This window comes from Peromyscus leucopus, chromosome 6, assembly GCF_004664715.2.
Source record: "Peromyscus leucopus breed LL Stock chromosome 6, UCI_PerLeu_2.1, whole genome shotgun sequence".
In the NCBI taxonomy this organism is placed as follows: domain Eukaryota; kingdom Metazoa; phylum Chordata; class Mammalia; order Rodentia; family Cricetidae; genus Peromyscus; species Peromyscus leucopus.
The window spans coordinates 97238642-97310730 of NC_051068.1; positions in this window are offsets into that span (position 1 = coordinate 97238642).

The window sequence follows — 72089 nt, forward strand, 5'->3', positions numbered from 1 at the left end:
CCATCAGGTGACAACAAGAAAAAGATGGTAGCTGGCCTGCCAATGATTGTAACTGACGCATAAGTAAGCGTCTATCTACGTAGAGGTAGGAAACATCAATAAAAGTAATAACTCACCTGGTTCATTCATGTAAAATAAAAAAAATACAAAGAATAGAAGAAAGCAGGATTAAAAAAAATATATGGCTCTCATATCCCACAAAACACACCAACAAAACATACAAAAATGAGAAAATAGACTAATAGACTAGTACGACAGCTCTGGGTCTTCATAATGCTCCTGAAAGCAAAGATAATGAGGAAGCTGAAATGAAGGAGAAGGATTTCAGTGTTACACTGTTAGGAAGGATAGGCAACCACACACACCATCAGAGATGGTTGGAGTACAGGAATCCATTTAAGTCTGAGTGAGAAAGTTAGCAAAATGGGTGGTATGGCAGCCCAGTTGAAGGACAAAGACAAGAAAATGGAAGAAAAATTCATCAAGAAAATTGAAACTGAAAAGGAACAAAACAAAATTCTTCCACTGTAAAAGTCAAATTGTCAAGTAAAAAAAAGTAGAAATTCAGGTAAGATGGCTTAAAGCTATAATTCAAGCATTCTCAAGGCTGAGGTACAAGGATTACTTTGACTTTGAGGTCTTCCCCAGGGAAGAACACACCAATTGGTTATCCAGTATCAAATGGTCAAACATGAAAATATGTATACAAGTAACATTATACAGATTGACCAGGTTATATTTAGGGATTATATATATACATATATGCAACCTACATTCAGACAAGGCCCACAATTTTGTTACTTTTTTTCATTTGCCTTTAGTAGCTTTGATTCTTCATTATGTATATCTTACCTGGAATACACATAGCAGTCAGAAATTAGTAAGTGTAACATGAATTGCTAAACTGTCTTATTAATAGAAAACCCAGAGCCAGATATTGGGGTGAAAGCCACTCCCTTTTGGTTGGCATGCATAGAGACAGAGTGCACCCACAAACGTGCAATAAATAAATAAGCAACTTTTTAAAAACTGCACTGAAAATAAAGTTTAATAATGTAGAGGTCTTAACTATACTTACCCTATTTACAAGTGAAGCAAAAGAGGCATTATTTTATTTTCCAATATTAACCACAACATCTATCATTTATTTAACCGGTCTTGTTAAGGTATTTGTGTCACTATTTATTTCAAACTCAGCAGACAAATAATGAAATCTTCTAGGAAACACTGTCATTTCCTTGTTAAACATTGTAAAATGGAATAGTATGCTGAGTTGTAGAGTTGGCAAATCCCTGCAGTGGACAGATGGTTTTTCATTATCTGCTATACTGAAATACAAGGCTGGCAACTTGTTTGTTATGGATGCTTACTCATCTGTAAGACAGTAATGTCTCAGCAGCTTGGCCAGAGCACGCCATAAATCTTCCCACCCATCTGGGCTAGCATCCACCTAAAGCAACGCGTGAATAGATTTTTTTTGTGGGAAAGTATGTTCCATCTTATGTCTTCCCAAAGGCAAATCACAGAAGAAAACAGTGGGATATTTATTATTATATTAAGGGTTACTCTCTAATCATGTTTATTTTTAAAACAAACAAAATTTTGTTTTGCTGACATATGCTTGCCTTGAAATAACAATTTCTCTTCGAAGCAGCCTCTAACTGGTAGAAATCAAAACATCCCCATAGTTATCTGAATATGTTGTGGATAGAAAAATCCTAAGTAACTAATAACATTGCATATTACATATGTATTAAAAGATATCTGTGCTTACTGCTTATTTATGCACTTAATAAATATATATTGATAGACATCAATTAATAACAACTTTACATTTAAATAAATTAATATCATTCAAATAAATAATATATTTAGAATTTTTTATGTGATGGACATTCATCACAGTTGAATATTTTATCCATATATTCAATTTTTTTGTTTTTCTTCTGAAGTTATATTCCTTATTTTGATAACTAGTAATTATCAAAATGGCATGTTTATATAAAAATATTGAAGTATTTTTAATGATTTAACCATAATTTCCTCTGTTCTTTCTAAATCTAGATTGATTTATTTCTTTAGTTGTGTATTAGTTACACTGTTTTTTTAAAGATAATATTCTTTGCTTGAAGTCAGGAGTAGAACAGAGATTATTCCCCATGTTTATAGTCATATCCATTTTCTTGCCAAATAAAAATGTGCCAAATCACTCAGAAAAATGCTGCGGATTGGTTATTCAGTGTTGTCAGGAGTTTATGCATTAAAAAAAAAAAAAACAAAAAAAAAAACCAGTATTGCGCTGGGTGGTCGTGGTGCACACCTTTAATCCCAGCACTTGGGAGGCAGAACCAGGCAGATCTCTGTAAGTTCGAGGCCAGCCTGGTCTACAGAGTGAGATCCAGGACAGGCACCAAGAAACACAGAGAAACCCTGTCTCAAAAAAACAGAACAAAACAAAAAATGACATTGCTTATTTCTAGTTTGAAGTCACCAGTTAGAGATTTAGCAAATAACAGAAGAAGGCGGCTTGAACGGCGATACTGTGTCACATTTCAATCCAGAAATCACCAGTCTGATTATCAATTGCTTTTCCTCTTTCAATTACTTTTGATCATTATCAAGTAACAAGTGCATAATATAAGATAGTGGCTAAGAGTGCCTCATCAGCAGAGGATGACAACTTACAAATGCATTCAATAGACTCATGACTACGGGGATTCAGCAGTAAATGTCAAGAGCCATTAAATCTCTTTCTAAGAGTACATATAATTATGGTGATGCTGATATTAATAAAGAATTGATAGCTCAAAAAAGGTGGAAGTTCTCATTTTAAAAGTTTGCACAGTTTTTTCAACCTCCTAGCTTGCCTGACTTTGCCATTTGAAATAAACTATTCATATCCAAATTGTATAATTGCTGGGGCATCAAAGATACTAATGCAAGCTAGGTCAGTGATGTTTTAATTAACTCTTATCAGGAAACAGTCAAGAGCCCTTCAACGGTGGGGTCTTTAGGTTATCATTTAATTCCCCTCATAAATCCATTCCTGTGGAAATCATGGTAGCAGATGAATTTATACTTGTCCACATCTGGAGAAAGCTGCTTGATGATTTTCAAATTAAAAAGTCATCAAAGTTTACTCAAGCATAATATTTCAAATGATTAAGAAGGGTGACCCTGCTCATGTAAGGTTTTTGGTTTCATTGAAATCAAGGCCACTAGGAAGTTTGTTCAGACAACCAGCACAGGATGTCCCTCCTTGTAAGAGTTCTATCCATTATATTATGTCATAATGAAATTAATTTAATTGCACAAAAGACTGGATGGAGACCTATCATAAGCATGATGGAGGGTGAAGGAATACAAATCTAAAGGAAGAGAGAGCAGTGTTGTTTTCATTCATGGAGAATCAAATTACATCGTCAGACATTTCGCCACACTGTGCAGAACATAACAACTAATATTTCTTTCAGCTCTTAGTTCTAAAATGTAAGTTGGAATGAATAGAGTGGCTTGTGGCAAACTTTAATTTTAAATTCTTTTTAAAAACTAGTTTTATGAGAGTAGCTTCTAACATTACTAAGAAAGCAGGAGATACAGTCTTCCCCAGGGAAGAGTAGAGCAATTGGTCATCCATTACCAAATTGTCAGTCCTGAAAACATACATGCAAGCAACATTATACGGACTGAACAGGTTATTTTGGGGAACATATATGTTTATACATTTATGTATATGTGTGCAATAACCATGGATTTGAAAGAGAGCAGGGAAAGAGTATATGGGAGGGTTTGGAAGGAGAAAAGAGAAAGGACAGATGGAATTATAATATCAAAAATTAAATAGAAATGAAAATAGTAACCGCTTTAAAGTATTTCACTTATTATGTGTATGTGTCTGTGTGTGTGATCATGGTGTCTGCATGTAGAAGTCAGATGATAGATTCAGATGTCACGTGAATCCTTTTATAACAAGGTCCAGGGACAGAGCTCAGGGCATTAGACTTGTATGATATAGCTTCAGTGTCTTGCTGTGGTAAAAAATATGATGAAAAGCAATGCAGAGGAGAGAGGTTTTGTGTTAGATTACTATTTGTGTTACATCCCATCATTGAAGCAGTAGATTCTGAGGGAGCTGGTTACATAATATCCACAATGAAAAGAGAGAGACACAGAGAGGGAGACATAGAGAGAGACAGAAAAAGACAGAAAGAGGAACAGATGCATGCTTGCTTGTGCTTAAGCATGGTTTTGTCACTATTATAAAGTTTAGACCGTCCCTGCCTAAATCCTAGTGTTATCCATAGTGGTCTGTGCCTTTTCACAGCAATTAACTTAGTTAAGAAATCCAGGGACTCTCTCTGACTCTGTTACTTGTTTTTCAGACCCTTTCCTCCTATTGGGTTATCCAACCTTAAATGGAGAGGAGGTGCCCAGCTTCATGTACCTTGATATGCCCTGGCTTACTGATATACATGGGAGGCCTGCCCTTTTCAGAAGAGAAAGGAGGAGGAATGAATGGGTGGTGGAGGTTGGGACTAGGGACTTGGAGGAGAGGAAGGAGGGAGAGAGGAGAAAATATGATCAGGCTGGTTAAAAAATTAATTAATTAAAAAATTAAGAAAGAAAAAACTGCCCCATGAATTTGCCTGATAGCCAATTGAATACGAATAATCCTGCATTGAGATGCTCTTCCCAGGTGATTTTAGATTAGGTCATTTTGATAATGAAGGCTAACTGGAACATGTGGCAAGTGCTTCAGCCTGCTGAGCCATCTCACTAGCCTCTACTTATGAATTCTAATAGGCATCCACTCATGCTTTGCTGGTTCCTCAAATCACTTTCTTATTTTTAAGTATTTTGTAGCTGACATGTAGTGACTGTATAGATTGGGTCAGATTTATATGAAGTTTTTGCAGATATATGCTATGTGCTCTGATTAAATGAGGACAGATGCCTTAATCATTGCCTAGACCATTTGGCATTTTCTTAGTCTGGAACGTTCAATATCCTCTGGTCTACCTGTTTAAAATGGACATTATTTTTAACTACAGCCTCTACACAGGCAATAGGACACCAGACCCCATTCTTGCTATGTAACTGTAAGTCACCACCTTAATCAGCAGGTGTCCCTATAAAATGCCAGACACTAGCAAAAAGAAATCTAGTCCCAGGAGTGGGTTACTTCTTTTGATATTGTTGGACAGTGAGGTCCCAAAGAACCCCAAATATGACAGGTTATTCCCCATTATCCTGTCTATTTATCAGAACTTAATGGTAAGATCCTATTGCTAAACACACCACATACTTCAGTGTAGATAAATTACTAAATGGTCTTATTAAATAAAAAAAAAAAAACATAGAGCCAAATATAGGGGTGAAAGCCTTAGAGATCAGGGAAATAGTGAGAGACACCAAGATAGCCTTAACTCATCATGCCACCTTAGCTTCCCAAGAGAGAGTTTCTTCCTGTCTAACCTGCTCCTTTATTGCCTTGCAGTCTGTCTTCTCGCTGGCTCTTGACCCAGCTACCTCACTTTCTTGTCACTGCCTATCTGTACAGACCTCCAGGTTTCTATGGTTGGTACTGGGATTAAAGGCATGTGTCACCACACTTGGCTGTTCGATATTGTGTCCTTGACCACACAGAGACTCTACTTGCCATGTCATTGGATTAAGGGCATGTGCTACCACTGCCTGACTTTTGTGTATGGCTGCCTATGTCCTCTGATCTCCAGGCAAACTTTATTTATTAACATACAAATAAAATATCACCACACTTTAGTCATAGAAAATGGAGAAACGAAGCTGGTACAGACATGGAAACTTGACCCCTCTAATCTAGCTTTCACAGTGGTAGAAGGTGCTACACACACTCCTGGATGAGCGAAACAATTATCAGTCCTGCAAGGAAGTGAGGTAGCTGGGCTAAGAGCCAATGAGAGGGCAGAACAGCAAGGTAATAAAGGTAGACAGAAAGTAGATCAACTTGGAAGCTGCGGTGTGGTGAGGTAAGGTTAGCTGTTGGCTGTTCCTATTTCCCTGACCTCTAAGGCTTTTACCCCTATATTTGGCTCCATGTTAATTTATTAAGATTGCTTAGAAATTTTGATTTTTTAATTAACATACTTTTGTTGCATTTTTTTCCTGATTAAAATCAAGTTCTTGCATTAAAGAGTAAGGGCTCAGAACTAGCTAATGCACTCTAATGTCTGTGGTCAACACACAGACACACACACACACAACACACACACACACACACACACACAGAGAGAGAGACAGACAGACAGACAGACAGACAGACAAAGAGATAGAGAGACAGAGACAGAGAGACACAGACAGAAACAGTGACTTAGTGTGCTCAAAACTTGGCACCACAATGGAAGGAAGGTCTAAAATAGTCTTTTCCTGTAAAATACTAATGAAAATATGCTTGGAACACCTCACATAAGGATTGCTAATATAACCATGACTCTTTACATTAAAATATTACATTTCTTGCCTGGTAAAATTTGACAAGGAAAAATTTCAAAATGTGAATAAAGTGAAGTTAATTTCATTTTTAGTCAATGTTCCCAATGATAGCCAAAAATTTCCATGAGTCAGTTCTTAAAAAGACACATATATTGTACATAATGAGTATCAGGGTAAGGTTGTCTTTTTTACTGGGTCTATAAAAACATGTATGCTTAACAATATCTTATTTAATTAGAGCCTTATAGAAGTGATTAATTATCCCATATACTGATGGTTCTGAAGTTTCTGAGTGAATAGATGACATGACTCTGACAGAATTTAAATACAAATTGCAGATATTATGTCACATTTATGAAGAATTTTCACAAGGAGAGAAAATTTGATATTAGAACTATGGTACACATGTGTTATTTTGGTGAATACCATTTTCTTTCATAAACTGATTCAGTACTAGAGACATTCACTTTTGCTCTTGAATTCTTCCAACATGCCTATGTTTGCTACCAAAAGTGTCAACCATGTAGAGCAGTTCCCTCCCAGCCCGATGGACAATACCCTGCAGAGCAAATCAGTAGGAATGACAGGAGCAAACAAATGACATGAGGGAGGAGAACAGGCTCAGCAAGTGAAGGTGCTTGTCCCCAAACTGGAGACTGGGAGAACAAAAACCCAGGCAAGTGAAGGTGCTTGTCCCCAAACTGGAGGACTGGGAGAACCAAAACCCAGAGATTATTTTTTCTCTGCTTTCATGTTCACATACAGATCTCTCTCTCTCTCTCTTCCTCTCTCTCTCTGTCTCTCTGTCTCTCTGTCTCTCTCTCTCTCTCACAAACACACACACACATACACACACACATGCACACATACAGACACACACACACACACACACACTGAAAAACTAAAGTCTCTCACACACACATGTTCACACACACACGTACATACACACACACACACACACACACACACATGCACACACATACTAAAAAAAACTAAAGTTATTGTGTAGTTGGAAATTTTTGTGTCCCAGCTGGCTGGAAGTCAGAACAAATCTCTCCCATTCACATTCCCCAAGTAAACACACAAAGGCTTATATTAATTATAACTGCTGGACCACTAGCTCAGGCTTATTACTGACTAGCTCTTACAGTTAAATTAAGCCATAATTCTATTTTATGTTTAATCACGTGTCTTGGTACCTTTTCTCGGTTCTGCCTTGTCGTTTTGCTTCTCTGTGTCTGGCTGGTAACTCCTGACTCAGAACCTCTTCCAAAATTCTCTTTGTCTGCCTATACTTCCTGCCTGGCTACTGGCCAATCAGCATTTTATTAAACCAGTGTACAAGGGCATTATCCCACAGCATTTTCCCCTTTCTGTCTAATCAAGAATGGTGAATTAATATTTAAATCACCCAAATTCATGATCTCTTAAAAAATATTGTCATCCTCTTCAGCAGTCAATTCAGATATCATGTATCAAATTGTCAGAACCAGAATGTCAGGCAGATGGCTCTAATCACATGCTGTAATTCAAAAGCATATCAAACTTGTCATTCAGTAATTATTAATATGACACTAAGACCTCAAGTATTAAATTTGTATTAAAAAGGAAGAAATAGGAAAAAATACAGAAAGAACAGTTTGAATTTCTTCTGGAGATTAATATTAACAGTGTTACACATGTTTATTTAGATGTATATATTATTTTCAAATATTGCATGTATATAATATGTTCATATATATATATATATATATATATATACATACATACATATTGCTCTTTGCACTCTGGCAGTACAGATGCTTTTCTTTGTTCTATGGCTGTTCATTCACATGAAATTTCACTGGAGAAAACAAGAGCAGGGCCCATATGTAGATTGGTGTAGCAAGCCAGCTACCTCTACTTCTTAAATTAAAAATGGAAAATGGGACTCTGATGCACAGAGTAATTGGGTATGTTGCAGTGTGAATATACAGGCATCACAAAATGTTGAGTTTTTCAGTGAAAAAAGAGCTTGAGCTTTTTTTTTTTTTTTTTTTTTTTTTTGGTTTTTCGAGACAAGGTTTCTCTGTGTAGCTTTGTGCCTTTCCTGGGACTCACTTGGTAGCCCAGGCTGGCCTCGAACTCACAGAGATCCGCCTGCCTCTGCCTCCCGAGTGCTGGGATTAAAGGCGTGCGCCACCACCGCCCGGCTTAAGAGCTTGAGCTTTAAAGCCACTTACAGATATTCCTAGCAACAGTTGTAACTTCTTGATACTATCATTCACTGTCTACAAATGTGTTGCTGTTACATTGAAATACTAAAGAAAATACAGAGAAAAATGTTACTAATTAATAATATTAAAGCCCATGAATAGTTACTTATCCATTTATTACCCAGATAATCTAACCAAAGATTACTGGAGTTTACTTTTGTAATGCAATGTCTACAGCATAATACTTGACTTCCTTTCTTTTTTAAAACCCAAGACTGGTGATAAGTTTTTCAGCAGAATGCATATCTCTTACAAATATTTCGAGCACCCAGAATATGATACATTGGACTGTGAAGAAGGGAACTATGAAGGCAGGGAAATGTTTCAGTGAGTAAAAGTTTTTGTCCTGAGCTTGGTGACCTGAATTAAATATGGGCAGAGGCAGATTCCTGAGGAACACATAGTAGAGAAAACCAACTCTGGTGGTCCTCTGACCTACACAAACTGACAAATTCACAGAAACACACACACACACACACACACACACACACACACACACACACACACAAATTTCCCACAAGAGCCATAGATTATCTAACACAAAACCCAGTACAAGACAAAAGAATCCACCTTTTGAATTGTTTCATCAGGATTTTCAGAGACTCCCCAAACTATAAAGGCTATTGCTATTGTTCTAGGATGGCTCCCTGAAGTCACAGGCATGTCCAAATTGATGGAGTCAACCCACACTTAGGGCTTGGGTCTCAGTAGAATTGAGATAGGACTGACTGGAAATTCTTCCTGAGGACTCAATTTCCTAGTAGCAGACAATTATATGCAAACTGTTAAGTGAGAGAAATAAAAGAGACCTATGAGACATACATTGAACTGCATGGTAAGATATCCCTACAGATGCAATAGCAGCATTATGTCTTGAAAAAAATAGCTGTCTGATTAGACTCAAAGCCTATATAATGGAGGATCATGATAAGTACTATAAAACTAGCCAGTTTCATGTGGCTGTTGAGATGAGCCATATTCCCTCCCTTGAAGGCACCTAATAAGGTCTCTCCTATCAAACAGCTTACTTTCTAACTGTACTCTAAATATTTATTCTCATATCTACATAAGAGTGCAGATTGTATTCAAAGTTTAAAATTGAAATAAAATTTTTGAAAGGATAGTGGGAACAATTAATCAGTCTGCAGTGACTTGGGCAAAGTATGTAATTCCAATGAGAAATGCATGTCTAAGAAAATGATTTTCTAACTACTCTTCTACCCCTCAGTTTATTAATAATTGCCATGAAATAATTTCTATGCCTGTGTATTGGAAACACCATGGCTTACTCTTCCTTCATCTTAATTAGTACTTCTTTTGTTTTATATATAGGCAAAGCCATAGTTGTATACACACATCTCTTCCAGTAGCATTGTCTAAAATTTCAACTTTATTTTACTTCTCTCATTCTCTCTTCCATCATTCCATTTCTACTCACACTTTTTCCTACCTCTCCTCCTCCTCCCTTTGCCACATCAGTCAGTGTAGTACAATGTGATTTTTGGTTTAATGTCCATATACCGTGTTCCATCTCGGGATGTCCTCTGAGAGTGTCTCCAGTACAGTACTTATCCCATGGTACTTCTCCTTTGATTGATTAATGGAGCTGGTCAAAATCTGTAAGAACACAAAGATGTGAAATGAATTTTTAATTGTTTATTTTATATTAACTGAATTTGTGAAGCTTTACAATTTTGAAGGCAAATGAACAGGTAAAGCAATGATATTGTTTCAGGACAAATTGAAAAAAAAAAGCTTTTGGAAAAATAGGTATGTTCCAGAAACAGTGAGGTGTCCTGAGTTGTGACATTTAGGAAGCAGATACTGTTATCAAAACATTCCTGTTTGAATTAGAGGAACTGACACCTTACAGGATTCAAGAGAAAGAGTAGTAATTGCTTTGAGTGTACATATAACAGTAACAGTGTTGATAATAATTTAATGTTGTCACCTCGAATACTGTTTGTTACATCATGGAGGGAAGTATAAGAATGGCAGCCACAACTTTCTTAAAAATGGTGATATGAGAAATTAGCAGACAGAGAACATCTAAGTAAGAAGATTATTGGTGACAGTCTAACAAGCGCTATTGAGAACAGGAGATAGACTTTGGGGTTGGGTTACAGCAACCCTCATTCTTTCATTACAAATTAAAGGATTAAAACAGGTGCAAGTACAAAATGCCTTTGAAGAAAAGAACACTACTCTCCTTTTTGGATGAACTGAAATATAAGAAGTAAGAAAAATTAAATTATTGAGCATATGTGTGGGTCTGAAGAGTACCTTTCTTGACCAAAGTAGAGGAAGCCTATGGTCTGTGGTTAGTGATGTGGGTATAAGTATAAGTAGTGTCCCACTCTTACCTTAGTTTCTGATAGAACCGTTCTTTGGCAGGAGACATTCATGTGACAGTATTCAGACTGTAGTGTGGAACCTTGTTGACAGCCACTGTGTGTTCCAACCTTCTGATCGCTGCCAGGTGAGGTGACTGCTCTAAGTTTCCTTTTCACAACAGCTAGAGGCATGGTTCAGCCTCACAGTTCCCTTGCCAGTTGAGGGGCCTTTCAGACACAAACTAAGATTTGCATTAAATAATACTAGAGAAATTTAAAATTGAACACTGGCCTGAGAGTAATTTTTTTAATCCATGAAATGTCTGAACATTTAGTTCTTTATACTTTGGCAGTTATGAACCATGTGAGTACACAGAGTTATGCCCAGACTTTTGTATGCTTCTGTGTTGTGATTTTAAATGGGTCTACACCTAGGATTGGAGCTGCTGAGTCACATAGAATTCTATTAAACTTGCTCTGGAACCACTAAATTAACATTTCTTGTTTATACTGCTAATTGCTCTCCCACTTCCCATCTGTACCTAACATATAAAGAAGATATCCATATTTCAACCACTCGTGATAAAAAAAGATCCCAGGAAATTTCAGCAAACATTTCAAAAATCTCCAACTTAAATGTCTTCTTCAGATGTCTGAACTTGATAAAGGGCAAATATAAAAAATTTATAAAGAGTGAAAAAGACTGGATATTAAGAAAACAAATAACTTAATTTAAAAAGATATAGATTCGAACAGAGAATTCTCAAAAGAGGAAACTCAAATGACTGAGAAACACTTAAAGAAATATTCAGCATCCTTAGTCAGCAGGGAAACTCAAATCAAAACCACTCTGCAATTTCATTATACATCAGGCAGAATCACTAAGAATAATAAAATAAATAACAGCTCCTGATGGCAAGGATATGGAGTGAGGGGGGTACTCATTCATTTCTCGTGGGAATACAGACTTGTTCCTCCAATCATGTTCTTTGCTGTTCTATTGATGATAGCCAGAAATTGGAAATAAAGTACATGTCTTTCAACAGACAAATGGATAAAGAAAATGTAATACATTTACACAATGGACTCAGCAGTTACAAAATTATGAAATCATGAAATTCACAGGTAAATGGATGGAATAAAAAAAAAATCATCTTGAGTGAGGTATCTGTCTCAGACCCAGAAAGAAAAATATGGTGTATATTCACTTTAACATGAATATTATTTATTAAGTCAATGATAACCCATCTACAATCCATAGTACCATAGGGGCTAGGTTTAGAATAGGGGTCTGGGGGTAGGGCAGATACATCTCCTAGGGAAGGGAAATAGTTTTGAATGAATGAGGCAGGACAAACTGGAGGGTCAAGGGGGTAGAGGGAGGGAAAAGGAGGACAAGGAAGGAAAGAAGAGGATAGACAGCAAAAATTAAAGATCATTTGAGGGATATTATGAAACCCTACTACAGTTGAAGCTTTATAATATATGTATATAAATACATATAAATAAATGCATATATACACACACGCATATCTATCTATCTATATCTATCTATATACATATAAATTACACACACACACACACACACACACACACACACACACACACACATATAAAGATGACCTAAATTAAATCGCTAAATAATGGGGGAGATTGAAAACCAAATGGACATCTCTTGTCACCGAAAGAATTTTCAGTACTGGGATTGGGTTACATTTAATTGAATTGTTAGCTAAAGGGTTCCCATGGGAACCAGTAAGAATATCCAAAATTTTGCCAAGATTATAGGTTGCTCTCAATATACTGACAAGGCACCCTTGCTGAAGAAAATACCTACACAACTCATTGAACATGGAGAAATTGAACTGTTGCTTACATGCAACCTTTACACCATGTGCTTCCATCTTTGGTACTGGCAGGTACTCTGTTTGCTGCAGGCTACCAAAAAAGAAACATAAACACCAACACAGCAACAAACCCTTTCATCTTGAGTCCTGTTTGCAAGATGTGCTCGTGCAATGGTAGCATAAAGCATGTGGGAGTAACCAACCAATATCTGATTGATTAAAGGCCCAACCACGGGATGGGACCCATACCTGACACTGCTTGGGTGACTGAGAACCTGAGACTAGATAACCCAAGGACCTTGGGTAAAACCAAATATTACTGTTCCATGAACTACAGCAACAATAACAAAAAAATGCAGCAATAAAATGACTGATAATGACATTCTGGTATAATCATAGATAATGTGCCTTCCCCAGACTGCATCAGAGAAGCTTCTTCCTGCAGCAGATGAGAAAAAAATAATACAGAGACCCACAGCACACATAATTCAGAGAATGAGAGACCTTGAAACTTCAGCACTAAATTGGATGCTTTCATCAAATACCTGTCAACCTCAACCAAGCTAAGAGAACCCCGAGGAAGAGGATGCAGAAAGAGTATAAGAACCAGAGGGGATGGAGGACACCAAAGAAACAAGGTCTTCTAAATCAACAGGATCAGAACACACATGGACTTACACAGACAGGCATCATCTACAAGAGTTTGTATGTGTCTGCACCAGATGTGCCTCTAGAGCAAAAAAGGAGAAATGGACACATGTCCCCATCACTAATGCAGTAGCAATCCCCCCTCTCTGTCTCTCTGTTTCTATGTCTCTTTCTCTGTCTCTCTTTCTACCCTTCCTCCCTCCCTTCAGAAACAGGACTCAAGAGATTCAAACTGTCTAACCTTGAAAGACTCCTTCCTATGGATAGCTTTAATATTATCGGAAAGTACTATGTAATCTGCCAATGGAGGGAGCAATCAATATTTGATACTCTATCTAGCTGTAACACCTATCCAAGCATGTTACGATATCCCCTAAAGGTGAAATAGTGGCTCTATTAATATTTTAGGTAACCAACAGCTGTCTAATTGAACTTAAAGCCTACTTAATATGAAGAAAATCATGCCTTGACCTAGCAACCTAGCCAACTTCCAGGGGCTGATGAGTATACAGATATTAGAAGAGAACTTACTTCATTCACTTTACTAGACCAATGCAATCCCTAACTATACCCTAAAACTTATCCTTCTACCTATGGATATATGCATTTCTTACCCTTATTCAAAGCAGCTTGTCTTTACAGTGAATTTAGAGGACCATAGAAAACCATAATGAGACATAATGAAGAGATCAATGGATCTTACAAAGTCTGGTTGTGACAGATACAAGTACAATGTCACTCCTGTACCCAAAGAAGTCTGTTGGGGGATAATGTCCCCTAGAAATGACAGGAAAGCTTCACCCATAATACCCCAAAATTACACCTAGCTTAACAAATGACTTGAATAATACTAATAGCAATGGGTATCTTAACAAAAAAAGGGGAAATCTAGACAAAGTACTACAGGTAACTAACCAATGAATACTTGCAGAGAGAATATTATCTGTTCACAAATATGAGGCTCCAACTGCTTATCTAATATAAATTGGCCAGTCCTGAGATCCTATACATGCAAGCCATTCTAAGTGGCCTCAAAAGGTTTTATTTATATGTTTATTATTCAGATTGTGCAGGTTTTATTTAGAAATATATGTATATGTATATACAGATATGCATGTAATAACAATTAATGAAAAAAGAATCCACTAATTTTAAAATGATCAAGGAAAGGTATATTTGATAGTTTGGAGGGAAGAAACAGAAGGGAGAAATTATTTAATTATATTCTAATTTCCAAAAGAAAAGAAAAGAAATTCGATTTGACTTCATGTTACATAAAATTTCAAGTAAATCAGGATATTTGGAAAGTCATTAGTATCTTAGCTTAAAGTAATAGGAGCTAATAGTAATAAATGTTGGAAACAATAGAAAGTTACTAAAAATCAGCAAGTTTTTAAATGTTTGGCTGGGTTGACATGTGAGCACTAACCAATGAGTGATTATGCTCATAACAGGTAAAACCACTGAAGCACAACACAGCAAAAACCCTTTGTCTTTAGTTGTACAGACACAGATTTACAGGCTCTTTTTTCGCACATCTAGTCTGGAGTCTTCTGTTTTGAGGGATCAGCACTAACCATTATCAATAAGAGTTGCTTCTCATGAAGCCAATGCTGAGTTGAGAATAAGTTTATGTGATCTGGAAGAAACAAGACAACATACTTCCTGAGACCACCAGTCCATTAAGACATCAATAATAGGTATCAAAAGAATGCCTTTACAGCGAATCCTTGAATGTAGAGCCTTTCAATATATTTAAACTTCTTTTTTTTTCTTCCTTGGCACTAAAAACCAAAGATGTCTACAGCAGTTGGCAAACCTACTACTGACGTGTGAGGATTCTGCAGTAGTCACAGTGACTGGCCACTGTGAGGTCATGGTTATAAGGCTCATGCTAGAACTGTCAAAGTGACAAACATATTTAGCTTCTATTGATAAACTATCTTTTAAACATTTTTGGATAATTTTTGGTTTACAAAAGTCGTAATGATGAACAAAATTTTTCCTGATATTTCTAATAATCCATATCACTAGTATCCTGTATACCCAGACTCTGTTACAGTATCATAACCATATTTCCTGGTTTATTTACTGTTGCTTATTAGTTGTTTGGAGGCTGGAGATGCAGGAGTCAGTAGTCTCATCAGTTTGGCCTCCCAATCAGGCTTATATCACATCATAGTAAAGGACATCATAGCAGAGGCATGTTTGAGAAGGACACGATGAGCCAGGAAGCCATGCAGAGTGAACAGAGGTTAGTCTTGGTCTCTGAAAACAGTTATCTTTTGAGGCTTGACTAGGTTCTGGCTAAAACAGCCTAATATTTTTAGAAGGCAGCACTCCCTGTTTCAGAGTGACTGCCTGATGAGCCCTGTCTCTTTAAAGTTTCACCAATATCTCAAAGTTGCCGTCATGGCAAATAAGCTGCCAACATGATAGCCACTGGGAAATAATCACACCCACCAACAGTACAATGATGTTAATAAACAATTGCGAAAGTAAAGATTGGGGAATTTTTACTACTACAATTATAGCCACAATTACTGTCCCATCATGACTACGTTTTTAATTTTAGAAATTAACTATCCATTCTCCATGTCTAAGTTATTGTCTATTGATGAATACTATAAAATCATATGTGATTCTTGGACTTTTTAAAATTGTTTTATTTTTAATTTTTTGAGAATATAATATCATTTCATCATTATTCTCATTTCCTTTACTTAATCTAAACATACCCACATACGCTTCTTTGCTCTCTTTAAAATGTATTCATTTTTATATTTCATTACACTCCAGACTAATGAGAGCTTTATTCATAGTCCATGTTCATTCATTTACACATAGTCCATGTATTTTATCATATTCATTCATTTATACATAGTCCATGTATTTTATCATGAAGTAATATTTTGTATATTTGTTTATCCATTTGTCTATTAAAGGACTTCTGTGTTGCCTCCTGGTCAGAGTTATTTTAAATTTGTTGCTATAAACATTTTGTGCAAGATATCTTAAAGATAATATGTTCAAATATTTTAAAAACAGTATCATACTGTTCACAGAGACCCCCTAACACAGGGTAATATATTTTTCTCTTGAACATTTGCATGTTAATATGCTTATACATTGAAATGCTTATAAAACCATGGAATGTATTTATATGCAAATGGGTATTAATAACTGTGCTGTTCTTACCTACTTATTTTAAATTCATACACCAGTCATCAGCAGTATGCTAATTCAGTGGGGGAAAATAAATGTCTCTTTGAAATAGTTAGCATAAACTTATACTTCCTTGTCCTTTCGTCTTGGATTTTACAATTTCAGACATTTATTCCTGACCAAAATACAACCATACAAGATGATCAAGAATGCTTATTTATCCAATATAGACTCCATCAAAAAATAAAATAGTAATTACTCTTTCCAAAGTCCTGTAAAAGAGAGTATTGATAAATATATGGATTTGTTCCTTTTGACGTCTTTTAATCAGCAACAGCCACTTTTAGAGAGGAAGGTACCTGTTACAGTCAGATGGTTCCACTGAGAACAAGTCTGCATGACACTGAAATAATTGTCAGTTTTCTAAAGTATAAGATTATGAAAAAAATCTAAAATCATTATAATCTAACAGTAAAATAACACCCATGTGAGTTGACATTGAGTGAACAAATGCTGTTGAGTGATTATGTCAACCATCTTCTCTTCTGACTTTCTGCACACTGGCCCTTCTCTCTAACTGTAGCTTGCTGTGACCTCAGCTGTCATATTTCATTCTGTGTTACTACTGTGAAAAAAGCACTGTTTCATAAAAGCAGAAGTCAGTTTCAGTCAGACACCGTTTGTCAGTCTGTAAAGGCAAGAGTCTCATTAGTTAGTGCAGAAACAATGCATCCCTGAGCTGGAGGTGTGTCGAGCAGGATCTCTTGTGCTTCTGACAGAAAGCTGCTTTCAATATTTGGTGTTTGACAGTCATTCTTATTCTATTATAATAATGAAACAATGTCTCTAAACTAATTTTCAAGTTAAATCCTGATCTTGGACATTTTAACAGTAATTGCTTTGTACAGACAGTATCACTTATTATTTCTATCAGTTTGAAATAGGTCTTTTTTTTCTAGAAACATTTAGATCAATCAGCATAAATTTTACTCACATGTACTAAAATTTACAGACATATCTTGTGGTGGTATTCTAATCGTACTGAAATGTGATTTTAATTGTATGTTAATAAATAAAGTTGCCCAGGGGTCAGAGCTATTAGAGCCACAGCAAGAGTGTGGAGGTGGTGGCAATCGCCTTTAATCCCAGCACTTGGTAGAAGAGCTAGGAGATCTCTGTGTGTTCAGGGATACAACCAGCATTGGAGACATATGCCTTTAAGACCTGGGGGGCTGTACATACAGACAGTGACAAGGCAATCACATGTTTGGGTTTACAACCAATGAGAAGGCAGAACAAAAAGACTATGAAAAGACGTACACACAGGAAGTAGCTCTTTTTCAGAGAACTAGGAACACCGCAGGAGGGTGAGATTTTAACCCTGAGCTCCGACTTCTCGGATTTCTCTCTCTCTCTCTCTCTCTCTCTCTCTCTCTCCTCTCTCTCTCTCTTCTTTGGTTTTTCGAGACAGGGTTTCTCTGTGTAGCTTTGTGCCTTTCCTGGAACTTGCTTTGGAGACCAGGCTGGCCTTGAACTCATGGAGATCCACCTGCCTCTGCCTCCCAAGTACTGGGATTAAAGGCGTGTGCCCCACCGCCCGGCTCGGCTTTCTCTTTTACATTGGTTCTGTGTTTCTTCCTTAATAAGACGGTTGGTTGCATCTACAATATCTGAATTTTTTTATTAAATTAATACACAAATCATGGTGGATTCTCCATGAGGTAATAGAGTAGACTCATTTAAGACCAAAATAAGAAACGTATACTTAAAGAAAATATTTACTTTACTTTAGACCTAGATCTGATGCAAAGTCCATGTATCTACCTTTCCCAGAAAGCATCCCTATAACCAGCTCATGATATCTCACTCAACTCCTATTGTCCTTATTCAGAAGACTATCTGCTTCATGTTCCAGCCTGAGGCAAGCTACTCACACACTTGAAGTACATATTAAAGAAAGATATTCACAGGCCCAGATTTTATGCAAAAATGAGAGCACTATGAACAGCTAAGATATTTTGCTGTCTTCCCAACTCTGCAATCCTAGAGAAAAATAAGTTAGTGAGAATTCCCTAGATTCCCAGGACATGCAATGTCAGACTAAATATAAACTTCATCAATGAGATCAAAGAATGTAAAGAAAACATGAATAGAAATATCAATGAACTCAAAGCAAATAACAATAAGAGTTTGATTTACCTTCAAGTAAACACAAGCTGATGAAGATGATTCAGGTTTTGTATGCTGATACTAATGGAAAAAATATAGAAATACTATAGAAATAATAAAATGAGGATGGGGTTGATAAATACAATAATCCACCTAGAATAGTTAGGGGAAATCTTTTCTGCACAATAGATAAAGTACAAGATAGATTATCAAAGTTTGATTACAAAGCAGAGGACTATGACCACTTAAGCAAAGACTAATATGTCAAGCTAGAATCAACAATATTGGACACAGTACCTAAGAGAAAAAGAATCACACATCAAATGACAATCAACTTAGAAGGACTTTATAAAGTTATTTTCTGATGCAGTTCTTTCTTAATGCAATTAAACATTTTTTTTTATATTGCCATTGTTTTCATATCAATTTTAGATGAAATTCTGAATGGTTTTTATTAAATAAGAAACACAGAGGCAAATGCAGAGTTAAAAGCCCAAGAGTTCAGAGAGCAGTAGCTAAGAGCTGAGACCAAGACTGCCTTCTTACCACCAGCTGCCGCTGCTGTCCTTCCCCTGAGAGAGAGACCTACTTGCTGTGTGTTTGTCTTTTTATTGACTTTCTGTTCTGCCTTCTCATTGGTTGTAAAACCAACCACATGACCTCCTCATCACTGCCTGTCTATTCAGACCTCCAGGTCTCTAGGGTTGGTATTGACATTAAAGATGTGTGTCTCCATGCAGGCTGTATGTATCCTTGAACACACAGAGATCTGACTGTCATGTAATCAGGATTAAGGGCATGTGCTACCACTGCCAGACTTCTGCTATGGCTTTCTATTAGTTCTGACACTCAGGCACTCCTATTTATTAATATACAAATAAAATCACATTTCAGCACAAATAAATTATCACCATAATCAATTGACTAGATATTTGTGTGTTTTTATAAATGACATTTTGAAACTTTGAAATATTCTATCTTTAAAAGAAAATAATTACAAATATACTTAAAAGAATAAAACAATACAAATAAATACTTGTTCTTTTTACAGTATTTACCAATTTGATAACATTTCACCATTTTTATTTGCCATTTTCTGTGACATAATATTTTTCTATGTGCATGTACATACCTTCTGAATATTTTCTGTTGCTTTTATCAAGGATCTCTATCCTTAGACACTCAAGTATGTCCTAAGAATAGGAGACCATCTCATAGAACTTCTGTTTAGTTATAAACATTTTATGTTCTAATGTTGCTTTATGAGTGTTTATATGTATTTGCACTATAGACATGCTACTGAGGATAATACCCAGGGCTTTCTATGTCCTAGTAAATTGAATTCTGAGGCAAACCCTGATAATGTATAAAATTTTGATTACTATTTGAATTCCAATGTTATTGAAAACTGGAACAGTGTTCCACCTCTAGAAAAAAAACTAACAACTGTGTCAGGCTTTGCTTTATCTGTCATGACAGATTCAGCTTCAGAAAGCTTTTTATTCTGTAAGAACATCACGATGTATTCAAGTTAGGAGAAATCCCACTTTAGGATTAGCATGTGCCTGTTTTTCACAAATGCTATTGGGAAAAATAAATGATTTACCATGGATATTATATAGTGTTTAATTCTAAAATCATAGTAATGTAAGCAATATGTGGGTGATTACCAAGATATTTTAAACATTCTCATGGCACTTCATTCAGCATGGTACCTCTAGAATTCAACAAACGGTATTGAAGGAGATAAAGAATGATATAAAAATCTAAGACCTGGTCAATAGCAAATGCATGAGAATGTTCTCACTGCTATTTCTTTACTTGATATGAAGTTAGTTAATACAAGAGCCAAACATCATGTAGGGACATGCTCTCTTGATTTAAGACATAACCCTGGATCTTGGAAAGTCAATTGGACTTAGATTCAATTTTCTTATTTCCCTCCACACCTGGAACTCCGTGTTACTCTGTATGGCCTCTGTATTTCTTCCTGGCAGGTTTTTTCCATCTTTCTTGCAATTTCTTATGTGAAAATGTGATTATCTCTCCTTCATAAAGATGTTTTCTCTGAACACAGAACATTTTCTTAGTTCTTTGTTCGGTACCGAAAGATAACCCATTGTTTCTTCATGTTTTCTTGTGATTTGACATCAATGATCCTTCACATGCATATTTAAGCTTGATGGCCATTGAAGGGAAGAAAATCACATTTCTTTGTTCTCGAGTGTGGGGACCAGTTTAGTTAACTAACATTCACTATGCTTTCCTGCTTTCCATGATTGTGAGGGATCATAAGATTGGATAGATTAAAGTGGGAAGACCTATTCTAAATGTGGGAGGTGCCATTTAAAGGATTAGGGTTTCATATTAACTAAAAGGAGAAAGTTAGCTAAACAAAATATTCATTTCTCTACCCCTTACCTTGTAAGGTTCCTAGAATTGGTGAAGGAAGATCCCAGACTCAAATAGTATGCAAAAGACAAAGAGAGTTTATTCTGTAGAAACTTCCAGCATGAGGGATTGACCACTTGTACAAAATGGCAACCTGGGACAGAGGTGTGCAGGTCCTATTAAGCCTAGTTAGGGGAAGTCTAGGAACAGCTCTGACATTTCTAACATGATAGGTCAAACAAGCAGCAGTTACACTGACACATTTTTAATTTCTGTTTTTCCATATTTTGGCATACTTGAACAAGTCCTGGCCCTTTCAGGGAGTCACTGCCTTGTAAGACTGTGGGGGCTGACTCAGACTTTGTCCATGCCTTCTCTCTCTGGTCCTTGCTGTCAGGGGTGTTGTTAATTAATGGCCCTTTGTTTAAGAAACTGAAACTTACACCCAGCTTGTAAGATGGAGGAAGTTTGGACTTCTCAACCTGCCTGTGCAATGCTGCCATGACTTTCCTACCACAATGGACGTTAATTTTGAACTATGAGCCAAAATAAACCCTTCCTTCCTAAGTTGCTTTTGTGAGGTATTTTATCACAAGAAGTGCAATACATGCAGCAAGCACACTGATAATAAGAAATTCTTATTTTTATTAAGAATTTTTTCATTCATTTTACACACCAATCAAAGATCCCCCTCTTTCCTCCTCTTACCCTGCCAGACTCCCCCCGCCAACCCACCTCCCACTCCCACCCACAAGAAGACAAGGCTTCCCATGGGGAGGCATATTCAGTAGAGGCAAGTCCAAGCACCTCCCCCTGCCTCAAGGCTGCATGATATGTCCCATCATAGGTAGTGGGCTCCACAAAGCCTGCTCATGCACCAGAGATGGATTCTGATCTTACCGTCGGGGCCTCCCAAGCAGATCAAGCTACACAACTGTTTCACCATGCAAAGGGCCTAGTCCAGTCCCATGTAGGCTCCACAGCCATTGATCCAAATTTCATGAGTTCCCTCTAGTTTGGTTTGGACATCCCTGCATGTTTCCCCATCATGATCCTGATGCACTTGTTCATAGAATCCCTCTTCTTTTTACTATATATTTTCTATAGGAATTTAATATCCTAGTTTTACCCTTGGGGAACCTTTCTAGGTAGACAATGAAATATAACTGACATTCTCTATGTTGATATAAAGGACTAATTTCCTAAACAGAGAAATAAATATGTTGTGTCCTTATGTATGATGTGTGTAAGCCCCTTGAGCCACATTAAGCGGTCAGGCCCTTCCCCCAAGGACCTCTAACTGACAGGTTCCACCCACAGAATACTCTAACTGCCCTAACTGCTGGACACTGTCCCTCTCCTACAGAGTCAAAAGCCCCAGCTCTGGACTTGAAATCCTGCCATTTTCCATCCTGGAAAGCTTCACCCTGAAAAGTTCCACCCCCTCCCCAAGAAACTGTATCTAAGCCTTGTATCCTGTTCAGTTTGCTGGTGTTTTTCACAGGAGCAGAGAGAGAGCCACCCTCCTGGTTGTTTCCCTTCAATAAATCTCTTGTGTGAGGTTTGTTGTGCAGGATAACTTTAGGGTATTCCCTGGCTCCCAGCTGCCAGGATACCTTTCCATCTGAGCTGTAATGCTTACATCTGGTGTCATGACTCAGATGGACTCTCCTAGTATTTGTGTTTGCCCTCCTGCTCTAAGCTGCACTGGGATCCTATCTGTCATCTCCAGATCACCTACAACAGACTCACCTGGTTCACCAATCACTCAGCATCCTGTCCACCAGCAGCGATTAGGTAAGTTTCCCCTTTGGTTGGTATAAACTTTTCATTTCCCTAAGTCTGAGGAAGTGACCGTGGAGTGTCCAGCATCCTTCTGGTACTCTTGGAGGTGGAGGTACCTCCAGCAATTGTCTTTAAGGATACAACTGGCCCTCTACACCTGTCCTCATCCCACCCTACTTGGAGCTGCAATCCTGTGGTTTCCTTAGCCAAACCAGGCAATTGTGCCTCTTCCTCCAGCCTCTCCACCTGACACCTGACCTGAAGGGCCCGAAATTTATTCACTCAAATTTGGCTGCAATACTCCTTAGATATTCAATCCAAAGGGCCACATAAGGGTACTTTAGATTCTAATATTATTTGGGACTTTTATGAATACTGTGAGTGATGGAGAAAAGGAAAGAGAGTCCCCATTCTCTATTTCTCGGCTCCAAGTCCAGTTTATTTTGTCTAGAACCCCCCCCCACACACACACACACTGTGTAAATGTTTTGTCTTTTAAGTTACATAGATGGATCTGTAAGTTTGTTGCAGAGTGGGAACTGGGAGAGAGACCTAGCAGGAGGGGGAGAAAGCAAAGGAGTAGGCCAGCAGCAACATGCACACACCCTGCACAACTCTTCACTGGCTGGTGCTTCTCTCAGCTCCCTCCTGCAGCATCTTCTTGTCTATAGCTAGCACTCAAAATTTTCCTATCTCTAAGCCCTCTTTGGTCTCAGCTTACTAGATTCAGTTTTACAGGGATTCAGGTTCCCTTAGGTAGAAGCGGCATTAGACTTATTGTTTCATGCTGTCTGACTTGAATTACAATTTGGCTCTACAGTTAGGGTATGGCTCCCCCTCCCCTAGACCCAAGCATACTTGTTTAAAGGTTTCTGTTGTGTGACAGAGAAAGGAGAGCAAAACAAAATAAAGGTCCTGCTTATTCCCAATAAGGACTACCACTACTCATCTCATACTCTTTCGGTTTCGGCTTAACTTTCTAAAACTTTTGCTAAGGATTAAATCTTATCTCAAGATTTGTAAAACTATTTAGTAAACTTCCTATACCTCAAGATTTGTAAACACATTGGGTGTGATTAAAAACTTGCAAAATATGTAACAAGAGAGCTAATTTAAAACTCATAGTTCCCTGGGTTAATATTTAAAAATCTATACATAGGTAAACTTAACCACCAAGCCATCTCTCCAGTCCCAAACATTTCTTCATAGTCCATGACCCAACTCTAGAATTTATTTAAACATATTTTTGAATTCTTTTTATTTAAAAAAGGTATTGTTCTTGCTTACATCTGGCAGTGTTTCCCAGTACTGGCATGGCCCCTTTAAAACAACTGTAACTTGAGTGCTATGGGATCCGATGATCTCTTCTGACCTCTGTAGGTACCAAGCTCACATGTGCTGTATATACAAACAAGCAGGCTAAATGCTTATAAACATAATATAGCAAAATAGGTAGATCTTTAAATTAAAAAGCAAATATAGCACAAATTGTTGCCTAATATACTGTCTGCAAATCATATGCTTTATGACAAGTGGGAATATTTTTAATACATAGTTTTATAAAAATATATTTAACAGTAGGTTTCTCAGTTATTTATGTTTTGAAATTATAATTCTATCATCTTTTGAGATTATATTTCTACCATTTTTCCTTCCTTTTCCTCCATCCAAATCTTCTCATATACCCTTTTTGCTTTCTTTCAAATCCATGTCTCTTTTTTAATTGGCCTTACATACATATATGCATATACATAAACATATTTATATGTTTATAAATATATAAATAAAACCTGCTCAAACTATATAACACTAAATGTGTGTGTGTTTTCAGGAATAGATGACATTATACCATGGATCTACCACACCCAGGTCAAGAAAATGGAAGCCTTGGCTGCTGTCAAATGGACACTCTCTGGACTATGGACCCATTGAAATTAAGGTTTCATTGGATACCTCGGCCTTTCTTCCTTCTGACCCTCTACCCCCTCCTGATTTTTGTGTTTGATAAGAATACAGGGTTATGATCTAATTCCCACCATTCTCAGGCCTGGACTGGAAACCACCGAGGAAGACAGAAACAGAGAAGATATTAGCTAATTTAGAAAGCAGATTCACTGTGTGACAACACAGGGTGTCCAGTGTCTTTGCAGGTCAGTTCAGCTTGAGAGAATCATAAAGAGGCTCACTATAATTGGAGCAGGCAGATTGCCATCCTCACATACAACCATGTAAGAATTTCCAAAGAGGTATCCTGTGTTTGTGATTGGTTAAATCTTGCACACCTTGTCCTGGCAGATGCCCTGAAATCATTCATATATGCAAATATAAGCAACATTCAATGTTCACAGCATGTTGTACTTATAGGCATATAAATAAAATGACAAAAATAAATAAAAGAGAGGCCTCTATTTGAGAGGCAATGAGACAGGTAGAGGAGAGGTTGGAAAGAAGAACATGTGCTGGATAATTTCATATCAACTTGACACAAGCTGAAGTCATCTGAGAGAAGGGAACTTCATACCTCTATAAAACTTGCCTGTAGACAAAACTGTAGGGCATTTCCTTAAATAGTGATTGACAGGGGAGGGCCGAGGTTGGGCCCAGTCCATTGTGATTGGTGCCATCCCTGCACTGGTAATGCACTATAGGAAGCAGGATGAGCAAGCCATAAGGGACAAGTCAGTAAACAGCACTCCTCAGTGGCTTTTGCATCAACTCCTGTCTCTAGAGTTCCTATCCTAAAGTCTTTTGCCTTAGGGAATTTTGAACAAGTGACAGAAAGATTGTTGGTTCCAGAAGACTAGGAGATCTACTGAGTTGTGTCTTCTAGAAATTACAGGAAGATACAGTCATGGAATTCAGTGTGGCTGCCTAAATAAGACTTCAACAAGGACATCACTAATAGACATGCTAATGTGGTACTGAGGGATCTTTTCAGTGATTAAGAGTGCTTCCTTCAGGACATTGAGGACCTGAGATTGCTTCAGAGCATTGTGTAGAGTGAAGATAGAGGGAACAAAATAGTTACTGACTGTGTGCATTAACATGGTGTATGTGTGCAGAGGGTGGGAACATGCTCATTACTGAGGGATCAAACTTGCCTCGCAGAAATAAAGTGGAAAAAGATAAAGAAAATCACACTGGCAGCAAGATATTCTCACCAGACATGCACATCTGATAACACACTCGCATGTGTCAAACCCTCCTCCTTATACTAACGTCATTTTGGAACATTTGCCACCATGAGAATGATAGAGAGGAAGTGAAATGAAGAATGCTTCTTTCTATAACTGATCCAAATGACAGGTTTATACTTCAAATTATATTTTATTATCCACTGTTACTAGTGTAGGTATTATTTCACCTGCAATGCCCAATAATGGCATTAAAAGGATGGCCTGTATTGCAAAGGAAGATATATTTAACGTGTAAGTCTCTTCACCTCAAAAGCAGATTGCTTAACATATAAACTCATGAACTTTCAGCTTGTCAGATTCTATCCTTCATGTCTATTATCAATCAAGATTAAGCATGAAGAATCCTGAGTGTGGATGGTGCCAGGAGAGTCCTTGCTTTAAGACAGATGCCACAATGAGAACACATTTGCTGTTCAAGTGCACTTCTTCCCCAGAATCCAGCATTTCTATTATAGATCATCATGATGTTACATTGGCTGACATTCTGAAGATTCCATCAGTGATTGGACCCATTTCATTGATAAAGGAGAGCATGTCTTAAGTGGAAGAAATGGAAACTTGTTACTCAATGTCCACAGCACAGAGAGCTATTACATATTCATGAGTACCAGAACCATAGTGTGCAAGGGTGCAGTGAGGGAGCTGGGTGGTGTGAAGGAGATTTTGAAATGGTTTTAGTTCCTCTGAATCTCATTTGTTCTATCCATCTCACTGTAACTTTTAGCTGGGAACATTAGGAAAATTTTACCAAATTTTCCTCTCCTTTGCATTAATGACTTTTTTTTGTTTGTCTTTTGTTTTTTGTTTTTTGAGACAGGGTTTCTCTGTGTAGCTTTGTGCCTTTCCTGGAACTCACTTGGTAGCCCAGGCTGGCCTCAAACTCACAAAGATCTGCCTGTCTCTGCCTCCCGAGTGCTGGGATTAAAGGCGTGCACGACTACCGCCCGGCACATTAATGATTTTTAAAACAAATTTTCTGCTATAAGTTTTCTGGTGAAATTTCTCTGTGAAATTTCTTTTCTGAAGCCAATGATTTGAGGTATAATGTCTTGCATGATTACTGATAGAAATGAAGGAAAACATACAAGCACCAGAAATTTTGTCCTTAGGACAGCCAGAGGGAAGCCATGTGAGGCACATCAGAACTGCTGTGGGCAGATCATAATCCTCACACACAGCAGAAAGATCATTTCCAAAAAGTTTTCCTGTCTGAAATTGGTTGGGCACCATGTGTGGCATATCAGAACTGCTGTGGGCAGATCATAATCCTCACACACAGCAGAAAGATCTTTTCCAAAAAGTTTTCCTGTCTGAAATTGGTTGGTCATCCTATAGAATGAATATATTTTTCTTTCCCAAACACTACAATATAGTTAATCCTAGAGGCATGATCTGAGTGTTGTTCCAGCAGGAATTGTCACAAAACAGCGCTGTCTAACCAGCCCTCTGTATTGCACCATGAGGTCCTTCATATCGAGTTGAACAAGTTTCCTGAGTTTATGTGCAGTAAGTAGACTCGGTGGTCATAACTATTTTTTACAGCTTTATTCACTGGTGTTCACATCAGAGTTCTATAACTACCAATTGTCATATTGTGTCTCTCATTCTTGATTTTCTTTTCTGTCTCCTTAAACAAACATTGTCAAATCTCATCTGCAGCATCTGCCCTTCAAAAGATAGCTTGCAATTCCTCTACTTATCAGCCAGTCTCTAGTCCCTTTACCCTATAGAATAAGTCTGAAGCTGAGGTCAACATTTCTTCCGCTCATCTAAGTTGTTTTTCTGATACAATACTTGAACACGTTCAGGTATTTAAGTAAATAATAAAGTATATAAGTACTTTAAGAAGTACTTATAGCAAATTCATTAAAAGTTAACAGGGAGTTATGTTATAGAATTAAAAAAGTCAGTGATTACTGAATATAAATATTGAGTACATCTGTAGTCTGGACTCAGGTTTGAAGAGAAATCTCACAAGCTTCTTGTGGAGATATGACTGAGGGTAGAGATTGAGGTAGAAGGCTAAAGCCATTTCTGCTCAAGTCTAGAATAGATTCTATGAAATGGCATGCATACCATTTCCAGAAGCTTTAATTATAGGTCTGTCTAAGTGTAATAATTGGGATATGTCTTGATCCATACATGTACTGTGAAGTCCTGTGATGAGGAACACATGTGGATCTAAAATGTCATGTGAACTTGGACATGTGAACTACAATTATATGAAAAAATGCTTTGGTGTACAGAAGGTAGGACCTGTCTATATAGCTGAATAAAAACTATTCCTCGAGACGAGCTGAGTCTTTTAATCAGACCTCAGCATTTACTCAGTTCAGACCTAGGCATATATATTGCCCCATTTTCCAAGCTAGAACACTGGACTTTGATATTTTAGTCAGGAATGGAGGCAGGAACTGAGACAAGCCAAATGAAGGAAGTTCCAGTACTCACTGCTCTGCTGATGGCCTTTGGCTGGGTCCCTAGGCTTCAGGATGATTCTCCCTTGTATTGTTCCACATACAGGGATGGCAGGGAGGGAAATGGGTGTAATACCTTGATCCCCAAGGCCTGAATGCAGCATTTCTAAGGTTGTTGATATTGATGTAATATGGATGCTCTTGCCTTATGAGGATAAAATGTAAATATGAACTAAAGCTCATGGTGATGAGTATGAACTCATCTTGAGCACCCACCTGCCCTATTGTATTTCTTCTCATCCTTTTGGACAAAGAAGGCTATACAGCCTAGAACAACAGGAGCCTCACTCAGAAGACTCTGGTGAGGCAAGTGTGTGTAAGCCCAGGACTCTAAAATCAGAATGAATATCAGCCTGTTGCTTTGCTTGAAGTGAAAAGGCTCATTTTGTAGTGGGGATTTTCCTGTGCATCCCTTTTACAGTTTTAAAGCTTACTGATTTCTACTTTGATATCAATCAATTTTTGTGTGGTGGTATTTTAATTAATGCTTTATATAATGTGTAATATAATACAATGTAATTTTCTATGAACCATGATCATGCCTGGTACCTTCATGGCCAAATGAGGATATTGGATTTCTTAGGACTGGGCACAGCAACTATTGTTGGCTGCTAATATCAAATCATGGTCCTGTGGCAGAGCATCCAGTGCTCTTAACAACTGAGTAGTCTCTCCAGCTACATCAAAAATAATTAAATCATAAGCAAATCCCTTGGCCTTTCCAACTTTGAATTAAGCAATATGCATTTGCCCATGCCTACATTAAGGATTTACAATAAAAAAGGAAATATATCAATGGGATTTGGATGGTAGTATTCTTTAAGTAAATCTATTAGTCCGGCCAAGCCCTGCTTTGGTCAATATTTTCTCACTCATGATGCCTGCTAGATTTACAGAGATTTCATTTCCTCACTGAGTTCGGAGGCCAGAGTTCTCAGGAGCAGTCTAGTGGATGACCTGTGCTTTCTTCCATTGCTGTTCTCTCAGACAATGGTCAGGGTGATCCAGGGGACTGCTGGGAATTCCAAGACTCCTGCTTGCACACTGGTGAGTGTGTGCTAGAAAACCACAACTTCGAAACTGTGATTAATAGCTAAATGTTTATTGTTCTTTAATGTTTTAAGTTATTTATTCTCAAAAGCATCCTTTAAGATTCTGTGCTGTGACGTGGTATGGCTTTCAGGGAGTGTGAAACCTTGATTTCCTTCATTTCCGATAAGTCACTGATTTTTAATGAATGCTTCCTTTGTTTTTCCATGGGACCCAGACACAGAGGCAGTGCCGCAGTAAGAAATATATTCATGTTAGCATTCAGTTAAAGGTTTAAGAGGATTCTCTGTGATCAATATGGTAAATTCAAGGCATCAGGATCCATACTTGTGATTTAATAGTTTGTTGCCATACACATGCCAAATTTCTGCTGAAGAGCTACCATGTATGTCAAGTTCACAGAATTTCTACTGTGACCACGAGGTATGAAGATATCCCAAGTTTAAAATGAGCATAACATGATATCAAGTTAACACATTTTGTAAATGCACATGCTTTATAATTGAGCTTATTCCCTTCCCTCATAGTCTGTCATTGACTAGGGTTTACACTGATGCCAGTCTTATCAAAAGAAAAATGGCTATGCATTTTTGTAGCATGCCTATTATCCTAGAACTCAAGAAATTATCACAGGGAGGAACAAGAGGTCCTTAATAGCCTATGCTCAATAGGAAAGCCCTGTGTCTAAAATGAAAACAAACAAACAAACAAACAATCTCTTACAATGAGTGGATAGATTTTACCATCAACTATGTACAGAGTAATACAATTGTGAAGAAATGAATTTTATATACCTCTCTATATATGATGTAAAAATATCTTAGTTTCAGTTTTCTTCAACTTAGAATAGGCAGAAATGTTCTGCAGATTGCTGTCAGTGAATGTAAGAAACATTTGGAGAGCATGTGAATGTTGTCCTGTCCCCTGGCATGCTTCCTCCAGTTCCAGCAGTTACTACAAGACACCGCCCACAGTCTTCCATGGCCTTTTAAAGGCCAGCTTCACTGGGCACACTGGGCACACTGGTGACTTCAGATTGTTAATCCATACTTGAATTCCTCTGCCTAAAGTTTTTCTTACTATATCTGTATTTAACAAACTTAAGAAAAATTCCAGAAATATGTAACATAAGGAATGGCAGGTGGTTAAGCGGAAAAAGGCTTATAATCCTGAAAGTGATTATCTTGTGTTCAGCGTGCTCATAGAAAGATGTGACATGGTTCTTTTACATAGATTCAGAGGCATGGCTGGTTTGTAGACCATCCTTCCAAAATCAGGGCCTGCTTACTTGTAAGGAAATACAGTCTTTTATTCAATAACCGAATAGAAAACACGTGTACCTCGTTCATCTTACTTCAGAAAAAATAGCTTTCTTTGTTTTTTCTTTTCCCTTCAGAAAATTCTGTTTTCAGGTAGAAAAAAAAAACCACAGGAAAACACATTTATTACTTCTACATTCAGATCAAATATTATTGCATAAGGAACTGTTAACCATGTAACTGAGCTACATTAAGTAATTGGTAATTGTGAATTAAATGTATGAAAGAATTGTTTCATGATTTATTTGTTTTATGGTTATTTAAATTTACAACTAGATAGTGAAAAACATCAAGACTTCAGGGTTGAAACCTTGGACTCAGTCTATTTTTCCTAAGATTTCCATGATGCTTTCCTTGAGTGGATTGGTGTGTCTTTCTGACTAGGACAGAGCCATGGTTGGCAAACTTGTTCATCTCTGGGAGGCAAAAAGAACCAAGCATCAGAAATAATCTTTCACAGTAGAATCTTTTAGAACCACATCCTTACCATTTCAATCTTTCTACCATGAAGATAATAGAAGCAGCAGAGATGATGTTTCATCCAATGGTTGACAAAGCTTTGCAAGGATCAGAGCTGATTTCTTTTTGAAGGAGTCTAAATTTGCTGATCCATATTATGATCTGAGTGAGCATGGGATAAGAAATCACATTCACACTCATCTCTATCCAAGAGAAGCGTTACTTTGTGATCTCTGACATGGGCCTTTTCAGACTCTATGTGTAGTGTTGAGCTTTGCCTTGGCAAGACCCTTTTCCTACAGCCTAGGACCCAGAGCCACACACCACCATTGTTGATGAGTGAGAAGAGTAACACTGAAAGGCCTTGTAAACTCATTGTATGAATGCTATCAAGACATCTTCATTATTTATTACTTAGTACAACAGAGAATTTTACTGTCTAGTGGAACATTGAAAGTACAGTACATTAATACTCTCTTATGAATTTCTGTTCAGATAAAATTTAAGCAAGAATTCAAGAAAACTGCCCCATATGTACTAACAATATGTCTTAAATGTCTTCCATTCTAAAAAGACGATGTGACAAAATAAGAGTTTTAAATTTATCATTATCAAGGAGCTTCTATTCCTGTTTATATACACATTTGAATATATGTGGATCTTAAAACCAAAATTAGATTTTTAACTCAAAGTAACTTGGAAATAACTTAGAGGCATTCCTCGCACTGGTAGTAACTTTTTGATAATATCAGTCACTGTCTCCAAGTTTGTTGCTATTACATATAAAGGCAATAAAAAGTACAGAGAAATGGCTATAAAATAAATCACATGATCCCACAATTTGCTATCATATAATCATCACTCATTATATACAAGTAAAGTTTCTTTTCAGATAGTGAGGACACTAGTGGGACATGGTCCAGGGATGGAGTCATGTGAGAAGAGTTCTGAGTGCTTTTGTAAAACTTCAGGGAAACAAGAGTCTTGGGACCCCAGTTTCTTCAAAATGGGGAAATGTTCTTGGAGTGTGTTTACCTGCTTCCCTCAAGTGTAGAGGATAGGAGTGAGTTTAATTCATTTAGTAATTTAGATTATTCAGTATTGCTTGCTGCTTTTATTCAATTAAATTTTTATACCTGTATAGAAATATGTGGTTTTGCCCTGTATGTCTTATCCTTGTGATTGCATACAGATTGAACTCATGAGAACTTTATTTATGTAAAGTAATCTTGCTTTCTTCATGCTCAGAGTATAATTATCTGGGTTTCTAAATAAGGTTGGCTATTACATGAGACTCAACTCCAGTCACCCAGGTCCCACTGCCGGTAGAATGGTGACAAACCATCCTGTAAACATTTTAATCATATGGTTTTTTACCTTTTATAGCATGACCCTGGTAAGACTGTCATCATGACATTTATCTAAAAGTTAAAATGTTTGTTGCATTCAAAATGTCACAGGTAAGAGCTTTCATAAGAAAGTGGGAGACTGAGAAGTCATGTGAGCTAAAGTTTAGCTCTATGAGTTAGCTTTAATAACAGAGAGCTAAGTTAAGAAGAGAGAGTTCTGAGACTTTCTTCTCCCACGATGTGCTTTCATCACAGTGTGGATTTATTTAGTCACACACTGCACATGCATCTCTAGAAAAAAAAGTCGGAGATACTTAAGACTGACTCCAAATACTTTAATTGTAAAAACCATTATGGAAAAAGGATTTTCTATGTATCAGGTTTTACTAATATTCAAATTTCACTGTGTAAATCCATTGAGATGGTATTTTGTGGAATCTGGAATCAATTTTAGGAATTGAAATTCTACCTGTGACTCTGCCAAGAATGAACACAGTATCTATAGGCTTAGCCTACTAACATATCTTATATTTAGGTAAAATTCTGAGTTGATACCATCGAGTTACTCTTGCCATAGAAACATAGATGTATATGCAAGAATATTTACTATGCACCTGATTTCTGAATCAGATGTATCTGTAAAAAAAGGATGTAGTCTATAGAAGACATTACTTAAAGGAAAATAAAGAGCAGCAGAGTCCCCCCTCCATATCCTTGTCATTATTGAAACAAATTTAGAGGAACAGACTTCATAAAGCATTTCGTTTCACTGCTTACATGACACATCACCTTAAAATTGATTCCCTCTTTCTGAAGGGACACAGAACACATGCAGACACCAAATTCTCAGCACAAATGAGATTTTATTTACCCTGGAGGGGATAAGTGGGGAATGCCTATAGATTGGTCAAAGACAGCAGCATATATCTCTGTAGGACAGGAGCATATATCTCTTTTAAGAAGAAAAAGAGGAAATCTGTGATGGGATGAGTTGGTAAGTCCTGATTGAACATGTTATTAAGTGTAGTTAAATAATGAATTTTGATTGCTGACCTTGGTGATCAGTCTCAGGAATGAGTTAGGCTTAAGGAAGTGGTCAAGAAAGGAATGGAATTGGTGGTTAGGGTTAGGAATGTAATCCAGTGGCTTAGCAAGGGAGAGGGAAGTGGGGAGGGCAAGACCTTCTGATGCCACATTTTTAATGCTTGGGCCTGTTAGAAATACCTTCATTTCTACCTTTTTATTTTATTATTGAGTCATTGGGTGTTGGGAAAGTGGGCATCAATTTTTCTGACTGCTTCTTGTTGACCAAGGGCAATGATGAAGGAAAGGGAGTCATTAGTCTAAGGGGATTGAAGGTAGGGTCAGCGAGGGGGGAGGTAAGAAGATGAAGAGGTTCAAGAGTGAAGTACAAAATTCAACAAGCACTGAGGCGAGGGACTGGAGGAGTGGGAGGGTGCGGCATTCTGTCTGGCTGTTGCCTGCTGACACTGGAACATCATTGTTAGTGACCCATGGAAGCTGAAATACTGGTCAAGTCCTGGAGGTACAGAATGTGTCATTCACTCTCTGGACTCTGGGGCCATCTGGGTCTAGGGAAGTAAAGGCAGTGTTAGAGCAGTTGGTGAGGCTATACCATCTGGGACTAGACACTTTGGAGCTGTCTGGAATGCAGATTCTGAGGGAACACCCAGGGCTGCTTAGTTGCTGGAGCAGTCTGTAGTTGATTTGAAATCTGCTGGGACAGATAGACTAGGAAAAGTGGTAGTTTAGAGGAAAAAATTTATGTTGGATGAACATTTGAAACTTTCTGGCCCATTGTCTTAGTAGTTGGGGAGGGAAATCCCAAGACCAGGGAAACGGAGAGAGATCCCAGCCTCAGGAATAGGGAGATGAGAAATTTAAGCTGGTGATTAAAATGAGTACTTACTTGCTGTCCATTTGATATCTGAGAGATGTATCTAAGGGCTAGATTAATAGCTTCTCAGAACTCTACTGGTTAACATTAAAAGTGAATTGTTAGTTTTAATAGTACATAGAGAGGGAAAACAATATGAAACATTTTTTATGTATCCTGAGTCACTCTTTTAGACTTTTATAACTTGTAATTATATACCTTAAATCACTTTCTCAGACCCTCTCAACTTAAGCTTTCATATCTACATACCTTAGAACTCTCTTAGACTGCTATAACTTGCACTTACATTATTTTAAAACACCTTTTTAGATCCTCACTACTTGTGTTTTACATCCTCAGGCCTTTACAACTTTTAATTACAGTCTTTCACAAATTATTAAGTTTCATATCTCCAGACCTTTACAAATTGCAATTACATACATATATTTTCTTAGACTCTCACAATTTTATACCTTTATAGCTTGGTGAGAGGGAAAGACATAGGGTCTTATAGTGGAGGTGGAGTTAGTCCACTAACATACATCACAGTTTTGGGTTAGGTTAAGTAAAAAGGTCTTATCTGCTTGGGTAAGAGTCAAGTAGATTTGTAGAAGAAATACAAGAGATTTGGCATTAGAGTAAAATATGGAATGTAGTGAATGATATAATGTGTTTAAGATGGTATTGTAGTGTGAAGAAGTGAAGCATAAAAGTCACTTGGATGAAAGAGATTGAATGATGAGTTTGAGGCCTCCAAAGCTGGCTAAGGGTATGGGGTATTGGGATTTGGAGATGCAGGCAGAAGGATCTTTAAATGTAACAGAAAGGGGTTTCTGATGTGCATCAAGGGGAGGAGAGGTGGTATCCCACACAGTGTGACTGACTAAAGAAGAGGGCAGAGGGTACCGGGGATTAGGGAATTTGGAGAGTGAGAACATGTACAAATGGAGGCTAAAGAAACAGGAGGAGGATGCAGAGGTGTCTTTGGAGCTGTTATTGGAATAGAAGGTAAAATTCATACCAATTTTGATGTGGGTTTAGTATAGTTAGTCAATATTATCAGAGATCTGAGAAGAATAAATTACAGTAGGAGGTATTACCTGAACTGCCTATGTATCTATTCAAATGACAGAAACATTCCCATTAACCAGATGGTTGCCTTAGGGTCCCCAGGTGTTGATGGATCGTTGCAGGGCTTCAGTTGTTATATAGGACAACGTTTAATCTATTAGTTGCCACACAGAGAAGCTTTGTCCTTTGGCTGTCAGACCACCCCCCCCCCAGAGGAACTATGAAACTGACTTTCCTTTGACAAGACAGAGTGGGGGCAATCAACTCAAAAGTGTACATGGATTTTATCAGTGCCCTGACAGCAAGAGAGGCACGAGGCAGTTTTGTCCAGTGGTTAGCATTACCACAATTGAGGTGGTGTGGCTTGAGTTTTTCCTGCCTTGCCCTCAATCAGGACAAATCTCTGCCACCCGCCAGTCCCACAGCCGCTCAGACCCAACCAAGTAAACACAGAGACTTATTTTGCTTTCAAACTGTATGGCCGTGGCAGGCTTCTTATTAACTATTCTTATAGCTTAAAGTAACGCATTTCTACAAATCTATACCTCGCCACGTGGCTGGTGGGTTATCAGCGTCTTCACATGCTGCGGGTCATGGCGGCGGCTGCAGCATCTCTGGTTATTGTGGCGGCTGCAGCAAGTCCTTCTGCCCTCCTGTCCTTTTATTTCTCTTCTCTGCTAGTCCCGCCTATCTTTCCTGCCTAGCCACGGCCGATCAGGTTTTATTTATTAACCAATCAGAACAACTTGACATACAGACCATCCCCCAGCACAGCAAAGTGCAGACCATCTCAAACACCTGCACTCAGGCACATGGTCCTAATCATCCTCTATACAGACCTGCTGGGTAATGCCACAAAGAACCCAAGAAGGGCTCCCACAGGACATACATTAACATCCCACAGCAAGGTAGAGTTGTTGTGCCCCATGTATCTTCCTTGGGGAACATAAGGTTCCTGCCAGGAGTGAGAATTTGTCTCTGTAATGGGAATCTTAAACTCTTTAAATGCCATATCCGTAGATATCTGAAATGTTTGAGGATGATCTATCTAGTAAGTATACCTGATTTTAGGCTTAACCTTGAAAACACATACAGAAGGCTAAATAAAGTGTCACTAAAAGGATTGCATAACAAGTTTATAAATGTTTATAAATTAGTAGTTAGAAATTTTTTGAGTTGAAAGTGGAGATAAGAGGTTGTTGGAAATATAGAACAACGCATAAGAGATTTGGGTATCATTAATTTGTGTAGTGACATTTGTTGATGGCTGCTGTGAGTCAAACCTGGACACTGAACTCTCCCTGCCAGGCTGGGCCATGCACAGTGACAGGCTCTGGGTGATTGGATATAAAATCAGAGGGAGAGGAGGGGGAGAACATGGTTAGAGGCAGAGACATCTGGAAGAATACAGAGTGAACATGAACCTGAGCTGGGCCATGGGAGGTGAGGGCAGGGGAAAGAGAATGGACTGGAGGAAAGCTGGCTAATGAGAAGGAGAGGATGGCCACGTGGGGGAGTGTTCATCCATGGGATCCAAAGTGGAAAGTAAAGTTTAGCTTTAGGTTGGGAGAGAGTGGATGCAGCTGCCGCAAGAATGAGCTTTGCAAGCTCTAGCAGCAAACTCCTGTGGCTGCAGAGCTGGAACAGCCATGGTGGGACTGTGTGGCTACAGCAGTGGTCATGGACATGAGACAGGAAACCAAGTGTAAGGAGAAGGCTTAGAGCTGATGTACAAGAAGGCAGAGACATAAGAATCTCTGAAGAGGGGATGCAGGGAGGAAAGGAGTATCTCCTCCCATTTTCTATGCTCACAAATTATAAAGGTTGCCACTGTTTGATTATCTAGGGGTAATAAGGGCTGTTCTTGAGTTCTGAGGCACACCAGTAATGTCACGTGTGAGTTGAAGACTTTAGGAGACTTCTCAGAGGCCTTTCAGTTGAGATGGAGGGAGAGGATCCTCTTGCTGATGGTGGCTGGGAGTCAAGGTCTTGACGGATAAATAGGGAGATCTCTGGGAGTAGAGGTCATTATCCAAGCCCCATCACCAAGTAGGGGACATAATAGTCCCAGAATAAATCCAGGGGCCTGTTGATAGAATTTTTGAACACTTAGGAACAAGACACTGGATTACAATTGAACATCGTCCAAATGCAAAAGGAAAACCATCAACCAAGCCAAACTGAATAAATGGGCCTGCCAGCTATCTAAGGGAGTCTGCTATGTCTGATGAAGCCTGTGATGAAGTGTATTCTCCCCATTCCCACAAGGCAGAATGAAGAAGCCAGGTACTCAGCTATAATCATCCAATGTTATGGGGGAAAGTTTAGGATAGCTAGTAAGGGAAAATTCACCAATTAGCTTCTGTTTGATGAAGGGAACAGGCACTGGACAGTCCAAAAAATGTGAAAATTAGGTCAGGGGTCATGTAGACCAATCCCTGTCAGGATCTGAGATATAGCACCAGATAAAGGGGTCCCAGAGCTGTCACAGAACACCAAATTCTTAGCACAAAGGATATTTTATTTACCCTGGAGGGGACAAGTAGGGTTGTTTCCTCTGGATTAGAAAAAGACAGTAGCAGATATCTTTGTTGGATTTTTTTTAAGGAGAAAGGGGGGGAAATCTAGGTTCTATAGGCTGATTCTCTCTCTCTCCTCTATTTTTTCCTTCTCTCTCTGTCTCTCTTTCTCTGCCTCTCTCTGCTCTCTCTCTCTCTCTCTCTCTCTCTCTCTCTCTCTCTGTGCATATATATGTAACTATGTGTAGTGCTAAGGATTGTTCTTAGAAACACACCACATTCCAAGCAAATGCTCCTTACTATGTCCTAAAACTATGTCTATTGTCCTCTTGTATGCACATAGACACCTTGGCATGGCATGCGTACAGAAAGAGAGAGGAGAAGACAGAAGGAAAACAGGAAGGTAGTAAGCAGGTTCATTTGGGAGTATTTAGGGGAAGTAAGATAGGGAGTTTGGGAGTGAATATGATCAAAATTTATTGTATAAGTGTATTGAATTATCAAATAAATAATAATTATGATTTTAAAAATCATTACCATCCATGGATAAGAAAAAAAATTAATAGCATCAGTGACCTATGAAGAATACTCAAAAATTTATTAAGAACAAGTAAGAAAATCAAGAAGAAAAGCACTGTGATCAAAAAGCTAAAAATGGATCCTGCCCCGGACCTCCCATCTGGAAAAGAGGTGAATGCCTGGGCTCAGCCTAGATCCTATCCCTGGGCACCAGCCATTCTGGGGGAAGACCTGCCCAACTTGGCCCCAGGTTCTGGCCATCAGGCAGGATCCCCTAGACCCCCACTGGGAAGGATCCCCTTCTGCAAGACCCCAGCAGACCCTGCAATCTCCATGCCCTGCCCCCACACCCATCAGCCCGAGATCCCAGCCACTTCCTGAGACTTAGAGACTAGCCCCCAGCTCCCATCCTGACCCAGAGCTCCCATCTGGACAAGAGAAGAGGCTTCCTGAATCTGCCAGCTCTGTCTGGACCAAGAGCGCTGATAAGACCAAGAACAAATCCACAAGGAGATGGACAGATGTCAAGACAGAAGTACATACAACAAAATGAGGAGCAATATAGCATCACCAGACCCTAGCCCTCCTCCAACATCTAGACCTGAACATCAAAAAACGGAAGAAGCAGAAGAAACCAGCCTTGTGAATAACATCATAAAGAAGGTAGAGGCTTTTATAGAAGGAATCATAAATGAAATTGAGGAAAAGACAAACAAAAAATGGGAAGAACACTATAAAAAACTAGAGGAAAGGACAAATAAAGCAGAAGAAAACAATAAAGCCCTGGAAGAAAACAAAGCCCTGAAAGAAAATCATGAAAAAGCAATGAAACAGATGAAAGAAACAGTCCAAAACATGAAAAGGGAAACAGAAAAAATGAAGAAGACACAGAAGGAATGCTGGAAATAGAAAATCTGAGTAATCGAACAGGAACTTCAGATGCAAGTATAACCAACAGAATTGAAGAGATGGAAGAGAGGATCTCTGGCATTGAAGATACAGTAGAAGAAATAGATTTATCAGTCCAAGAAAACACTAAAGCCAACAAAGTCATGACCCAAAATGTCCAAGAAATTTTGGACACCATGAAAAGACCAAACCTACGAATAATAGGGATAGAAGAAGGTGAAGAATACCAACTCAAAGGCACAGAAAATATATTCAACAAAGTCATAGAAGAAAACTTTCCCAACTTAAAGAAGGAAATGCCTATGAAGATACAAGAAGCCTATAGAACACCTAACAGACTAGACCCCCAAAAAAATCCCCTCACCACATAATAATTAAACAACTAAACATACAGAATAAAGAAAGAATATTAAGAGCAGCTAAGGAAAAAGGTCAAGTGACTTATAAAGGCAAACGCATCAGAATAACACCCGATTTCTCAATGGAGACTTTGAAAGCCAGAAGGACCTGGACAAATGTAATGCAGACACTAAGATACCATGGATGCCAGCCTAGACTAATATACCCAGCAAGACTTTTAATCATTATAGATGGAGTGAACAAGACATTCAAAGACAAAGCCAGATTTTTTTTTTTTTTTTTTTTTTTTTTTTTTTTTTTTTTTTTTTTTTTTTTTTTTTTTTTGGTTTTTCGAGACAGGGTTTCCCTGTCTAGCTTTGTGCCTTTCCTGGATCTCAGTCTGTAGACCAGGCTGGCCTCAAACTCACAAAGATCCACCTGGCTCTGCCTCCTGAGTGCTGGAATTAAAGGTGTGCTCTACCACTGTCTGGCCAAAGCCAGATTTAAACAATACTTATCCACAAACCCAGCCCTACAGAAAGCACTAGAAGGAATATTCCAACCTAAGAAAGTCAGATACACCCTCCAAAACACAGGCAATAGATAATGCCACAGCAGTAAACCCAAAAGAAGAGAAGTACACACACACACTACCACCAAAAAAATAACAGGAATGAACAATCACTGGTCATTAATATCCCTTAATATCAATGGACTTAATTCACCTATAAAAAACACAAGCTTACAGAATGGATATGAAAGCAGGACCCATCTTTCTGCTGCATACAAGTAACACACCTCAAATTCAAAGATAGACACTACCTAAGAATAAAAGGCTGGGAAAAGACTTTCTAATCAAACAGTCTTAAGAAACAAGCAGGTGTAGCCATCCTAATATCCAGCAAAACAGACTTCAAACTAAAATCAATCAAAAGAGATCAAGAAGGGCATTATGTACTCATCACAGGAAAAATTCACCAAGATGAAGTTTCAATTCTGAATATTTATGCCCCAAACACAAGGGCACCCACATATGTAAAATAAACATTATTAAGATTAAACCACATATAAAACCCCCACACATTAATAATGGGAGACTTCAACACCCCACTTTCACCACTGAACAGATCTCCCAAATCGAAACTTAACAGAGAAATAAAGGTCTTGACTTATGTTATGACTCAAATGGACTTAATTGACAGCTACAGAACATTCCATCCTAACAAAAAAGAATATACCTTCTTTCTTCTCAGCACCCCAAGGAACCTTCTCTAAAATCGACCACATACTTGGCCACAAAGCAAATCTCAACAGATACAAAACAATTGGAATAACCTCCTGTGTTCTATCAGACCACCATTGTTTAAAGTTAGATTTCAACAACAACAAAAACTACAGAAAACCTACAATCTCATGGAAACTGAATAATGCTCAACTGAATCACCAATGGGTTAAGGAAGAAATAAAGAAATTAAAGACTTCCTAGAGATCAAGGAAAATGAAGACACCACATGCCCAAACTTATGGGACACTATGAAAGCAGTGCTAAGAGGGAAATTCATAGCACTAAATGCCCACATAAAGAAGTTGGAGAAATCCCACACTAGTGAATTAACAGCACATCTGAAAGCTCTAGAACAAGAAGAAGCAAAGTCTCCCAGGAAGAATAGATGCCAGGAAATTATCAAAGTGAGAGCTAAAATCAATAAAATAGAAACAAAGAGAACAATAAAAAAATTAATGAAACAAAGAGTTAGTTCTTTGAGAAAATCAACAAGATAGACAAGCCCTTATCCAAACTAACCAAAAGACACAGAGAGAGAATCCAAATCAACAAAATCAGAAATGAAAAGGGGGACATAACAACAGACATTGAGGAAATCCAGAGAATCATCAGGTCATACTTCAAAAACCTCTACTCCACAAAACTGGAAAATCTAAAATAATGGATAATTTTCTGGATAGGTACCACATACCTAAGTTAAATCAAGACCAGATAAAATAAATAGTCCAATAACCCCTAAGAAAATAGAAACAGTCAAAGTCTCCCAACCAAAAAAAGCCCAGCATGAGATGGTTTCAGCGCAGAATTCTACCAGATCGTCAAAGAACAGTTAATACCAATACTCTCTAAATTGTTCCACATAATAGAAACAGAAGGAACATTACCAAACTCCTTCTATGAGGCTACAATTTCCCTGATTCCTAAACCAAACAAGGATACGACAAAGAAAGAGAACTACAGACCAATCTCCCTCATGAACATTGATGCAAAAATACTCAATAAAATACTGGCAAACAGAACCCAAGAACACATCAAAACAATTATCCACCATGATCAAGTAGGCTTCATCCCAGGGATGCAAGGGTGGATCAACATACGAAAGTCCGTCAATGTAATACACCATATAAACAAACTCAAAGAAAAAAAAATGACATGATCATCTTGCTAGATGCAGAAAAGGAATTTGACAAAATCCAACACCCCTTCATGATAAAGGTCTTGGAGCGATCAGGAATACAGGGAACATACCTAAACATAATAAAGGCAATTTACAGCAAGCCAACAGCCAACATCAAATTAAATGGAGAGAAACTCAAAGCAATTCCACTAAAATCAGGAATGAGGCAAGGCTGTCCACTCTCTCCATACTTATTCAATATAGTACTTGAAGTTCTAGCCAGAGCAATAAGACAACAGAAGGAGATTAAGGGGATACAAATTGGAAAGGAAGAAGTCAAGCTTTCCCTATTTGCATATGACATGATAGTATACTTGAGTGACCCCAAAGATTCCACCAAGGAACTGATACAGCTTATAAACACCTTCAGCAACATAGCAGGATACAAGAACAACTCAAAAAATTCAGTAGCCCTCTTATATACAATTGACAAACAGACTGAGAAGGAAATCAGAGATACATCACCCTTTATAATAGCCCCCACAATAGACTACTGGCAATGGTCAATAGACAGCCCGAACTGACTTTTCTGGTGATAGGATGGCCAAACACCCTAATTGTCATGCTAGAAACCCCATCTAATGACTGAGAGAACTGGATGCAGAGATCCACGGCCAGGCCCCAGGTGGAGCTCCAGGAGTCCAGTTGGCGAGAAAGGAGGGTTTGTATGAGCAAGAACTGTTGAGACCAAGGTTGGATAAAGCACAGGGACAAATAGCCAAACGTATGGAAACACATGAACTATGAACCAATAGCTGAGAAGCCCCCAACTGGATCAGGCCCTCTGGATAAGTGAGACAGTTGATTAGCTTGATCTGTTTGGGAGGCATCCAGGCAGTGGGACTGGGTCCTGTATTCAGTGCATGAGTTGGCTGTTTGAAACCTGGGGCTTATACAGGGACACTTGGCTCAGCCTGGGAGGAGGGGACTGGAACTGCCTGGACTGAATCTACCAGGTTGAACTCAATCCTCAGGGGAGTCTTTGCCCTGGATTAGATGGGAATGGGGGGTGGGCTGGGGGAAAGGCGGGGGGGGGGGAGAAGAGGGGGGCGGGAGGATGGAGAACAAGGGAATTTGTGGCTGATATGTTAAATTAAATTAAATTATAAAATAAAATTTTTTAAAAAAGCAAAAAATGTCCTAAATTTGTACAAAGACAAAACATTACAGGGATGTGTTAAGTGCTTTGAAATACAGAAACAGCTCAAAGACTTGTTAAAACTGTGTTAGCAAAAATAAAAAAGTGAAAATAATGGAGAATGAGCAAAGAAAGTACAAATTATTGATTAAGAATTTTAGTTGCCTATTCATTGGAAAGCAGAGAAACACAATGGGATGTGTATCCTAAAAATAATGAAAAACTTAGAACAATGTTCTATGCCCATTGAAAATACCTCAGTATCTCAGGAACAATGGGGAAATAAACTCTTTTCCACATGATAACAACACTGATGAATTATCTACTACCAATCACCTGCAGTACACAAAATTGTATGGAAAATGATTTTTGGAAAAAAATTTAAAAGGAATAGATTCTAGAATAAAAATCATTAGAAATATTTCTTTTAAGAAAATTTCATATAAATTAAATCTTCTTTTGAAGGGCTCAAGTTGATTTTGCTTTAACAATGCTATATAAAAATATTTGACACAGATGAAATCAAGCAGTCAGTGTCTACTTGCAGAATGGTCTGCATTGGTTCCCACTAGAAACAAATCTGGTACAGAAAAATAAAGGGAGAACATTTCATGGTTTATGTTATGTGCCAGAAAATATGTTATGTACTATACTATAGATGTCTTACTTCAGTACTCTTTTGTGCAGCCTGGAGTGGTTGTACAAGACAAAACGACGAGATAAATCTAAAATACCATATCAACATTTCTATGAAATTACACAATATTATAAAGTAAGCATTGCACCATATTGACACTAATTATGTTATATACCCGATAGTATTTTAAAAGATGAGAAACACCTGGATTTAAGCAGAAATTTTCCCTTCTGGATTTGATCCTGTATTCTGCTAGAAAGAAAAAGGCTTTCAATATTTTGAATTCTACATAATAGCTAAATGCAATGGCTAACTGCCAGTGAAGTTGCTAGTGGAGAGAGACCAACATTAGACAAGATGAGAGTAGAAGAATAGATGTGTTACTTTAATGGAACAACTGTCTAGCATGTGTGAAGTTCTGGGTTTTATCCTGAACACCACGCACTCACACACACACACACACACACACACACACACACACACACACACACCAATGTAAAATTTATAGAATTGATTACTAAACAGTAGTTATATAAAAAGATATTTTATGCCAAGGAAGTTCACAAGGAGATGAAGACAAAGAGTCAATGTCATGCAGCTGATCTTCAAGAGCAGGTGTAGGAGTGCACGGAGTCAAAGAGCAAAAGAGAGCAGAGGGCAAAGTAAAAAGTGAATATAACAACAAGTAGGCAAGTGTGTGAAGACAGTATGTGGTATTCTCCCCACTGTCTTGTACTTCCCTGTATACTTCTACCTCTTTCTGTCTGTCCCACTATCGAGCCATTTACACACAGTAACATACAGAAACCTGTGTGGTCGAAAGTACAGGGGAAACAAGTGTCAACACGTGATAGGAAAACAAGTCAACAGCTATGTACAGTCACATTAAAATGGATTCTCCTTTTTTAAAAATTCTAAGAAAACTTTGTTTTCCTTGTGTGCTAAGTAGTATGAAGTTGACCCTGGATTTCCACAGTCTGTATCTTGTCAATACAGGTCCACCCTGGAGATCTTACCCAAAGGTGGCCACAAAGTTTTTCATGGGCCTGAACAGGAGGGTGGAGTTGCAGACAGCACTGTTGTCTGTCCCCACTAAGTTCACATAATCACCCATTCACATGTAACTTAGTGGAATGGCACATTTTATCGTAAACTTCTTATGCCTAGGAAGGGAATCAAACAACTCTGTTAGTTTGCTTTTCAACATGGTTGGAATTGCTCATAATGAAACCATGTCCTTCCTTCCACAGAGCAAGGAGGACACATCCATCTCTATCATTCAGGCACAGCTTATACCATGACAGAAGGGTCTCAAAGCTTGTGCAGAGGGAAGCCTGGGTCAGGCCCAAACTAGATATACCTTTTCCACTACCCCCAAAAGTCAAAGATTGTCTGGTGTTTTATGACTTTAAAGATCTTAATACTACTGTACTCTGTATTTTAAAGTGAAAATTTTTTAGATTCAACCTGTATGAGTATAGAAAATCCATTTCAAAAATTCCCCCCATTATTTGGCAAAGGTCTAAGAATTCCTCCTTCCTTAGAACCATACCAGAAAAGTTACATAAAAGCAAGGAGCAGATGTTCCATCTCACAATACTTCTGAGCAGCAGCCATATACTAAGAAGCAACTCAAATATTCTAAGTCCGATTCCTCTAATTGCTTCAACTAATATGTCCTAGACCTACGTTGTAATTGATCAACTCTAAGAATGGTTAATAGGCCAAAGCAATAGAATCTGGATCATTACCCAGGCAGGCCACCAGCAAACCACAGCTCAGAATAGCTGGATCCTACAGCTCTCACCCCTCTCGCATAATATCTACTGGCAAGAACTCTGTGGAGTAATTCTCTTCTTTCTCTATTTGTTGTTTTTTCCTTCCCAGAGCTGTCATCTTCTACAATGGGTTTGTTCTTCATTTTGAGAGCAAGAGGACAAATTTCATGACTTTATTACTGGTAAAGCAGCATACTACATTTATGTCCATGCAGGGTACATTTATATTCAGATGTATACGGAAAGAGGACCCCTGGAAGTCATATTTAAAAATGTTTAACTCTGAGAAAAAGTTATTTATGTAGGAAATGAGTTCCTGAAACTTGTAGTCTTCCTCAATCAGCCAGAAATGTGATAGAATTACTGGCATGTACCATCAGACCCGGGTCTCTTTCTTCATTGCTGATAATGTTCTCTTCAGGAGTCAGCAGTAGAACAGACCTTTCCCTAATTCTTTTTTAATAAGTGAGGACAAATTACTCACCAAAACAAAAGAGTAAGAAACCATTACATTTTTGGAGAGTAAGGACTGTTGAATAGGCCATCTTCCCTAATGAGAAAATGATTGCCTAAGTACACACATCTTGTGAGACATGACCAAAACACTGACCAAGAAGAGATGGCACTTCTTCTTTCTCCAGCCTTTTCTGAGCTCCACAGAACCTTGGAATGGCAGGGCTTGATGTTCACATGATATGGAGGAAACAAATAAAACACCTTCTGAAACCACCAGTTTCTCTTGAGGTTGAAAACTGAGGAGTAAAAGAATACGTTCACAATACTCCTGGAATGGATAGCCTTTCAATGGACTTGAAACTCTTTTTCTTCCCTGGAACTAAACACTAAAGATGGCTACCACAGTTGGCATATCAAGTGTGAGATTCTGCAGCAGTCGGGGTGACAGACCAAAGTGACATCATGGTTCTACAGTCTCGTGTTGTAACTGACAAAGTGTCACATCGATTTCATTTTTTGTTCAAATTCTTAGCTTAAGAAAAATTATATTTGAGAAAATTTGAGACTCAAAAGTTGTAAGGACTAACAGAGACTCTCCCAATATTTATAGTGATTAAAATGAATAATAAACCTCATCTTCAAACTCTAGCTCACTCTCATAATCAGATATACTAGAATACCTTTTGTTGATTCCTGCTGTAATGCTGGAAGGACAAGAGATGTTGGTCTAAATAATTTGACATCTAAAAAGGGCAGTTTTGATAATGTCACATCACAGTAAAATGTAATTGTGGAAGGAAAGTTTGTGAGAGAGTAGATGTTAAGACAGGAAGACAGGCAGAGTGAGGAAGTCTTGATCTCTGAAAAAGTAACCTTCATACAAAGCTTGACATGAGACCTAGAAAAACAACTTTAATCCATTCAGAGGGCTGAGCTTCCAAAGTGCCACCAGCCTTCAACATTGTGCCAACCATCCTTCAACATGGCACAATGGGGACTAATGGGCTCATGAGCCCATTGGACCAAATCACATCTGATAATAGGCACAGAATGTTATTGCTGATACAAATAAGATTAGGATTTTCCCACTACCACAAAGATCTCACTGTAAATGTAACAGTCTTATTAAGTAAGAAACACAGAGCCAAATGCAGAGTTAAAAGCCCAAGAGGTCAGAGACGTAGCTAAGAGCTGATACTAAAAACCCTTTCTTACCCTTTGCTGGGGCTGCCATCCTTCCCCTGTGAAAGAGACCTACTGTGTAACTCTCTTTTTATTGACTTTCTGTTATGCCTTCTCATTGGTTGTAAACCCAACCACATGACCTCCTCGTCACTGCCTGTCTATATAGACCTCTAGGTTGCTATGGTTGGTATTGAGATTAAAGATGTGTCTCCATGCTGGTGGCATCCTTGAACACACAGAAATCTGCCTGTTATGTGATTGGGATTAAGGGTGTGTGCTACCACTGCCAGACTTCTGCTATGGCTCTGACTCTTAGGCACTTTTATTTATTAACATACAAATGAAATCACATTTCAACACAAATAAAATCTCACTGTATCTCACTATTCTTGTATAGTCATAGCAATTATCCTTTAATGTTGGCCACCCTTTTAGTAGCCATCACATATTTATACATTCTTCATTTATCTAGTATTGTCTTTTCAAGAACACTGTATATCAGTAACATATAGCATGCTCAACCTTTTTGTAACTGATACCCTTAAACAGACTCTCGTGGATGTCACTAACAAGGCCTAAAACAGCTAGTGAGTCAAGAATACTATAAAAAGACCAACCATATAAATAATAGGAATAGTGGAAGGAAGAGAAACCCAGGTCAAAGGCACATATTTTGTTTTAGTCCAAATCATACAAGTAAAGCTCCCCAATGTAAAGAGAGAGATGCCTATAAAACACAAGAAGCATACAAAATACCACATAAACAGGACTGGAAAAGAAATTCCCTCACACATAATACCAAACATCAAATGTACAATACAAAGAAAGAATATTGAAAGTGTAAAGGGAAAAAGACCAAGCAACATATAAATGCAGGAGTATTAGAATAATACTTGGCTTCTCAATGGAGTCTTTGAGGCCAGTAGGTTCTGGAGTGATGTTTTAAAATCCTAAGAGACCACAGAGACCATGCCAGACAATTATACTCAGCAAAACTAGCAATCTCATGCAACAGAGAATCACATTCTACAAAAATACAAATTTAAGTCATTTCAAGCTATCAATCCAGCTTTTCTGAAGGCACTAGAAGAAAAATTTCAGTCTGAGGAGGATAGTCACACCCAAGAATACACCTGTAATTAATAATACCAGAACAGTAAATCAAAAGTGAAAACACACCACAACAACGCTGCTTATTAATAACTTAATATTGATGGTCTCAATTCCTAAAAAAAAGAAAAAGACTAAAAGACTGAATTAAAAAATATGATCTATCTTTCTCCTGAGCCAAAGAAACACACCTTAACATCAACAGTAGACATCGCCTTAGGGTAAAGGATGGAAAAAGGTATTTCAAACAAATAAGTCCAAGAAAGTAGCAGGTGTAGCTAGTTTAATATTTAAAATAGACCTCAAAAAAAAAAAAACAAAAACAAAGAAAACTAGTCAGAAGAAATGGGGAAGGACACTAAATACTCATTAAAGAAAAAAAAATCCACCAAGAAGAGATTGTAATATTAAATATTTTTGCACCCAAAACAAGAGCACCCGAGTTCATAAAGGAAATGCCTCTATAGCTTAAATCACAAGTTCACCATCACAGTGATTGTTGGTGACTTTAATACCCTAGTATTCCCAATAAAAATACCCTCTAGACAAAACTGAAATAAAAATGCTGAAGTTGAATAAATTTCATAAATTAAATGGACCAAAGAGACAGATAAAGAACACTCCACACAAACAGTCAAGAGTGTATGTTCCTTTTAGTAGATCGTGGAATTTTTTCCAAAAAATGCTCACATCTTAGAACAACAGGCAAGTCTCAATGTGTACGGGAAAACTGAAATAACACCCTGAATCCTACCTAACCATCATGAATTATAACTGGATATAAATAATAGAAACATCAGAAACTCACAGAAGCTGAACAGCCTACTATCGAATGAAAATTGGGTGAAGACAGAAATCAAAAGGAACTAAACAATTTAATTCAATACATTTAAAAACACAGCATACCCAAACCTATAGAACACAAGGAAGGTGATTATAAATGAAAAGCTTATAGCACTCAGTCCCTACCTCAAAAAACCATAGACATTTAATATTAGAAATTTCATGAAACTCCTGGAAGCTCTACAACAAGAAGAATTAATATCCAACAAGAGTTAATGGGAAGAAACAAACTCAGGGCTGAAATCAATTAAAGAGATCTGACTCCCTCTTCTGGACTATGTAGACACATACACTCATATGTGCCTATAACTACTCCTACATAGATAGACACAAATAAACATAATTTAAAATAACATAAATATTTAAAAAAAAAATGATCTCACTGGAAGTATAATGTAAATCTTCCCAGTCCTTCTTTTTGTCTTACTTTGTAGTTCTGACCCCCTGTGTTTGCATTTACCCACACTGGGAGAAAAACATAACTCAGTTATGGCTGAAGCCTCCTAAATGGACTCTGGATTCTCTTTCTCATTCAGTCTCTCAATCTTCCTTTTCTTAACTTCTGAGATTGGTGTTTTCCTCTACTATCTATTTGTTAGGTTGACTGGACTCCAGTTATGTCAATGGTCCTGGAGATCCTCAAAGTTTTTGTAGGACATTTTTTGCTATTTACTACCTTCTGTAGTAGGACAGGCCTACAGGGTCAAGGAAATTGGCTCAGACCAGTTGCTAAGGCATGCACATAATGTACTCCTTACGAGCCAACCGGGAGTCTGCCTGAAGGCCTAGCAACAGCTGCTGTCAGAGTTCCTGATCATGCTTAGCCAATGAGGGATGACCATGCAATGCTACCAGATTGTGACACAGACTGGGTGCTGGGAGGAGGGTCTATAAGGCCTTCCCCATGATTTAAAAAAAAAAAAAATAAGAGTTTGTTGTTTGCCTTCAATTGACTCCAGGTGTCTGTGCCATTGATGCCAAGCCTTCTCACCCCCTCCCCCAGAGAGCCAGCAACCATCTTCCATAAAGGTCAATAAATTAGACTGAGCACAACTATAGCTTAAACCAACAAAATCAAAAAATATAATAAGTGTGTCCAATTTATAAACCCCACTGTATTATAAAGTATTTTCAAGTTAATATTAATCAATTAGAACAAATATTGAATCAAACCATGAATTGATTGGTAGATATATTGATTAACGCAAAAGAGAGGTTAGGAGCAGACATGAATGAAGAAAATGGTTTGTTTTGGAATTCGCCATAGTAAGGAGCAAAAGTGAAAACCAGAGGGTGATAGGTTTAATTATAACTACCACCTTTTAGGAAAAAACATAAATATAGTTATTAAATGAAAGATAAGCCAACATAAGGAAGCCATATACATTCTGCCTCATTGTGCTGAGAAAAAGTAGACTGTCAGAATCAGCTAGGAATCTAACCCAAAGTAAGAACTCAGTGAGAGGTTGCTTTTATACATTTTGTTCTGCTACGGACTGGGATTCTCCAGAATTCTATTAAAATGAAGCAAATCGTGGTAGATATGTGAGGATTCCTTGTTGGAGACTGCCCGAGAAAAGGAATGTAGATAAAAAGGTGAGATGCATCTTTGGCTCCAGTCACTCAAAGGATTTTACATATTCATTTTATAGGTGTGTGTATAAAAAGAGAGGATACCTGTTGTTAGGGCGCCATCTGCTGGAAGATGCATAACATCACAAGGCAGTTCATGTCAGTAATCATAAGGGTTGTGACAATTATTTTCCGTTTTATCTAAGCTTCAGGCTACTGAAAATATAATTAAATATTTAACAGTCCTATGCAGAAATAATAGTAACATGAAAGTTAATTGTGTGATTAGGCATAATAAAAACTATTAATAATTAGATTAAACATCTTGTTAATTGCAAATTTGCACTTTGTATTCATGAAGAATATTTCCTATATACAAAATAAAAACACATTAAAAACACTGATCATATCTTATCTATTTGCACCTCTTTAGATAGATTTGATACTTTACACAAACTTTGATGTTAAGATTTCTATTTTGATAATTGAAATTATCTAGAACAAATTTTACAGTGTGAATATATAGCTATTAACTTCTTGAGTTAACTTATAGACATTTATAATATCTATTCTCAGGTACATCGGCACACATATAACTAAAAATTGTGATGTCTTTCTATTTGTAAATTAACTACTTAGGAATTTTTTAAACATTTGCTTTTTAAAATCAGGTATTGCTCTACTATGTAGCACAAATTGTTAGAAGGTTTTACTAATAAAAACAAACCCGGAGGCAGGTATTGGGGTGAATGCTGGAAAATCAGAGAAGCAGAACAAGCCACAGCTTCCTCACCTTGCCAATTCCTCAGCTGACCCTGTTCCCTTAGACTGGAAGCCTCTGAGTCCTCATCCAAATGGATCTCAGCTGAACTGCTGCTCAAAAGCCTAAAAGCTTAACCAGGCTCTAGTTCCTGGTCCTCACAGCTTGCCTTATATACCTTTCTGCTTCCTGCCATTACTTCCTGCGATTAAAGGCATGTGTCACCATGCCTGGCTGTTTCCAGTGTGGCTTTGAACTCACAGAGATCCAGATGGATCTCTGCCTCTGGAATGGTAGGATTAAAGGTGTGTCTGCCACCATTTCTAGCCTCTATATCTAGTGGCTGTTCTGTTCTCTGACCCCAGATAAGTTTATTGGGGTGTACAATATTTGGGGGAACACAGTATCACCACAGTACTATTTTATTTTAAATCTTGATTACAGATGTTGTTCCTCAGTCTAGACCCCTGCTCACCACACACTTCCTTCTGTGTCTCTCTGTAGCCTTCTCTTCTTTCTACCATCTTTCCTTCATATTCTTTTTTTTTTTTTTTTTTTTTTTTTTTTGGTTTTTCGAGACAGGGTTTCTCTGTGTAGCTTTGCTCCTTTCCTGGAGCTCACTTGGTAGCCCAGGCTGGCCTCAAACTCACAGCGATCCGCCTGCCTCTGCCTCCCGAGTGCTGGGATTAAAGGCGTGCGCCACCACCACCCGGCTTTTCCTTCATATTCTTACAATATGGTTTAGTATTATTCTCTTTGGATGAACTTATTCTGTATTAAAAAAATACTCAATGAAGTGTGTATTTCAGAAGAGAAATCCCAAAATATGTAGAGTAAAATGTGGTAGGACCATGCTATAAGGCAAGTAGATGCTACAGCTTATAGTATGATTGACAGTAGATTCCCTAATGTGAGTTTTTGAATATACATTCTAACATAAACCAGGGCAGAGTTATTGTTTAAGGTGTTGACGAGGGGAGCCTGTTCTGAAAACCACAATGCAATGTTACTAATGGCACATATCAAGAATGAATCTTGAATTCCTTCCATATAGAAGAGTGGGTTATGTAATGGTTTGCTGTCTCTGATAACAGTGCCAACTATGCATTGCATTGCATCTTACGGAGCAGGACTTAAGTCCAGGCAGGAATCCGTTACTTAATCCAGTGACATCTGTGCCACGTTTGCAACTGTGAGCATATTTTGCCAGGACAGTCATGGTTGTATGTTCAGGGTTCACAGCCAGAAGATTTGGTGATTTCTTTAACTGGACTGTTTTAAGGCACAGAGAGAGCAAACACAACCATTCACAGTCCTTATTTATTAAAGGGTAAGACATTGTGCAATAAGTAAAATGGGAGTTTAAAGAGACATTCCACATCCTCATTCAAACTAATTTCACTCAATCCACTTTTTACATATATTCTTTCAAATTTAATACATTCAATTTATCTTACAAAAGTTAAAAAATATGTTATTATAAGCACATAAGGAAGTAAAATTTTGTCAACCCTATATCAATACTCATTTTATAACTAGTTTTTAAATTTTGTTATTTTATTTTTCTGAGACTTTTAATCCCGCAAAAAATTGTATGTGCCTCACTCAGATACCCTTGAATCATTCATTTACACAAATAAGCTTAGTCAGTTCAGTAGGTACAGCAGTAGGTACTGATTATACTGGTATGGGAATCCAAACAAATTGATTCTAATTTAAGATAATTATAAATATAATCCTTAAACAGATAAAGTATATTAAATAAGCAAAATTAGCATAAAATCAATGATAGTGGGGGACATGACATAGTCTTTAAAGTTCAAAACCATACAAAGCTTGTACATGAAGTGAATAATATTATGAAATGATTTCTCAAGGACAAGGAAATAAAATGAGATTAAGATTTGATATGGCAGATAATTTTCAAAAAAAGTGAAACAATTTCTCTGTGTAAGGCCTGTTATTAAAGCATGTGATTAATTTCCATTTTTTATATGTGTTAGGTTCCTATTTTGTTTGCATATGCCCAGGGGGAAAAATAACATTTTGCTTGAGACTCATAGCATGAATGATCACACACAAAGAATTGAAAACTGTGTGGGAGCCTTTGGGATGGATGGTGTCCACTGTATAGAAAAGCCTAATAATCCCAGGAGGGATAAAAGACCTTCAGGTTAGAAGACAACAATCACAGATATGTCAGCTGTGCTGGCCGAGAACAGGGAAGAGTGTGGTGGGTAGATAGCTGTTCCAGCTTTGACCTGGAAGTACTACCCCCATTGAGGCTTCTGGAAACGGTCACACCTATGAGGCCGGGCAGAGACAGGAGCCCTTAAGACCCAAGATCGCATGTGCCAGCTCTCTTGGTTCCTAGGTCCTGGATGCTGGAAGTAGACCAAGCAGAGTTCTCCAGAGAACACCGCTGGACTGTGCTTCACCTCTCCCGGGCCCTGTAACTTATCCCTTTACTTGTAAGTTACCCCACAAGTAAACCTCCCTTTTGACTGCATGGAATTGCCTTAATATTTCCACCATGTGTGAATCCATGGGAGAAAACGGAGCTTCTCTGAAGATGTCACAGACTAAACGGACCTCTCCGTGAGGCTACAGCTTTGTAAGAAACAGTAGGTGGCGGTAGTTTCACAGGCATCATTAACTTTTAGGCTAATTATTGAATGGGAAACAAGTAACTAAAACACTGCAAAAGCCGTCATTGTGCTGTTGATTGAAAACCATCTTTCCCTTAAATTTCGTGCTTTGAGTGCCTTGTCCTATACTAGGGGCTCTGCTTTGAGAGGTCATCGAATCTGTTTTAGGAAATGGGACCTAACGGAAGGACCTAGGTTCCTGGGCTTGCATCATTCAGGGAATGATGCCCTTCCCTCTGCTTGCTTCCCTGTGTGCCATGAAATGAACAGCTCTCTTTTCTCATATACTTCTGCCAGCCTGATGCTACCCAAGGGCACTGGGTCACGATACCATGGTGTAAACCCTTTAAAACCATGAGCCAATTTTTTTTTAAATTTTTTACATAGCTAAGAAATCTAATACATAATACTACAACAATGGTGTAAATAAAAAACCTGACAGGTCTGGGCCTAGAATTAGATGTCCTAAACACTATGAAAAATATTCCATGCAAAGTAGTACTAAGGGACAATGAAATCTGAAAATTAAGAAAAATCTAAGCTATACACTAATTCCTACATGTCACTTGTGCACTTTTGAGTTCTGTATAGTGTCGGATGAGACACGATGCAGTCTTAAGTGATCTGTGACAAGACTGGCATCTTTTGAGAAGCAGTTGCGAGGGAGAAGTGACAGACTAAGAGACAAGAGGAGCAGTGTAGCTTAGCTGTGGTGATGAAGGGCTTTGGCAGTGATTTAGGAATGGATGCATCTCAGTGGACTTTTTAGTATTCATGCTAAATATAGGAACACTTTTGAGAATACTCAAGGACCAATCTGTTGTCCCTGGAATGCTGTAGCATTTAACATTAAAGCAACGATGTCAGCTCTTCAGAATAATAGTCTAACATATTCCAGAATTGCAGATTTACTCATAAATACTTATTTCAATTTAATATATCTTTGTTATATCTCCTCTATAATAGGTACTTTGTCAGAGTACTTTAGCACATTGTGAGAAATTGATCAATATCCCTTAAAATCTAAAAAAAATTAGGAAGCTAGTCATGAAAGCATATCTCTAAAGCATAATGCAGTGTGTGTCTTTAGTAGGATATATGAAAGTAAAAGATATAAAAAAGTATATTTAGTGTACTAAAAATAACAAATATTATATTCAGCTTTATGACTAATAGTACTTAAAAGCAAGGTAAAGTTGCCATATTGTAAAAAAAAAAACACTAAATTTTATCAATTCATTTTAATTATACCAAGGTGCATAAAACTATTGCTTAATAAATTGCAATTAATAAATAAAAACCAAAGTATATATTGAGGTCTTTTACAGACATATTTCCAAAATTAATAAAAATTGTAATAGGTGATTATGAAAAGAGAAATTATAAAAATAATACAATAATTTATTTCATGTGCAATTTATTAAACATTATAAATGTATATGAATTAATTATATTAATTATAAAAACTTGAAAAGTGCATAAATGTAAGATCTCATGTGCATAAATAAATAAAGGTAAACTTGAAATTAATAAAATGAGATTTCAAAAGAGAGGTGATCATTTAAGATTTCATCTATTGTTAAAGTTCTATACCAAGGAAAACTGTATCCTGTGAAACACATTTGGGAATCTGATTTGTATTTAAACATCTGAAAAATTGGAATCCATTGCTATTGACTCCCAATTAAAACAAACAAACGTTTCCTACAATCACCAGATAGTTGAGGTCACAGGAGAAATCCTCCATCCTGACAACTGAAAGATGAGCAAATGCGGCATCACCGCTGAGATCAGGCCAGAGGCAACGAGGTACAGGGCCATAGCTGGCAGGGACTTTTACATTAAAGCAGGAGTGGACAGTTGCTGGAGGCTGAGTGCCTGCTATCAGCACATCTTGGGGCCACTCTTCTGTAACTTCTTTCAACTGCCTGGGTTTTACTAGAACTTCACAAGATTCTTACGGATCAGATGGGAGACAAAATCGCATGTACTCCAGCAGAAGAAACAGGAAAGAAGCAATTTGGGAATGGCACAAGGTGTTCTCAGTGACAAGGGCTTGCCATCAAAGGAAGCTACTTCCAGGAGGTTTATCTGACAAAGAAATGTGTTGTTAGTCAGCTCTGTCCTCTTCTTAGCAAAGCTTAGTGGAGAAATGAGCTAAGAAATACCTATGTACCATAGGGAACACATGCCAGATAACGAAACCAAGATTTAATCTTGGGCATATACAAAGTTTTTCCTCCCCTGAACTTTAAGAGAATTCTGATCAGCAGCTACAACAGAGATGTGCAGCAAATGGGAGTCATTTGAGAAATTCTTGGGAATCCCACAAAATAAAACAAAACTGTACCATTTAACAGCTAAGCTGTAGAAAATATTAACCGTACAAATCTTAGACAAAGTAGCCTAAAACTTCACTGTGAATCTCTGATACTTCAGCCCTATTACAGATACATCATGCTTAACTTTCAACAATAAATAATTTCGATGCGTAATAGAAAATAAAAATTAAAAAAAAAAAACCTGAAGTCTGAAGAAACAAAGCATGAATCAGTTCAGGCTCAGACATGGCATAGATATTCCAAAATTTAAGATACAACACCACCACTAAAACAAACAAACAACAAAACCCCCAAATATTATAGTAGAAAAATAGGCAACCTCTTTTTCTCATCACAAGGGTCACCACTGATACTTCTGTAACCGAAGATAGGTTGACAGTAGAGAAGTAAAATAGATTTATTGAATCAAAATTTGTGTAACAGAGGCACCAGTATAAATCACGAGCCAAAGACACTGGGGAGGACTGCCCACGTGTGTGCTAAGGTTTGAAGCAGCTGGACAACGTGTGGAATGAAGACTGGACAATGAAGGGCATGCCTTAAGCTCCAGGGAAACAGTGAGGGTTGCCTGCTCTGTTTGTTCCTGGTATGCCCTGTAACATTTCCTCTTGAGTATGGCCTGCTTCTGGAAAGGGACCTTTGTTAAACTAGCTGACAAGATAGCTTAGACAATTTCCCTGTTCCCTGCCGCTACACAGAGAAATAGGAAAGATAAGTTAGTGTGGTATGTTCACGTTTCATGGCAGGCTTTGGGAGAGGGAGGCTCTGATTTCTCTGGTGGACTTTAAAGAAATCTTAAGTTTTAATAGCTGTGGTAATGGAAAGAGGGAGATAGTGGAAAACAGAAAAAGAGTTTTGGTTTGTGAGACATCTGAATTTTCTTCCACTCAAAGAACTTAGCATGCCTAGGTGACCTAGCTGGTGACCTCAGTTTAGGGGACTAGGGCTCTAATTGAAATGTAGATAAAATATAATCCAGGGAGTATAATACGAATATTTAGGTGAAAATTTTGAGAATGAATCAAAACTCAAAAACTGGAAGTCAAGACTGCTGGAATAGAAATGGAGAATATCTTTTGTGAGCCAGCTCCTCAAGTGACTGCATGAAGCTCAGCAAAGAACTGACTTGGCCAGATGCTGAGTGAAGTCGCTCGAGGAAAAAAGACCTTTAACTGTGAAGTGTACGCGAGAATTGGTAAAATTTTAAATATAAGAAATGAAAAAAAGTAGTGATCACTATGCACCCTAATCATATTTGAAGTACTATTATCCAGAATAACATGTCAATATCTTGAGAAAGGAAATACTTTCTGCTTTTCAGAGACAGGGTCTTATTTATCTCAGACTGCTTTTGAAATAGTTATGTCACTAAGGGTGACCCAAAACTGCTGAACCTCCTCCCTTGACTTCCCAAGTGATGAGATTTCAGGCATAAGTCATCATGCCTGATTGTACAAAAAAAAAAAAGTGACAAATCCAATACCTATTGATGATTAAAGCTGTCACTTTCCAGGAGATTTTCATTTAGCAAGAAGGTGAGCAAGCCTATGGGGACAGTAATCAGATCTGTGCAGATATGGTCTCTAAGAGTTCAGAGGGAGAAATGAAGGTGAAACCGCCTTGGGATACAGCAGTGGTGTAAACGGCATCCTGCACTGCCTCAACACAAGCCTGAAAGACACCAAGACTTAACCTCCATTTAATAGTGGGATTGTCTTAAAACTTTGTCAATGTGGGTTTGTTAGGAGTAAATGCATTTTAACAGTAGCTCAATACATTAACTTTGTGACAATTCTCTAAGAGGCAGGAAGAGTGTAGGAATACTTTCAACACTACAGGCTTTATTTCTCTATCTTTAAGGAACTGGTCTAGAAGATAATTTTCATTTAAAAATAATATTAGCAGCCATTCCACTTTCATTTGCACTGAGCTAATAAATTTATTTTCATTAACCTAGATAGCATGAGTCATTGTTTAATTTATATTATCAGTTATACAGATTAAATCTGAGATAGCATTACATATTAAGTGTATATATGGTCTCTTGCTCCTTCTTTCTCTATCATACACCACACACACACACACACACACACACACACACACACACACACCACAAACCAATGAACACATAACATGAATGTTAACTGACTATAAGTTTTGTATAAATACAGATTCCTATTAATACTGTTTGTAACTATTTTATATGCTTTCTGTGGATGAAAGATGATCCTAGTGGTTGTATTTGATGCTCGCAAAATATATTAGGGGCCATTCAATGGAGTATGTTCATTGAAGACATAAACAAATGTATTTGTTCACCCAATCTAGGACACTGATGACAGAGCAGAGAAACAAGCCCATTGAAATCTCATTTAGTGAGCCAGGGACTACACTGGCATTACTTACACTAACATAAGTGAACTGTGACTCACAAGGCTCCTTACAGAATGGTCTATATTTGTGTTCGTGATGACTCATGAAAATGGCATCCTTGGAACTCCCTGCTCCTTTGGAGGCAGCTAGGCCATCCAGCCTTCTCTTTCCAGTAATGTTGCCCCTTCTCTAACCTCTTCCCCTGTGACTCTTGCAACTTTCAGAGACAAGGAAGGTTCTTAAGCTTTCTGACAGAAAAGCCCCCCTCTTCTCTGCAGGAGGGAATGCTTCATCTTAGAGAAAACAGCTATGTTGCAGGCCATCTGAATGGATGCTCAGTCACACAATAGAACCTTAAGATTTAACTGGCTAGCTGAGAAATTACTGTAAAACAGTTGTATCTTCATAAGCTGCAAATGTTAGCATTTGGAAAGGCAGAAAATACTCTGAGAAGGCCTTCTTCAAAATAATCAGATTTTTTAAAAAAAATAATACAAAAAACAATTCTTGTTCTCCTTAACAAATAGACTCTTCAATTAATTGTAATTAATAGGGCTGGTTGTGTGGCTTAGGAAATACATATTTTCTAATACAATCTAAGATGAATCTTATTGTCTACAAAGAGATACAGATAGGGTTATATTCTGTTTTAACCTTTAATTAATTTTAATTTTTCAAAAGAAAATCTAGTTTAATGTTTGAAAATAATTTTTATATCACTTGATAAATTTGTTTTCATATAAATGAATAGCCACAGATAAAGGATTACATATGTAAATAAATATTTTTAGCTAAAAATATTTTGTTTCCAAATGTTTCTACTTAAGTAATATTGAAGGGTTCACAACACGCCCCCATGGTTGGTCATGTTTGCATATGCCCAGTGGACCTGGACACTTCTGCCTAGCCAGTTCCAGGTCAAGATGGCCATTTCTGAGTCAAGGCGTCTCACGTGACCAGGATCTGTGACTTTGCATGGTTACATAAGCGCACAGCGTAGCCATATGATCTACGCACATGTGTGGAGTAGTTACATTGACCTGTGCACACCCAGCCTTTATAAGCCAGCGCCATATTCCTGGCTCCTTCTTCTTCTCTATACATGTGTTTCCCACAGGCCTGAGTACTCTCTGTCCCTTTTATCTTAATAAAACTCTTATTAGCGGATTCTGTCATGTTTCCTGGCATTTCCTTGCAGGGTAAGAGCACAGCGCCACAAAATAACTAACAAATACCATGATTAAATCTTTCTATTGCACTAATGCTAATAATTACTTAAGCTTTTCATTTAGGACTTTCTGTCTATATATTGCTATATATACTGTCAGTATATATAAAAATATTTTCAGTGTTCAGAGAACTTATTGTCTATCATTATCATCTCTTTATGAGATATATCTTAACATATTGATAACGTGTCTACTGATACTATTTTATGCTGAGGCCACAATACATTCATGAACACATAAGGAACAAGGGTGATTTTCTTTCAAAATAGAATTTTCTCTAACCTTCAGCAGGTGGACTTAGCAGATCACATTCAACAATGACCCCTTCTGGATCTGATTATCATATGCAGTTGAGCTCATACTCTGTTCAGTTATTTCTGGGTAAATAAGGTCTTACTATTTGACTCCAAGGATCTTAATTGGGATGGTTGAAATATTGTCAGTAATGTATTATTGCTGGAAGTGGTGGCTCATTATTGGGGAATAAAAGCAGGAGGATCAGCTATTCATACCATCCTTGCTACATAGAGTGGTCAAAGCCATCATGGGTAACATAAAATCCTATTTCCAGAACATGAAAAAGAGAAAAGGGCGGGGGGCAGGTTGAAAGAAACTGCATTGTGTATTTGTTGGAGTTTAGCTCCCTGTGAGTCCCCTTCATTGTGTCCAGCCTTAGTTTTCTTTTGTGGTCCCTATTTACTGTATAAAGAGGCTTCTTTGATGAGGGATAGAAATTGCACTTACCTGTGGGTATAATGGTGAAACGTATAATATAGTAAAGAATTGTGCTGGTCTAATAAAGAGGCAATATAGATATTTTCCTATGTCCATGACCTCACTAGCTTCAGGAAACTGTCTAGATTTTCAAGCAAGCATGATTGCCCACCATTTTAGAGGACTTCAACTCCGTATAGACAGCTCCTGCATTTATGGCTTAAGAAATATTGCTGAAGAAGAGAGCAAAATGGTGATAAGAGTGGGGCTTCCAGGAAGTCTGCTGGGAAACAGTCTCCATTAGGAATGGCTGCATAACTAAGACCAGGAAAAGGCAAGATAAATGGACATGTTAACATGAAAGGGGGGAATTCCCTGGGGTCCACCTAGAGACAAAGAACTACAAATAAGTAATGACTTGTTGAGAGAAGGAGAATTAATGTCTCCTAGAGAAGAGCCTCTTATTGTTTGTCCAATGAAGAATGGCCAGCCCTGAAAAAATTTACACAGAAACAATCAGAAACAGTAAGAACAGACTCAGCAGGATACACACACACACACACACACACACACACACACACACATGTATATATAAAACTTGAGAATGGGTGAACGTGGGAGGGGGTCAAGGGAGTGTAGTAGGGATGTGCTTGAGGCAGGAAAGATAAATTAGTATATTAAAATACAGTGAATTAAAAATAACTTGCGTTTCAACATGAGTTGTCTCTGTTCACCCTTGCTTTCCCAGCCGTTCCTTTCACACTTGCCTCCCAGTTATGTTTTTGCCTGCTTTATCTTGCTTCCACATGCTTTTCTTTCACACCATTATCACTCCAGCAAAACTCTAGCTTTCAAACTGTATATTTGCATCTACATTCAATTAAGTCATGAACAATGGAGCATGACTTGTTTAATCAGGTGGCAACTGGGTTTAGGGATTGATTTAGATCCATATCAGGCAGGAGGTGAGACATCAAGAGTCTCAGAAAAATATGTCTTTATTGTTAGAACATTCACTCATTGATTTTGAAGAATTTTTCAGAGGAGGGGCCATTCTGTACTTTTCAGCAAGGAAAGCTTTCAAAACTTGCACAGTACATACAAGGACAATTGAACTGTCTGGTTATTATTAAGCTGCATCGGTGCCCTCAGTGGGATAATGAAAAACTGAAGGCAATTAAGAAACAATGAAAATTAAGTATGAAGGACAGAGGAACATTTTGATTGATAACAAACAGTGCTTGAGCAAGATAATTGGATGCTGAACTCAAGAATTAATTGAGTTATAAAGCTTCAAAGAAGATATCAGCTGAGGAGATTTGTCATGCCCCTGGACAAAAATGTACGTAGGTTTTGAGTATCTGAGCTCACCTGAGTCCAGGAGCCTGGTCTCCAGGGATAGGAGCCTGCTCTAGTGGGATTGCATTGTGCTCTAGTGTGATTGCATTGTGCTCTAGAGAGATGAATAGAGCATTCTTATTGAGAGGGACACCAAGTTTTAAGCTTTTGTGTGTTCCACATGCAGGGTTCTCCCATGAGAGGACTTAGCAAATTCCACCTAGATTGTACTAAAATTTGTTTTCTCATATCCCTTGAAAATATTGTTATTTGTGACTATTCCTGTAGACTTTTCACAGAAGCTCATTATTCAATCATTACCAATTTAGCACTGACTTCTCAAACAGACTCAAATGAGTAGTGTTGGTAACATCTGTCAACTAATTTATCAGGAGCCAAGGAAAACCATTTGGAAGATTCCTTGTTTTTTAAGAAGTTTGCTATAGAAGTTCATCCTGTTGTTTCCAGTGTTTAAAACCACTGTATTAAAGCTAATAGCTTTAAAACTTCATTTTCTTTGCATACATTTTTTTTTTCTAATTCTGCAAACATTGTTGAATTTGGTAAATCGCCTTCATGATTTGGCTAACAAAACTACCATTTGGAAACTGACTTTTGTTATATCCTCAGCTCAGTGAAAAAAATGTAATGTGATTACATTTTTGTTTTCAACTTTATATTCTTTTAAAAACCTGAAAGTTTCAAATGCTGTATTAAAATTTACTGACAAATCCATTTTGTATGGTTATATAATTATTAAATGCTTTACTATATAATCAGTTAACAGATAATGCATATTCAGTTGGCTCAAAGAACACATAAAATTAAAGTCCACGTTGTCTTTATTTTGACATGAGAGAATTTATTAGTAATAAACACACACATTGTTTTATAACAGAATGTAACACACTTGGAAGGTTATACTATAGTTGCAGCTACACCTTGATAGTTTTCCTATCTCCAGTAGCAGCAAGAAACACAAAGAGACCAAATATGATCTCAGAAACAGCAATTCAGGCACTGTGACAGAAATAGCAGGTCAAAATCCAACACCGACAAATATTGTGGTTGACTGGTTTCTAATTAAAAGTAATTCTAGTAATTGTTTATAGACATTGAAATTTAAATTCAATACAGTTTGCATTGTATTAAAATTATCTTATGCTCACTAAACATGCATAAAAATGTGTAACTTGTGCTTAATACATAAACACAAACCATCCATCTCTATTTAATAAAAAAGCAAGAAAGAAAGACCAACTTTCCAAGCACTTATAATGAGAAACAAATAACTAAACAACTGTGAAGCCAGTTTACAAAGGAAAACTGCAGTTAGGAAAATCTTACAGCAACAAGAGAAAAAATACTGGAAAGTCAGTGTGCAAAAATAACAACAGTCAAGCCTGAGAAGCAGATCCTTTGGTAAGGAGCATGCTGTGCAACCATGAAAACCCGAGTTTAATTCCTTAAGCACCAAGTAAAAAAAGTCTTGCCACAAGCAACCATTACACCATTACAGGAAGTCGCTGGAGACTTGTTGGCCAGTCGTTAAAGCCAAATCAGTGAGCTTTGGTTTCAGTGAGAGACCCTGTGTGAAAAAACAGGTGAGAAGACATTGAGAAAGACAACTGACTTTAACCTCAGGCCCACACACACTTGTACATACACATGAACACACACACACACTCTTACACAGATAAAGGTATATAAACACATATACACAAACACACACACAATAATTTTAAGAGGTGAGATATTTAGTCAGCTAGATTTTGATAAATGGATAATAAATCAGGAGTCAAATAAATAGACAAAACACATAATGTTCAAAATTCATTGTAGGTAATGTTCTTAGTTCTCTAATTTGTGATGGCCCAGTGCATGTTTGCTTTAATAGAATAAACACTTAATATCTGCATCAAGAAATTTAGAAAATACAAAAAGAAATCTAAAGCCTACAGTGACAAAATAACAAAATTATAAGAGAATCAAGTATACAAAAAGGAATGCATTTGCTTGAAAATTGTTACAACTTATGACACTATAAGTCATTACAAGAGCAAAATGAGAAAACGTAGGAGTTAACATTTTACACCTGGTGGACAAACTTTCCAACAAGGGAATCTATAAAGAATTTTATAATATTCAAAGTTTTTAATCATTTAAATGTTGTTATGCATTTTATGTCTTCATAATGTGAGATGGAGACTTTGTTCTGTAAAAGTTTAATTGAGAAAAAAAATAAAAACTTGGGCTATATTTTCCACAACATGACATAATTGAATAAAGCATGAAAGTAGAAAACATCAGAAGACAAAGACTGAACAGAATATACAGCTACATGGGAATAGGAAAGAAAGTATTGAAAGAAATATTCATACTATTTAAATATTTAACCTGTTTTCTTATGGGCAATGAGATATTTGAGAACTTTGAATTTACTCCTTTCAGTATCTGCCTCTCCTGAAATTGTTCGACAGGGTCTCAGTGCTGTTATATAAACAAGCAGAAACTTTCACCATGCCCTCTGCACAAGGAAGCAGGCCAAACTGCAACATGTCTCACCACAGAATCACTAGATCACTATTTAATTCCATGCCCATTCTCGAAATAATGCTGAGGAGCCTGAGGTTGTAAAACCAAGGTGCTCTAGCCCAACTTTAACATACTTACACAATATAGCTTCCTTTTTCTGATTTAGCCATCATGAGATAGTGTAGCTCTTCTGAGAGATGGAAAAACCCATTACGGATACAGGAATTTTCACCAACACATCACCATAAGATCTTCATGATACACCCATCAGAAATGCCTTAACAATTACTAGATAGTATGTTACACATGTTTGTTATATCTTTGTAAAAGAACAAACAGAAAAATAATCATATTGATAGCAGAGCTCTTTAAAAATCATATTGTATTCATTTTTAAAATTCCATATGACTATTAGAGTAAATAAACAAATTTCCATAATAGACGATTATTTCAAAATTTAAAAAGATATAAAATAAAAGAAAAGCAACATTTAAATTAAAAATAGGTAGATGGCACTGTAGGTCTATTTTACTTCTCTTCTGTGAAGAAACTTTCCCTTAACTTCCTAATGGTGTATGTGATGTTAAAGATAATTTCCTTCCCAATATTTTGACAAAAACATTATATTATTAAATCATTTTCTTCTGTTTATTCTTGAACAAAGAAAAAATATATATACTAATGCAGAAGTTTGAAAAATGTGAGCTAGTTTTCTGAATTGTTTTATCCATATTTCTTCTTTCATACTTCCGTACTTTAGAATCTGGTACGGAGTCACTTCGCTGAGGAAGTTAGCTCCTCTTCAGTCCTTAGCTATGGGTTTACATAAAGCACCTTGACATCTGGACCTCCTTCAACAGCATCTCTCTATCAACACTAGAGCTTCCTTCACCACAGACAAGGAGATGGTTTGGTTAAATAAATGGTTGTCTTTTCATTTTGTAATTGTAGCAGGAGAATGAATGAAGGATGGGGAGCCATGGAACATCACAATTAACATCTGAAAGAAACTGAAAACATTTCCCACCCCCACTACAGGTGAAGGCAGAGCATGTTAAATAGAAAAGCCTACAGACTATAAATTCAGGAAAAGATGGGTCCTATGTAAATATTGCAGAAAATGGTAGAGACTTTCCTGGCCCAGGAACTTTGTGCTTCTAACACTTCCAGCTCTATGTCCAATTTCTAATCTTAATAAATCATCTCTATTTCTACCACTACCTATGTGTCTCTTGTTCAATTCTTTGTTCTGTGGCACAGAACCTGGAAATGTCAGTGAGTGACCTCCAGACCCTGATCCATACCTACAACATTTTTATTGATCATGGAAAAGACACAGCTTCATTTTCAGTCTATTTATTTAAAATAGATTACTAGATTGAGCCCTTGCACACTTAAATGGTTGTGACTGCATAAAATTTACATACTAGAAACCCAAACCACTGAAAACCACCACCTTTGAAAACTTCCTACCAGCTTGCATGTGTCTGTAGTTGAGAAAACACTTGAATAGTCTCCACAAGAAAATTAAGTTCTCAACATCAGAACCACAGGTAAAAGTCCTTCCAGCTTCCCCAGAGTTTGGAACGGTTTCTGAGCCTCACATTAGAATTCAACTCAGCCATTTCCATGATGAATCTCTGTCCTACACTTAATAGAGATGCTAACTGAGTACTGTCTACACATTTGACCCATAGAAATTATGCAATAATAAGCCCTTTAACATGTATTAACATGCCATGTTTCTTTAGCAGAATAATAGTGTTTGGTTTTCCTCTAGTCCCATAAGAGATCAATCTAATCTCATGTTTCTTGACCAACTTAACAGTGTCAGATATAGTTTCCATTTCATGGAATGAGTTTTTAAGTTCAATAAAATAGTAGTTGGCTCCTTGTATAACATTTATACCACTATTGAGAACAGGTCACTGCTCTAGGTAGCAGGTTTATAGATGGGTCATGTTGATAATAACTTTTCTGTCTGGTAGCATGCAGACTCTAATTTTCATCCTCCAGTAATGAGAAAAAAATAGAATAAAATTATTGAAGTAGATTAAATAAGCTGTGAATATATTATGACATCCATTAAATTGTCCAGGAGTGAGTCAGATATTAGTCAATTAAAAATGCTCATTGGCAAATGTATGAATTTTGCCAGTAAGTTATCCCTAGGCCAAATAAAGGTACACATAAAAATATACCTACCAAATTGCTTTATAATTTTTCTTAAAGACAATTTAAATAATTTTAAAATACATTTTCTCTCAAACATAAATGTTCACATACTTTGGGAAACCTTGAAAAAGTTCACCCATTAATTTTAAAAAGGTAAACTTTGTTTTCTGTAGTGGCAAATAATGACTTCCATTGAGTTGGGATATTATTTCACACTGACATCTTCTGTAGCTTGTCAGGTACTGACATTTCCATTGTGCCAGTATTTGCTAATAACTTAAAACCCAAAAGTGTTTGTCATGTTTATACTTGCGGACTTTGATAAGCACACTTTTATTCACATTGACTTAGTTGTCTGTTCTTTCTTCATAATAGTGACTATCTGTAAGCTGTACATACTTACTTAAATCCCAATTTACTTGGAAAAAGAGATTCAAGAAGTATTTAAAAAGTCAAATTAATTCTATGAGAATTGCCAGGGCATTTAGTCCAAATTGTAGAGATCTTTCACCTCTTTTATTTGGTTTACTTTTAGATATGTAATTTTCTTTGAGGCTATTGTAAAAGTGAATGTTACCATGATCTCTTTCTCAATGTGCTAATTGTGGCCTTTAAAAATGCCAGAACCATTAACTACCTTAAAAGTCATAAATGAAGGAAGATGACATGACATGAAACAGGTGGCTGTAATGTGTCATGCTGCAATAGGTATTCAGGATTATATATTAATTATAAAAACTGCTATTGCGTTTTGCAATGAAAAACGTAGCACCTGTGAGAATTATAAGTGAGAACACCATGAACTAATGAAATTTAATTTCCTAGGGTTAATATTCAATTAAATCATCACACTTTCCCTACTTAGACATCCTCCTTTCTTCTAGGAACTTATTTGTGCCTTCAAAAACCTGACACTTCTCTTTCACAACTTCTCATGGATACAGTTATTGTTTCTCCTTACCTTGAAGATTCCATGGGCACAGGCACATTGAGACACTTGCAAATACTAAACCTGGAGTGTACGAGAGGTCAGGATTGGAAATAAACTTGACCAAGTGTAACCTGTTAGCACCTATAGATTACTTGCCTAGAATTCTGATTTTCGATAAAATATAACAGTCCAATGGTAGAGATAGCCACTACATTCATCTTCCATGCTGATTCCTTTTCCTTTCCCACACTATCTCAGTTCTTGTCTTTTCTGTCTTCCCTTTCAAAAACTTCTCTCATCTTTAAATCAACCAGTCTTATTCTTAGAAGATAATCTTCTGTCACAACTGCATCAACCTAAACTCTGCATGAACAACTGTTACATTTATTCCATGTGTTTTTACCTTTTAAATTTAACTTGAAATCTGCAAAATCCAAATGCCATTTCAGCCTACCTAAAATTTATGCCTTTTGTGTTATATCTCTTCTCAGCCTAAATAAGCACTTTTTATCTTTTAATGAATTTTCATTTAGTTTCTCTTATGGGTTTTTTAAGCCCTTTTTTAGATTTTATTACAAAAAGTTAAATTTGTGAAATATTACATGATTCTAGACTAAAGAATATAAATCAAGCCAAATATTATGGATCTGCAGAAAGGAAATTCAAAAGTTATCATTTTGAGTGTAATAATGTCTCTCTCTCTTTTTTTTTTTTTTCTCGAGACAGGGTTTCTCTGTGTAGTTTTGGTGCCTGTCCTGGATCTCACTCTGGAGACCAGGCTGGCCTCACACTGACAGAGATCTGCCTGGCTCTGCCTCCCGAGTGCTGGGATTAAAGGCGTGTGCCACCACTGCCTGGCGAGTGTAATACTGTCTTAAGTGTAGCTGGAAATAAAAATCCTTGGAAACGAGAGTGCCATTAGAGAGATATGGAACGGTAAAATGCAAAAATTGGGAACATGAGCAAATAGTACTTCCATGCTTTACCTTTTAAAACATCAAGTGGAGCTGCTGCGGTACCTTTGTGTGTATTAGCAAAAATTAGTGTGTATTGCAAAGAGAGGAGAGAACAACCTCCACAAGAGTTGTCTGATCTCTATATGGCCCCTGTGGCAGTGCATGCATGTGTGTGTGTGTGCACACTCACACAAACACACATGCACACACACAAAAACACAGCAGGGGAGAGATAATGTAGCTATAGTACATTTTCCAAACATTAATAAACATTATTATAAAGAGGATAAATATATTGGGTAAGCATAAAATTATTGAGTTAAAAAATTTTAAATTCCTTCTTTGTTCAAATTACCCCAAAATAGTCTGATGTAATCACAACCTATGTAGCAGTTCAAAAGTTTTGCTGCATTAGCAAACATTTCTGTCAAGTGTATGTCAAATTTTAATTAATACATGTATTCTTTATTGTATCACCCAAAACTATGGTTTAATTGTATTTATTTTTAATCTTTCTGTATGAATATATAGTGTGTACACATGTGAACATGCATGCATGTGTGTGCTCATTCTTATGAGTGTATGTGTGCAAAGGCATGTGTGTATACATGTATGTGTGTGCGTGCGTGTGCGTGTGCGTGTGTGTGTGTGCTTATATCAAATGACAATTTTTTACCAGGACTCCATTTTGACCTTTGGTTTCTTGGTTGTTTTCTGTTGTGTACAGCGTGCTATCTGGTCTGAGGTTTCCAATATTCTCCTCTTTGTTCATCACATTTCTCCATAGAAGTAATGGGAATATACTCACCATAGCATGTCCTGCGTTGTTTGTGAGTTTTAGAATATGATATCAGGTCCTCATGTTCACAACTAGAACTCTTGTCCACTGAGCCATCTTTCCTGCCTGTATATTTTTTTTATTTTTCTATTTTATGATATTATGTTTGTTTTCTGACAAATAAAGCTTACCTGGAGATCAAGGACGCAGAACAGCCAGTCACTAGAGATTTCTTACCTCTACAAAATCTCAGACCTAATCTGGGAGATCCTGTCTCTACGAATTCTCAGACTGACAGGGCACCACATTCTTTCTCCACCCCCCTTATATTACTGTCTCCACCTCCTGAGTGCTGGGATTAAAGGCATGTGCCACCTAAGAGCTGAAATCAAAGGCATGAGATCCCAAATTCTGGGATTAAAGACATGCACTACCACTGTCTGGCTCTGTTTCCCTTTTAGACTGGTTCAATCTCATGTAGCCCAGGGTAACCATGAACCCCTGATTTTCCTGCTTCCTTCTCCCAAGTGCTGGGATTAAAGGTGTGTGCCACCACTGCCTGGCCTCTGTGGTTAACTAGTGGCTGTCTCCACTCTCTAATCTCCAGGCAAGCTTTATTTGTCAGAACATAAACAAAGTATCATACAACATTTTCCTTGTTCCTATTAAGGAGCGATGTTTATATATAACTATATATAAGTAGTTTAGCAATACCTGAGAACTGTACCATTCAGTAAAGATACACATCAGCAAAAATTTTAATATAATGGAAAAAGGGATCAATTTATCCCTGAATAATACCTAAATCTGTGGCATTAGGAAATTATCTATTCCAGACCACATATTGTTAGTAACAGATTGTCAAATTGAATATGTAAATTATATACTAATTAATTTCTTTTTGATATAACAATATTGGTATTTTTTTAATTCAATGACAATATTTCTTTGATCCACTACTTAAAAATGAAATTATATTCTTAATTGTGTGTGCAACATTACATGTTATTTTAGAAAAATTATATTGTGAAAGAAATTTACTTCCATGTTACTGAATATATATTCTCAGAAAAAAATCAGATTAAAGATGCTAAAGGAAATCAAGTAAAATACTTTTATATATAACTCAATATATTTACTCATTTCTCTAACCTCATTTCTTATGGCAATTTTGAATTAAACTATATTAAATATATGTACAGTTCCATTATCTTACTAAGTTTTTTTTTGTCTGTGTATCCAAGCAAGTTCTTATAATATGACTTGAGCTGATCTTGAATTTCTTATGCACCTAAGGATGACTTGACCTCAAGATGTTTCTGCCTCTTGTCTTCCAAATACTGGGATTATCAACATGTGGTGCCATGCCCTACTTAAGGTTCTTAATCTTTTAAGTAATGTTAGCAGTAGTAAGTCTAAGATTACTTATATTTGTAAAATATATATTTACAATGATCTACTTATATCAGTGTGCTGAATGATATACCAAGGAGGCTGAAAAACTTTACTAACTAAAAAATCACTTAAATAATTTGTCACAATTATATTTTTAAAGATTTAATAAATATATTTTACATTGATAAGGACTCTACATATGTTGTATAAAGTTTTTGGATTGAATATATAGTATAGAATTCTTAACTCAGCTAATTTATTTACATAATTGCTCAAATACAAGGATTAAAACTGAAAATACTTGAAGAGTCCATACAATTTACTAGTAAAAATATAACAGCCTAATAAAAATGGGCAAAGCTCCAGAATACTTACTAATCAAACATAAAAATGATCAGTAGATAGATGACCAAAACATTCAACATCTATAATGATCAGATAATGCATGCAAAAACTACAGTGAGATATTTCTTCATACCTTTTAAAAGATTTTGTCAAAACTAAAAAGAGAATAAATGTTGTCCGGAATATGGGAAATAAAAAAAAAACACTGTATAAGGCTCTG